The sequence below is a fragment of the Arachis ipaensis genome, chromosome B7, assembly GCF_059453495.1.
Source record: "Arachis ipaensis isolate K30076 ecotype BB chromosome B7, ASM5945349v1, whole genome shotgun sequence".
Lineage (NCBI taxonomy): Eukaryota > Viridiplantae > Streptophyta > Magnoliopsida > Fabales > Fabaceae > Arachis > Arachis ipaensis.
Genome location: NC_142442.1, coordinates 90,819,308 through 90,891,396, shown reverse-complemented (window position 1 = coordinate 90,891,396; position 72,089 = coordinate 90,819,308). Strand labels below are relative to the sequence as shown.

At 39.5% G+C, this 72,089-nt stretch overlaps 3 non-coding genes across 3 annotated transcripts; all 3 read left to right on the top strand.

Moving 5' to 3' along the window:
• Positions 1-17,769: 17,769 nt before the first annotated feature.
• On the top strand, positions 17,770-17,877 carry LOC148553341 (small nucleolar RNA R71). Its single transcript, XR_015893727.1, has one exon. It is a non-coding gene; the product is annotated as a small nucleolar RNA R71 (small nucleolar RNA).
• A 22,510-nt stretch (positions 17,878-40,387) lies between these two features.
• Positions 40,388-40,495, top strand: LOC148553340 (small nucleolar RNA R71). Its single transcript, XR_015892887.1, has one exon. It is a non-coding gene; the product is annotated as a small nucleolar RNA R71 (small nucleolar RNA).
• Positions 40,496-55,818: 15,323 nt separating this feature from the next.
• On the top strand, positions 55,819-55,926 carry LOC148553339 (small nucleolar RNA R71). The gene has a single exon (XR_015893201.1). It is a non-coding gene; the product is annotated as a small nucleolar RNA R71 (small nucleolar RNA).
• The last annotated feature ends 16,163 nt before the right edge of the window (positions 55,927-72,089 follow it).

The window sequence follows — 72,089 nt, the reverse complement described above, 5'->3', positions numbered from 1 at the left end:
GGATCTGTGGACCCCACAGGATCCACTCAGGATCTTTGGACCCCACAGGATCCATTCAGGATCTGTGGACCCCACAGGATCCCCAACTACCTCGACTCACTTCTTCTCACCACTCTCTTTCACACAACCCCATAAACACTCTTCCCTAAAAAACCCCTCACCAATCACCTCAATCTCTCTTCCCCACTAAACCTTCACCACTCACATCCACCCACTCTTCCCAATAAACCTACCTCATAAACTCCACCTACCTTCAAAATTCAAAACAAATTTCCCACCCAAACCACCCATATGGCCGAAACAATACCCCACCTCCCTTCCCTATATAAAGACCTCCATTCTTCATCAAATTCACACAACACAACCCCTCTATACCCTTCTTGGCCGAAACCACATCTCCCTCTCCCTCTCCATATTTCTTCTTCTTCTTTCTCTATTCTTTTGTTTATTGCTCGAGGGCGAGCAATATTCTAAGTTTGGTGTGGTAAAAGCATAGCTTTTTTGTTTTTCCATTACCATTGATGGCATCAAAGACCGGAGAATCCTCTAGAAAAGGGAAAGGGAAGATAAAAGCTTCCACATCCGAGTCATGGGAGATGGAAAGGTTCATCTCCAAAGCCCATCAAGACCACTTCTATGATGTTGTGGCCAAGAAAAAGGTGATCCCTGAGGTCCCTTTTAAACTCAAAAGAAATGAGTATCCAAAGATCCGACATGAAATTCAAAGAAGAGGTTGGGAAGTTCTAACAAATCCCATCCAACAAGTCGGCATGCTAATGGTTCAAGAGTTCTATGCCAATGCATGGATCACCAAGAACCATGATCAAAGTAAGACCCCGGATCCAAAGAACTATTTTACAATGGTTCGGGGGAAATACTTAGATTTTAGTCCGAAAATGTGAGGTTGGCGTTCAACTTGCCATACATGGAAGAGAACGCACGCCCCTACACAAGGAGAGTCATCTTTGATCAAAGGTTGGACCAAGTCCTTATGGACATATGTGTAGAAGGAGCTCAATGGAAGATTGACTCCAAAGGCAAGCCGGTTCAACTAAGAAGATTGGACCTCAAGCCTATAGCTAGAGGATGGTTGGAGTTTATTCAATGCTCAATCATTCCCACTAGCAACCGGTCTGAAGTTACTATAGACCGGGCCATCATGATCCATAGCATCATGATTGGAGAAGAGGTGGAAGTTCATGAGATTATACCTCAAGAACTCTACAAGGTGGCTGACAAGTCCTCCACCATGGCAAGGTTAGCCTTCCCTCACCTCATTTGCCACCTATGCAATTCGGCTGGGATTGACATAGAGGGAGATATCCTCATCAAAGAGGACAAGCCCATCACTAAGAAAAAGATGGAGCAAGCAAGAGAGCCCAGTCATGAAGCTCAAGAGGCGCAAGAAGCTCACTTCCATGAGATCCCTGAGAAGCCTCAAATGCACTTTCCTCCACAAAATTATTGGGAGCAAATCAACACCTCCCTAGGAGAATTGAGTTCCAATATGGGACAACTAAGGGTGGAACATCAAGAGCACTCCATCATGCTGCATGAAATAAGAGAAGATCAAAAGGCAATAAGGGAGGAGCAACAAAGACAAGGAAGAGACATAGAAGAGCTCAAGGACATCATTGGTTCCTCAAGAAGGAAACGCCACCATCACTAAGGTGGATTCATTCCTTGTTCTTGTTTTCTCTGTTTTTCGTTTTCTATATTATGTGCTTATCAATGTTTGTGCCTTTATTACATGATCATTAGTAGTTGGTAACTTTGTCTTAAAGATATGAATGTCCTATGAATCCATCACCTCTCTTAAATGAAAAATGTTTTAATTCAAAAGAACAAGAAGTACATAAGTTTCGAATTTATCCTTGAACTTAGTTTAATTATATTGATGTGGTGACAATGCTTCTTGTTTTCTGAATGTATGCTTGAACAGTGCATATGTCTTTTGAAGTTGTTGTTTAAGAATGTTAAATATGTTGGCTCTTGAAAGAATGATGACTAGGAGACATGTTATTTGATAATCTGAAAAATCATAAAAATGATTCTTGAAGCAAGAAAAAGCAGCAAAGAACAAAGCTTGCAGAAAAAAAAATAGAAAAAAAAAATAGGCGAAAAAAAAAATATAGAAAGAAAAAGAAAAAGCAAGCAGAAAAAGCCAATAACCCTTAAAACCAAAAGGCAAGGGCAAATAAAAAGGATCCCAAGGCTTTGAGCATCAGTGGATAGGAGGGCCTAAAGGAATAAAATCCTGGTCTAAGCGGCTAAACCAAGCTGTCCCTAACCATGTGCTTGTGGCGTGTAGGTGTCAAGTGAAAACTTGAGACTGAGCGGTTAAAGTCAAGGTCCAAAGCAAAAACAAAGAGTGTGCTTAAGAACCCTGGACAGCTCTAATTGGGGACTTTAGCAAAGCTGAGTCACAATCTGAAAAGGTTCACCCAATTATGTGTCTGTGGCATTTATGTATCCGGTGGTAATACTGGAAAACAAAGTGCTTAGGGCCACGGCCAAGACTCATAAAGAAGCTGTGTTCAAGAATCATCATACTGAACTAGGAGAATCAATAACACTATCTGAACTCTGAGTTCCTATAGATGCCAATCATTCTAACCTCAATGGATAAAGTGAGATGCCAAAACTATTCAAGAGGCAAAAAGCTATAAGTCCCGCTCATTTGATTGAAGCTCTGTTTCATTGATAGTTTGGAATTTGTAGTATATTCTCTTCTTTTTATCCTATTTGATTTTCAGTTGCTTGGAGACAAGCAACAATTTAAGTTTGGTGTTGTGATGAGCGGATAATTTATACGCTTTTTGGCATTGTTTTTAGTATGTTTTTAGTAGGATTTAGTTACTTTTAGGGGTGTTTTCATTAGTTTTTATGTTAAATTCACATTTCTGGACTTTACTATGAGTTTGTGTGTTTTTCTGTGATTTCAGGTATTTTCTTGCTGAAATTGAGGGACTTGAGCAGAAATCAGATTCGGAGGTTGAAAAAGGACTGCTGATGCTGTTGGATTCTGACCTCCCTGCACTCAAAGTGGATTTTCTGGAGCTACAGAACTCGAAATGGCGCGCTTCCAATTGCGTTGGAAAGTAGACATCCAGGTCTTTCCAGAAATATATAATAGTTCATACTTTGGCCAAGAATTGACGACGTAAACTGGCGTTCAACGCCAGCCTTCTGCCCAAATCTGGCGTCTAGCGCCAGAAAAGGATCCAAAACCAGAGTTAAACGCCCAAACTGGCACAGAAACTGGCGTTCAACTCCACAAATGGCCTCTGCACGTGCAACACTTAGGCTCAGCCCAAACACACACCAAGTGGGCCCAGGAAGTGGATTTATGCATCAATTACTTACTCATGTAAACCCTAGTAGCTAGTTTATTATAAATAGGACCTTTTACTAGTCTTTTTGAGAATCTTTGGTCTTAGTTTTAATCCATTGTTCATCTTAGGAGACTATTGATCTCGTTTAGGGGGCTGGCCATCTCGGCCATGCCTGGACCTTCACTTATGTATTTTCATACGGTAGAGTTTCTACACTCCATAGATTAAGGTGTGGAGCTCTGCTGTTCCTCAAAGATTAATGCAAAGTACTACTGTTTTCTATTCAATTCTTCTTATTTCTCTTCTAAGATATCCATTCGCACCCAAGAACGTGATGAAGGTGATGATTATGTGTGACGCTCATCATCCTTCTCCCTTATGAACGCGTGCCTGACAAACACTTCTGTTCTACATGAATTAAGCTAGAATGAGTATCTCTTAGATCTCCTAACCAGAATCTTCGTGGCGTAAGCTAGAATGATGGCGGCATTCAAGAGAATCCGGAAGGTCTAAACCTTGTCTGTGGTATTCTGAGTAGGATTCAATGATTGAATGATTGTGACGAGCTTCAAACTCGCGAGTGCTGGGCGTTAGTGACAGACGCAAAAGGAGGGTGAATCCTATTCCAGCATGATCGGAAATCGACAGATGAATAGCCGTGCCGTGACAGGGTGCGTGAGCATATTATAAACTGAGAGGAGGGGATGTAGCCACTGACAACAGTGATGCCCTTGCATACAGCCAGCCATGGAAAGGAGTAAGACTGATTGGATGAAGATAGCAGGAAAGCAGAGGTTCAGAGGAACGAAAAGCATCTCCATTCACTTATCTGAAATTCCTACCATTGAATTACATAAGTATCTCTATTCCTATCTTATTATATAGTATTCGAAAACTCCATGATTATTTTATATCCGCCTGACTGAGATTTACAAGGTGACCATAGCTTGCTTCATACCAACAATCTCCGTGGGATTCGACCCTTACTCACGTAAGGTATTACTTGGACGACCCAGTGCACTTGCTGGTTAGTTGTATCGAAGTTGTGACCATTATGAATTAAGATCAAAGCACCAAGCTTTGGAGCCATTACCAGGGATTGTTCGAGCCTGGACATCACAATTTCGTGCACCAGTCACAACAGTAAAGAATGAGCATGGAGTGTTCCTAACAACTAGAGTGCAGAATTCATGGAGGGTTTGCATTGACTATAGTCGCCTCAAACAAGCTACTCGCAAGGATCATTACCCCTTGCCATTTATTGATCAGATGCCTGATCGCTCATCAGGTAAATCTCATTATTGCTTTTTAGATGGTTATACAGGCTACTTTCAAATTCATATAGCTCCTGAAGATCAGGAGAAGACTACTTTTATATGTCCCTTTGGAACGTAAGCATATAAGAGGATGCCTTTTGGTTTATGTAATGCACCAGCTACTTTCCAAAGATGCATGATAAGTATCTTCTCAGATCTTATTGAGAACTGTATGGAAGTATTTATGGATGATTTTAGCGTTTATGGTGATTCCTTTAACCTTTGCTTGGATAATTTAGCTAGAGTATTAGATAGGTGTGTTAGTTTAAACCTTGTATTAAATTTTGAAAAGTGTCATTTTATAGTAAAACAAGGGATTGTTCTAGGACATGTCGTGTCTAATACTGGTATTTCTGTAGATCCAGCAAAGGTAGATGTCATTTCTAGTTTACCTTACCCCTCTTCCGTGAGGGAAGTCCATTCATTCCTTGGCCATGCAGGTTTCTACAGGAGATTCATTAAGGACTTCAGTAAGGTAGCATTGCCCTTATCCAGACTGCTGCAGAAAGATATTGAGTTCGAGTTCAGTGAGGATTGCATGTAAGCATTTGATAAGCTGAAGATCGCCCTGACTCAAGCTTCGATTGTGATGCCTCCAACCATGCAGTGGGAGCGGCGCTGGCTCAGCGCGAAGGTAAGGATCCCTTCGTAATTGCTTATGCGTCTAAGACCTTAGATGCTGCTAAGTCTAATTACATTACTACTGAAAAAGAGCTTCTGGCTATTATTTTTGCTCTGGATAAATTTCGTGCCTATTTACTTGGCACTAAGGTGGTAGTGTACTCAGACCATGCAGCTCTAAAATATTTATTAGCTAAAAAAGAGTCCAAACTAAGGTTGATACGTTGGATACTGCTGCTGCTGCAAGAATTTGATTTAGAAATTAAGGATAGGAGTGGTAACCAGAATTTAATGGCAGACCACTTGAGTCACCTTGAGCACATTAAAGATGACTCCACTCCTATAAATGATGCTTTTCAATTTGATAGCTTGCATGTAGTATCTGAAGTAGTTCCTTGGTATGCACCTGTAACTAATTATCTAGTTAGCCATACTTTCCCTCCCAATTTCACTAAGCATCAGAGAGACAAGCTGAAAAGCGAGTCCAAATATTATATATGGTATGACCCATATTTATGGAGGTGTGGTGCTGAACAGGTAATTAGAAGGTGTGTGCCTCAATCAGAATTCCAGTCCATTTTAGAGGCCAACCACTCTTCTGAGAGTGGAGGACATTTTGGCCCTCAAAGAACAGCTAGAAAAATTTTAGACTGTGGATTCTGGTGGCCTACTCTTTTTAAAGATGCTGCTGCCTTTTGTAAATCTTGTCCCCCATGCCAAAGGTTTGGTAATATATCCAAGAAGGATGAGATGCCTCAACAGATTATGCTTTTCTATGAAATTTTTTATGTTTGGGACATTGACATCATGGGTCCATTCCCAAACTCTGGTGGTTATCTTTATATACTGTTAGCTGTAGATTATATTTCTAAATAGGTGGAAGTAATTCCTACCTGTACTGATGATGCTAACACTGTTGTTTCCTTTGTTAGAAACCATATTATTTGTCGCTTTGGATCATCATGAGCAATCGTGAGTGATCAAGGCACTCACTTTTTTAACAGGAGACTAACAGGATTACTGAAGAAGCATGGGATAGTCCACAAAGTAGCAACAGCTTATCATCCCCAAACCAATGGACAAGAAGAAGTGTCTAACAGAGAGATTAAACGCATTCTAGAGAAGATAGTAAAGCCTCATAGGAAGGACTGGAGTGCCAGACTACAAGATGCACTCTGGGCATATAGAACAGCGTATAAGACACCCATTGGGATGAGCCCCTTCCACTTAGTGTACGAAAAGGATTGCCACCTTCCAGTAGAGATGGAACACAAGGCTTTCTGGGCTATGAGGGAGTGCAACATGGGATTTGAGGAAGTTGGTACTGAAAGGAAGCTGCAACTAGCCGAATTAGAGAACCTTCACCTAGAAGCATATAACAACTCAAAGTGATACAAAGAGAAGATGAAGGCTGTCCATGACAAGCACATAAAAAGGAGAGAGTTCAGACCAGGGGAGTTAGTTCTTCTTTATAACTCCAGATTGAGGCTCATGCCAAGCAAGCTGAGATCAAGATGGGAAGGTCCCCACAGAGTAGAAAAGGCAGAGCCATACGGAGTTTTTCACCTGCGTCATCCTTCTAGCTCTAAATTCATTAAGGTCAATGGACATCGCCTAAAGATTTATCATGGTGAGAAGATGAAACATCACAAAGAGCTAGAGGTCTTCCTCTTGGAAGACCCACCAACAGAAGAAGAATGAGCCTGAAGACCGTCCAACTTGAGGACGGCAAAGCAAAGTGCTAGGAGGGAGACAACCCACCATGGTATGATCGTTCCGTTTCAATCTTAGTTTTGTTTTGTTTTATTTTACTTTATTTTTCTTAATGACTCTTCTCATAATCTCTGCATATAGTCTGCATTTGCATTTGCATTTTGCATAAAAAAAAAGGGGCACACGACGCGCAAGCATTGCTGACGCGTATGCGTCATACGTGCATTAGAAACAAAGAAGAAAAGAAGCAGAGAGTTACGCCGGAGCATGGCTGGAGGCGTGCCTTAGGCACAAACACGCCCACGCGTACGCATCCCTGATGCATACGCGTCACTTGAAAAATCAGCCTTCCACGCGTACGCGTCACCCACGCGCACGCGTGACTCTACGAACTTGACGTAAATGGCTGTATGGCAGAAAGTTATGATGGAAGTGTGCTGAAAGTGTGCTGGAAGCACAAGCCCCATCACGCGTACGCGCCCCCCACGCGTCCGCGTCATTTTTCAAAATAAGGCCATTCATGCATGCGCGTGCCTCACGCGCATGCGTCACCCTAAATTTGGCAGTGTACAAACGAAACAGAGAGTTGTGTGTACGCGAGGCTGCTCTCGCGCCAATAGCACAATTCAAGTCACACGCACGCGTCACCCACGCATATGCGTCACTTGAAAATAGCGCCAACCACGCGAACGCGTGATACACGCGTCCGTGTCGCGTGCGATGCACAGTTTAACTATACCTGCGCCAGAAATCTTATCTTTTCTTCCCCAACCCTAAATCTTTCTTATCCTTTCTTAATTCTTTCTTCTTCCTTATTTCTTCTTTATTCCTTCCCACTTTTTACTTTCTCCCTCCTTCTTTTTCATATTCATTATCAAGGTTCTTTTCTTTTCTTCTTCCCTTTTTACTTTTCCATTATTATTTTCATTTATATTTTCTTCTTCTTTTTCTTTTTACTTTCATTATCTACGTTTTCTTTTTCTTTCTTTTTCTTTTTACATTCTTTTGATTGGTGTTAGAAATTTAATTGGGTGATTGTTTTCTTCTACATTTTGCTTGTGGATTATTAAGAAGTTGTTTGACAATTATCAATAATTATTTTTAGTTGTTTTCATGTTCAAATTTAATACTTTCAGTAACATATCTACCATGCATACTAAGTGTTTGTGAAAAAGCCCGTATGGCATTGTGCATTTTTAAATTATTCTATTCTTCTACCCTAATGCCTGTTTTTCATAAAACCCCTTTTTATATATTATTGATTGGATATAATTGTCAATACAAAAAGATTGTTAGTTTGACAGACTTGATAATCAAATTGGGTAATTAATGCTTGATCTATGCCACTCATGCCTTTGCCAGCATGCCAATAAACATCTTGCATTTACTTACCATTACATGCACTTGCTATATTTCCATTGATGAACTTCTCACATGTAGTCGCGACCTTGTGTTAATGACATTCTTCTTTACCATGCATTGATTATCACTTGTATCATCCTCTTCCTTGCTCGAACCCTTAGATTTACATGTTACTTTCTTCTTCTCTTTTCAGGATGGCCACCAAGAAGGGTAAAGAGAAAGCTACTCCCAAACCACCGAAAAAAAAAAGGAATAAAAAGAGCACTAGTTGCAGAGCCATCTTCAACAGCAGTAAATCCCTCAACAAAGCGAATCAAGAGGATCATCAAGGTCGATGAAAAAGAGAAAGTCCTTCCAGCAAAGGACACTGCGCGGTTCACTAACCGCTACTGTGAGTAGATGTTCACCATCCTGGCTGAGCGGAACTATAATAATGAGTACCTACTCATTCTCCCGACCCACATTGTTAAATTTGTTGAGCCCCGCATTGAGCGAAGACAATGGGATTCCTACGGAGATAGCCACGGCAGGTTAACCTTTCTTGGGTAGTTGAATTCTACTCCAATTTCCACATGCCAACCCTGTAGTCTGTCTATGTCTGTCAGAAGCAAGTTCCCATAACTGAAGAGGCCATTCAGCGAGCATTAAATCTTCCCTCTGCTCCAGAAGGACTGGACGCATTCCAAGAAGCCTCATTCAAGCGCCAGACATACCAATTTGACTGGAACGCCGTTCTCAGAGTTATAGCCCAACCTGGCAGCAGATGGATCTTTGGATACCATCGATCCAGACCTAAGGGCGTATTAGCTTCAGCACTCACCTTAGAGGCTCGAGTATGGGCACAGATTATGTCCCATTACATCTTTCCGAGCACTCACGAGTCCTCCTTCACTGCAGATATGACTGTTCTACTCTGGTGTATCCTTACATACCAGCACCTCAATTTACCAAGACACCTTCGGCATGCTATGGGACACGTACAGATTTTGGGCAACCAACCTTTTCCCGCCTTGGTTTCAGATCTAGTCTCAGCAGTCAGAGTCTCCTACAGAGCTGGGGACACCAAGGCAATGATTCCACGGGATGATCAGTACGTCCCTAACGGGAAGTACATCAGACCTCCAGCAACCACTACTAGCTGGCCTGCTGAACCAGCCGAAGATATTCCTTCACCTTCCACATCACAAGCACCTTCAATAAATCAACTGCTCCATCAGATACTTGAGAGGTTGGACCGGCTTGACCGGTAAGGAAAGCGAAGAGAGCGCCGTAACAAGCGCCGATTTACATACCTCAAGGAGCTGCTTGTTGGTAACCACCCACCTGAAGAAGACCCAAATACCCTGGACTCCACTTCATTTACAAGTACAGGGAGCCATGACGGTCCCGATTGTGGAGATACTGCTACCAGCCCCCCTTTGTTCCTGACTGATGGCACCGAGGACGGTGCCAAGCTTTAAGTGTGGAGAGGTCGGTCAATACCTGACTTCTGGAGGTATTTACTCTTTCTTAGCACCAATAAATTATTTATTTTTCTTTTTTTAGGATAGGATAAATTGCATAGTAATAGGTATTTGCATGCATGTTCTATTTGGTTGAAAAATAATAAGTTTCTTTTTAAGACCCTATTTTTTTTTAAATTTCACTAATTTAAATCAGAATTTTTTTTGTGTTAAACTTGTTTGAAGATTGTAAATTGGAACATGGTTTTTAAAGCTAGAACACACAACCTGTGAGACTTGAGCTTAATTACATGGTTACACTATTTAACCATAATATTTTATTCTTGTGTGTTTGCTTCTCTATGATTGTAATCTATATTTTGTTCCATCCTATATGTCCAATGTTTAATGTGTTATATGAATGCATATGATTGAGGCCATTGTTCGATTATTAGCTCACTTATCCCAAATATCCTACCCTTCCATTCACCTTTGTTAGCCACTTTGAGCCTTTTAATCCCATTTGTTCTATATTTTACCACATCACTAGCCTTAAGTAGAAAAACAAATTAAATACCCCAAATTGAATCTTTGGTTAGCTTAAGATAGAGATTGTGTGTCAATTAAGTGTGGGAAACTCTGGGAACATGAGTTAATAGGGAATGTCTTGTGTTTCTATTAATTATTGGGAATTTGGGTACCTACTCATGTGAAAACAGAAAAAAAAAACCCATGTGCATTGATAAGTTATGTTCACTCTTATTTAAAAAAAATCCAAAGATATTCAATATTTAAATAAATAAATAAGGGGACAAAATTACCCCAATGTTAAGTTTAATGAAAAATCAATGCATATGTGATACAAGTTAAGAGAAAAGTTGATGCATGAGTATGTAATGAAAAAGTTGGAATTTTGGGTAGCTAGGCATGAATTTAAAAAAGTATGTAGAGTGTATGTATAGGTAAAGAGCTTAGGTTAATCAAGGATTCAATTCATAGCTCACTTAGCTATATATATACCCTCACCTTTACCTTGGCCCCATTACAACCTTGAAAAGACCTCATGATGTTTGCATTGGTACATTAAATATTTATTGATTGGTTAGGTGAAGAACAAAGTTTAGAAAGCATGATTAGGGAAGAGTAGAGTGATTAACCTTAGACACTTGAGAGATTAGAGTGCATATACACTACCAGTAAGGGTTCAATGCTTGATTCTATGTTCCCTGCTGGTATGCGAAATCGTGATCACTCAGATTTAGATTTGTAAAATTATTTGTTCGTTCTTTCCCTGGCAATGGCGCCAAAAACGGGTGCACAGAACAATGGTCCAAACATAACTTCACAACTTCGCACAACTAACCAGCAAGTGCACTGGGTCGCCCAAGTAATAAAACCTTACGTGAGTAAGGGTCGATCCCACGGAGATTGTTGGTATGAAGCAAGCTATGGTCAACTTGTAAATCTCAGTCAGGCGGATATCAAAAGGTTATGGAGTTTTCGAAAATATATAATAATTAAACATAAAATAAAGATAGAAATACTTATGTAATTCATTGGTGAGAATTTCAGATAAGCGTATAGAGATGCTTTCATTCCTCTGAACCTCTACTTTCCCGCTGTCTTCATCCAAGCAGTCTTACTCTTTTCCATGTCTGGCTTTTTGTAAGGACATCACCGTTGTCAATGGCTACTTTTCATCCTCTCTGTGAAAATGGTCTGATGCGCTGTCACTGCATGGCTAATCATATGGAGGCATCACCGTGGTCAATGGCTACGTCCCATCCTCTTTGTGAAAATGGTCCAAATGCTCTGTTACAGTACGGCTAATCATCTGAGGTTCTCGATCATACTGGAATAGGATTCACCCACCTTTTGCGTCTGTCACTACGTCCAGCACTCGCGAGTTTGAAGTTTGTCATAGTCATTCAATCCCAGAGTCCTACTCGGAATACCACAGACAAGGTTTAGACTTTCCGGACTCTCATGAATTCCGCCATTAATCTAGCTTATACCACAAAGATTCTGACTAAGAGATCCAAGAGATACTCATTCAATCTAAGGTGGAACGGAAGTGGTTGTCAGGCACGCGTTCGTAGGGGAATGATGATGATTGTCACGTTCATCACATTCATATTGAAGTGCGAATGAATATCTTAGAAGCGGAATAAGTTGAATTGAATATAGAAACAGTAGTACTTTGCATTAATTCATGAGGAACAGCAGAGCTCCACACCTTAATCTATAGAGTGCAGAAACTCTACCATTGAAAAATACATAAGTGAACATAGGGTAAGCATGGCCGAGTGGCCAGCCTCCCATGGAGGTCTAGAGATCTAAAAATGATCAAAAGATGTCTAATACAATAGTAAAAAGTCCTATTTATACTAAACTAGCTACTAGGGTTTACAGAAGTAAGTAATTGATGCATAAATCCACTTCCGGGGCCCACTTGGTGTGTGCTTGGGCTGAGCTTTAGCTTTCCACGTGCAGAGGCTTCTTTTGGAGTTGAACGCCAAGTTGTAATGTGTTTTTGGCTTTCAACTCTGATTCGTAACGTTGTTTCTGGCGTTTAACTCTAGACAGCAGCATAGAACTGGCGTTCAACGCACTTTTGCGTCATCTAAACTAGGCCAAAGTATGGACTATTATATATTTCTGGAAAGCCCTGGATGTCGACTTTCCAACACAATTAGAAGCGCGCCATTTTGAGTTCTGTAGCTCCAGAAAATCTATTTTGAGTGCAGGGAGGTCAGAATCCAACAGCATCAGTAGTCCTTCTTCAACCTCTGAATCTGATTTTTGCTCAGGTCCCTCAATTTCAGCCAGAAAATACCTGAAATCACAGAAAAATACACAAAATCATAGTAAAGTCCAGAAATGTGAATTTAACATAAAAACTAATAAAAACATCCCTAAAAGTAACTAGATCCTACTAAAAACATACTAAAAACAATGCCAAAAAGCGTATAAATTATCCGCTCATCACAACACCAAACTTAAATTGTTGCTTGTCCCCAAGCAACTGAAAATCAAATAGGATAAAAAGAAGTGAATATACTATAAATTCCAAACTATCAATGAAACATAGCTCTAATCAGATGAGCGGGACTTGTAGCTTTTTGCCTCTTGAATAGTTTTGGCATCTCACTTTATCCATTGAGGTTCAGAATGATTGGCATCTATAGGAACTCAGAGTTCAGATAGTGTTATTGATTCTCCTAGTCCAGTATGTTGATTCTTGAACACAGCTACTTTATGAGTCTTGGCCGTGGCCCTAAGCACTTTGTTTTCCAGTATTACCACCGGATGCATAAATGCCACAGAAACATAATTGGGTGAACCTTTTCAGATTGTGACTCAGCTTTGCTAAAGTCCCCAATTAGAGGTGTCCAGGGTTCTTAAGCACACTCTTCTTTTGCTTTGGTCCTTGACTTTAACCGCTCAGTCTCAAGTTTTTACTTGACACCTTCACGCCACAAGCACATGGTTAGGGACAGCTTGGTTTAGCTGCTTAGGCAAGGATTTTATTCCTTTAGTCCCTCCTACCCACTGTTGCTCAAAGCCTTGGGATCCTTTTTATTACCCTTGTCTTTTGGTTTTAAGGGTTATTGGCTTTTTGCTCTTGCCTCTTGGTTTTAAGAGGTTTGGCTTTTTCTGCTTGCTTTTTCTCTCTCTTTTTTTTCTATTTTTTTTTGCTATTTTTTTTTCTGTAAGCTTTTGTATTCACTGCTTTTTCTTGCTTCAAGAATCATTTTTATGATTTTTCATATTATCAAATAACATGTCTCCTTGTCATCATTCTTTCAAGAGCCAACATATTTAACATTCATAAACAACAACTTCAAAAGACATATGCACTGTTCAAGCATTCATTCAGAAAACAAAAAGTATTGTCATCACATCAATATAATTAAACTAAGTTCAAGGATAAATTCGAAACTCATGTACTTCTTGTTCTTTTGAGTTAAAACAGTTTTCATTTAAGAGAGGTGATGGATTCATAGGACATTCATAACCTTAAGACAAAGTTACTAAATACTAATGATCATGTAATAAGACACAAACTTAGATAAGCACTTAACATAGAAAACGAAAAACAGAGAATGTAAGAACAAGGAATGAGTCCACTTTAGTGATGGTGGCGTTTCCTTCTTGAGGAACCAATGATGTCCTTGAGCTCTTCTATGTCTCTTCCTTGTCTTTGTTGCTCCTTCCTTATTGCTATTTGATCTTCTCTAATTTCATGAAGGATGATGGAGTGCTCTTGATGTTCCACCCTTAATTGTCCCATGTTGGAACTTAATTCTCCTAGGGAGGTGTTGATTTGCTCCCAATAGTTTTGTGGAGGAAGATGCATTTGAGGCATCTCCGGGATTTTATGGTGATGAGCTTCATGCGTCTCTTGAGATCCATGAACGGGCTCTCTTGCTTGCTCCATCCTTTTCTTAGTGATGGGCTTTTCTTCCTCAATGGGAATGTCTCCTTCTATGAAAGCTTCAACTGAGTAACATAGATGGCAAATAACATGAGGAAAAGCTAGCCTTGCCATGGGGGAGGACTTTTCGGCTATTTTGTAGAGTTCAAGGGAGATGACTTCATGAACTTCTACTTCCTCTCCAATCATGATGCTATGAATCATGATGGCCCGATCCACAGTAACTTCAGATCGGTTGCAAGTGGGGATGATGGAGCGTTGGATGAACTCTAACCATCCTCTAGCCACAGGCTTGAGGTCTAGTCTTCTTAGTTGAACCGGCTTGCCTTTGGAGTCAATCTTCCATTGAGCTCCTTCCACACATATGTCCATGAGGACTTGGTCCAACCTTTGATTAAAGTTGACCCTTCTAGTGTAGGGGCGTGAATCTCCTTGCATCATGGGCAAGTTAAACGCCAACCTCACATTTTCTGGACTAAAATCTAAGTATTTCCCCCGAACCATTGTAATATAATTCTTTGGGTTCGGGTTCTTACTTTGATCATGGTTCCCAGTGATCCATGCATTGGCATAGAACTCTTGAACCATTAGAATTCCGACTTGTTGGATGGGGTTTGTTAGAACTTCCCAACCTCTTCTTTGGATTTCATGTTAGATCTCCGGATACTCATTTCTCTTGAGCTTGAAAGGGACCTCGGGGATCACCTTCTTCTTGGCCATAACATCATAGAAGTGGTCTTGATGAGCTTTGGAGATGAATCTTTCCATCTCCCATGACTCGGAGGTGGAAGCTTTTGTCTTCCCTTTCCCTTTTCTAGAGGATTCTCCGGTCTTGGGTGCCATCAATGGTAATGGAAAAACAAAAAGCTTATACTTTTACCACACCAAACTTAGAATATTGCTCGCCCTCGAGCAAGAGAAGAAAGAATAGATGAAGAAGAAGAAGAAAATATGGAGGAGAGGAGGGAGAGGTGTATTCGGCCAAGAAGGGGAAGAGAGGGTTGTGTTGTGTGAAAATGAGGAAGAATGGAGGGCTATATATAGGGAAGGGAGGGGGTAAGGTTCGGCCATAAGGGTGGGTTTTGGGTGGGAAATTGATTTTAAATTTTGAAGGTAGGTGGAGTTTATGAGGTAGGTTTATGGGGAAGAGTGGATGGATGTGAGTGGTGAAGTGGTGATAGGGAAGAGAGATTGAGGTGATTGGTGAAGAGTTTTGGGGAAGAGTGTTTATTGGGAAGAGAAGATGAACATTGAGAAGAGGGAAGAGAGTGAGTGGTGGTAGGTGGGGATCCTGTGGGGTCCACAGATGCTGAGATGATCCTGTGGGGTCCACAGATCTTGAGGTGTCAAGGAATTGCATCCCTGCACCAATTTGGCGTGTAAAATGCCTTTGCATGCAATTCTGGCGTTTAAACGCCGAATTGATGCTTGTTCTGGGTGTTCAGCGCCCAGATGCAACATATTTCTGGCGTTGAACGCCAGCCAGATGCTTGTTTCTGGCGTTCAGCGCCAGCTCTTCTCCACTGTGCATTTCTGGCGTCTGAACGCCAGGATGCTGCTTGTTTCTGGCGTTCAACGCCAGATCCATGCTCTGTTCTGGCATTGAACGCCAGCCAGATGCTCCTTACTGGCATTTAAATGCCAGTAAGATCCTCCTCCAGGGTGTGATTTTTCTTCTGCTATTTTTGATTCTGTTTTCAATTTTTATATTTATTTTGTGACTCCACATGATCATTAACCTATAAAGACATATAACTAATAAAAATATAATTAAATAAAAAATTGGGTTGCCTCCCAACAAGCGCTTCTTTAATGTCAATAGCTTGACAGTGGGCTCTCATGGAGCCTCACAGATGTTCAAAGCATTGTTGAGACTCCCCAACACCAAACTTAGAGTTTGGATATGGGAGTTCAACACCAAACTTAGAGTTTGGATATGGGAGTTCAACACCAAACTTAGAGTTTGGTTGTGGCCTCCCAACACCAAACTTAGAGTTTGACTGTGGGGGCTCTGGTTGACTCTGCAGTGGGAGAAGCTTACTGTGCCTCTTTTTCATGTTTACAGAAGGATGTCCTTGAGTTTTAAACTCAGGGGAGTCCTCATTCTATTGAAGGACTAGTGCACCTCTGTTAACATCAATCACAGCCCTTGCTGTGGCTAGGAAGGGTCTTCCAAGGATGATGGATTCATCCTCATCCTTCCCAATATCTAGGATTATGAAATCAGCAGGGATGTAAAGGCCTTCAACCTTTACTAATATGTCCTCTACTTGTCCATAAGCCTGTTTTCTGGAATTGTCTGCCATCTCTAATGAGATTTTAGCAGCTTGTACCTCAAAGATTCCTAGTTTCTCCATTACAGAGAGTGGCGTGAGGTTTATTCCTGACCCCAGGTCACATAGAGCCTTCTCAAAGGTCATGGTGCCTATGGTACAAGGTATCAGGAACTTTCCAGGATTCTTTTTCTTCTGATTTAATCTCAGTTGATCCAATACATTTAGTTCATTGGTGAACAGGGGAGGTTCATCTCCCCAAGTCTCATTACCAAATAAATTGGCATTCAGCTTCATGATTGCACCAAGGAGCTTGGTAACTTGCTCTTCAGTAACATCCTCATTCTCTTCAGAAGAAGAATACTCATCAGAGCTCATGAAGGGCGTAAGGAGGTTCAATGGAATCTCTATGGTCTCTAGATGAGCCTCAGATTCCTTTGGTTCCTTAGAGGGAAACTCCTTATTGATCACTGGACGTCCCAGGAGATCTTCCTCACTGGGATTCACGTCCTTCTCCTCTCTTCTGGGTTCGGCCATGATGGTCATTTTAATGGCCTTGCACTCTCCTTTTGGATTTTCTTCTGTACTGCTTGGGAGAGTACTAGGAGGAATTTCAGTGATCCTTTTACTCAGCTGGCCCACTTGTGCTTCCAAATTTCTAATGGAGGACCTTGTTTCATTCATGAAACTTACAGTTGCCTTAGATGTATTTTGTTCAGAGTTCTCTGTCTGTTGCTGAGTGGATGATGGAAAAGGTTTACTATTGTTAAACCTATTTCTTCCACCATTACTAAAGCCTTGTTGAGGCTTTTGTTGATCCTTCCATGAGAGATTTGGGTGATTTCTCCATGAGGGGTTATAGGTGTTTCCATATGGTTCACCCATGTAATTCACCTCTGCTATTGCAGGGTTCTCAGGATCATAAGCTTCTTCTTCAGAAACTGCCTCTTGAGTACTGTTGGATGCAGCTTGCATTTCATTCAGACTCTGAGAAATCATATTGACTTGCTGAGTCAATATTTTATTCTGGGCCAATATGGCATTCAGAGTATCAATTTCAAGAACTCCCTTCTTCTGAGGCGTCCCATTACTTACAGGATTCCTCTCAGAAGTGTACATGAACTGGTTATTAGCAACCATGTCAATGAGTTCTTGAGCTTCTGCAGGCGTTTTCTTTAGGTGAATGGATCCACCTGCAGAAGTATCGAATGACATCTTAGCTAATTCAGACAGACCATCATAGAATATATCCAGGATGGTCCATTCTGAAAGCATGTCAGAAGGACACTTTTTGGTCAGTTGCTTGTATCTCTCCCAAGCTTCATAGAGGGATTCACCTTCTTTCTATCTGAAGGTTTGAACATCCACTCTAAGCTTTCTCAGCTTTTGAGGAGGAAAGAACTTGGCTAAGAAAGCCGTGACCAGCTTATCCCAAGAGTTCAGGCTATCTTTAGGTTGAGAGTTCAACCACACTCTAGCTCTGTCTCTTACAGCAAAAGGGAAAAGCATGAGCCTGTAGACTTCAGAATCTACTCTATTAGTCTTAACAGTATCACATATCTGCAAGAATTCAGTTAAGAACTGAAAAGGATCCTCAGATGGAAGTCCATGAAACTTGCAGTTTTGTTGCATCAGAGAAACTAATTGAGGTTTCAGTTCAAAATTGTTTGCTCCAATGGTAGGGATAGAGATGCATCTTCCATGTAAATTGGAATTAGGTGCAGTAAAGTCACCAAGCATCCTCCTTGCATTATTATTATTTTTGGCTGCCATCTCCTCTTCTTCTTAAAAAATTTCTGAAAGGTGCTTGCTGGATTGTTGTAATTTAGCTTCTCTTAGTTTCCTTTCAGGTTCTGGATCTGCTTCAACAAGAATGTTCTTGTCCTTGCTCCTGCTCATATGAAAAAGGAGGGAACAAAAAAATAATAATAGGGATCCTTTTTGCCCAGGTGTAGAGGTTCCCTTAGGTGAGTGGAAGAAAATAAGAGTAGAAGAAAAGAAGAAGAGAAAATCTGAACTCAGAGAGAGAGAGGGGGTTCGGATTTTTGGTGAGTGAGGAAGAGATGTTAGTAGATGAATAAATAAATAGAAGGAGATGAGAGAGAGAAGAGAATTTTCGAAAATAATTTTTGAAAAATGGTTAGTGATTTTTGAAAATTAAAAGAAGAAATAAATTAAAATTGAATTTTGAAACAATTAGTTAATTAAAAAGAATTTTTGAAAAAGAGGGAGATATTTTCGAAAATTAAAGAGAGAGAGTTAGTTAGGTAGTTTTGAAAAAGATAACAAACAAACAAAAAGTTAGTTAGTTAGTTGAAACAAATTTGAAAATCAATTTTGAAAACATAAGAAGATAAGAAGTTAGAGAAGATATTTTAAAATCAAATTTTTGAAAAAGATAAGATAAGAAGATATTTTTGAAAAGATATGATTGAATTAGTTTTGGAAAAGATTTGATTTTTAAAATCACAATTAATGACTTGATTCACAAGAAATCACAAGATATGATTCTAGAACTTAAAGTTTGAATCTTTCTTAACAAGTAAGTAACAAACTTGAAATTTTTGAATCAAAACATTAATTGATGATGTTATTTTCGAAAATTATGAGATAGAATGAAGAAAAAGATTTTTGAAAAATATTTTTATAATTTTCAAAAATAAATAAGAAAAATGAAAAAGATTTGATTTTTGAAAAAGATTTTGAAAAAGATAAGATTTTTAAATTGAAAATTTGATTTGACTCATAAAAATAACTAGATTTTAAAATTTTTTGAAAAAGTCAAATCTAATTTTCGAAATTTTTAAGAGAGAAAAAGGGGAAGATATTTTTTTTTATTTTTGAATTTTTTTATGATGAGAGAGAAAAACATGAAAATGATGCAATGCATGAAAATTTTGGATCAAAACAATGAATGCATGCAAGAATGCTATGAATGTCAAGATGAACACTAAGAACACTTTGAAGATCATGATGAACATCAAGAACATATTTTTGAAAATTTTTATATGCAAAGAAAACATGCAAGACACCAAACTTAAAAATTTTTCATGTATAGACACTATGAATGCAAGAATGTATATGAAAAATAAGGAAAGACACAAAACAAGAAAATATGAAGATCAAACAAGAAGGTTTATCAAGAACAACTTGAAGATCATGATGAATGCAATGCATGAATGCATTTTTTCGAAAAGTGCAAATGGAGATGCAATTGACACCAAACTTACAATTGACTCAAGACTCAAACAAGAAACACAAAATATTTTTTATTTTTATGATTTTATTAATTTTTTTGGATTTTTTTTTCGAAAATTAATGTGAAAAAGAAAAATAAGGATTCCAAAATTTTTAATATGAATTCCAGGAATCTTGCATTCTTAGTCTAAAGCTCCAATCTGAGGGTTAGACATGGCTTAATAGCCAGTCAAGCTTTAGCATGTAAATCAAGTGGATCTGGAACAGCAGCAGGTGGATTAGCAACAACTAGCTTGCTCTTGATAATGTTGGGTCGGAAGCCCCAGTCCAAATGAATTTAGACATGGCTTTACAGCCAGTCAAGCTTCCACATGCTTCATGAAACACTAGAATTCATTCTTAAAAATTCTGAAGTAAAATATATTTTTGAAAAGATTTATATTATTTTTTTTTCGAAAACAGATGAGAAATTTTTGAAAGATTTTTGAAAAATTTTTGAAAATAAAACAAAAAGAAAATTACCTAATCTGAGCAACAAGATGAACCGTTAGTTGTCCAAACTCGAACAATCCCCGGCAACGACACCAAAAATTTGGTATGCGAAATTGTGATCACTCAGATTTAGATTTGTAAAATTATTTGTTCGTTCTTTCCCTGGAAATGGCGCCAAAAATGGGTGCACAGAACCATGGTCCAAACATAACTTCACAACTTCGCACAACTAACCAGCAAGTGCACTGGTTCGTCCAAGTAATAAAACTTTACGTGAGTAAGGGTCGATCCCACGGAGATTGTTGGTATGAAGCAAACTATGGTCACCTTGTAAATCTCAGTCAGGCGGATATCAAATGGTGATGGAGTTTTCGAAAATATATAATAATTAAACATAAAATAAAGATAGAAATACTTATGTAATTCATTGGTGGGAATTTCAGATAAGCGTATAGAGATGCTTTCGTTCCTCTGAACCTCTGCTTTCCCGCTGTCTTCATCCAATCAGTCTTACTCCTTTCCATGGCTGGCTTTTTGTAAGGACATCACCGTTGTCAATGGCTACTTTTCATCCTCTCTGTGAAAATGGTCCGATGCGCTGTCGCTGCATGGCTAATCATCTGGAGGCATCACCGTGGTCAATGGCTGCATCCCATCCTCTTTATGAAAATAGTCCAAATGCTCTGTCACAACACGGCTAATCATCTGAGGTTCTCGATCATACTGGAATAGGATTCACCCACCTTTTGCGTCTGTCATTACGCCCAGCACTCGCGAGTTTGAAGTTCGTCACAGTCATTCAATCCCAGAGTCCTACTCGGAATACCACAGACAAGGTTTAGACTTTCCAGACTCTCATGAATTCCGCCATCAATCTAGCTTATACCACGAAGATTCTGACTAAGAGATCCAAGAGATACTCATTCAATCTAAGGTGGAACGAAAGTGGTTGTCAGGCACGCGTTCGTAGGGGAATGATGATGATTGTCACATTCATCACATTCATATTGAAGTGCGAATGAATATCTTAGAAGCGGAATAAGTTGAATTGAATATAGAAACAGCAATACTTTGCATTAATTCATGAGGAACAGCAGAGCTCCACACCTTAATCTATGGAGTGCAGAAACTCTACCATTGAAAAATACATAAGTGAACATAGGGTAAGAATGGCCAAGTGGCCAGCCTCCCATGGAGGTCTAGAGATCTAAAAATGATCAAAAGATGTCTAATACAATAGTAAAAAGTCCTATTTATACTAAACTAGCTACTAGGGTTTACAGAAGTAAGTAATTGATGCATAAATCCACTTCCGGGGCCCACTTGGTATGTGCTTGGGCTGAGCTTTAGCTTTCCACGTGTAGAGGCTTCTTTTGGAGTTGAACGCCAAGTTGTAACGTGTTTTTGGCGTTCAACTCTGATTCGTAACGTGTTTCTGGCGTTTAACTCCAGACAGTAGCGTAGAACAGGCGTTCAACGCCCTTTTGCATCATCTAAACTAGGCCAAAGTATAGACTAATATATATTGCTGGAAATCCCTAGATGTCTACTTTCCAACGCAATTGGAAGCGCGCCATTTTGAGTTCTGTAGCTCCAGAAAATCCATTTTGAGTGCAGGGAGGTCAGAATCCAACAGCATCAGCAGTCCTTCTTCAACCTCTGAATCTGATTTTTGCTCAGGTCCCTCAATTTCAGCTAGAAAATACCTGAAATCACAGAAAAACACACAAACTCATAGTAAAGTCTAGAAATGTGAATTTAACATAAAAACTAATAAAAAAATCCCTAAAAGTAACTAGATCCTACTAAAGCGTATAAATTATCCGCTCATCACCTGCTTTCATGAGCTGTCTTCTTACAAGTTTATTTGTTGTTACTATATGATTTCAATTAGTGATATCTGATTTATGTTTGTCTTGAAGAACTTATTTACTCTTAACCAAGTAGGCAAAATCATCTTAGCATATAGTTGCATTCATATATAGATTGCATTGCATTGTATGAGTCTTACTTTTCCCTACTCATTTATTGTATCTCCTTGAGCTAAGCATGAGGTTTAAGTGTGGGGAGGTTGATAAACCACTATTTTATGGTTTATCTTGTGTTCAATTGAGTGGTTTTATCAAGTCTTTACCCACTTATTCATATGATTTACATGATTTTACAATTCCTTCCTAGTTTGTTCTATGGTTAAAAACTTGCTTCCTAGAGATCTTTAATTTGTGTATTTTAATTCTCCTTTATACCATTCGATGCCGTGATCGGTGTGTTAAGTGTTTCAGGCTTCATAGGGCAGGAATGGCTTAGAAAATGGAGAGGAAGCTTGCAAAAATGGAAAGAACACAAGAAACTAAGGAGATGACCAGCGAGCATCGACGCGCACGGATGGCTCACGCGTGCGTGCAACATGGAGAATATAGTAGCGACGCGTGCGCGTGCCTGACGCGTACGCGTGGATTGGAGTTGCACAAAAGACGTGCACGTGTGGATGACGCGTACGCGTGACAAGGAAATTCGCCAAATGACGCGCACGCGTGACTGACGAGTACGCGTGACATGCGCGATATGCAGAAATAACAGAAAATGCTGGGGTGATTTCGGGCCGAGTTTTGACCCAGTTTCTGGCCCAGAAACACAGAATAGAGCCAGGGAACGTGCAGAGAGTCAACACATATTCTCATTAGCATAGTTTTAGGTTTTTAGATCTGAATCTAGAGGGAATTTACTCTTCCTCTACGTTTTTTTACACTCATAGTTTTATAGTTTTATGCTTTTGCTTTTGGATACTGAAGAGTTATCACCTCCGTTGAAAATACTATTCTAGTTTGTTTTCTGACTTCCTATTTATTTATTCCATATTCCTAATTCTTGTTTAGAGTTACAATTGGATTATTTTGGATTTATTAATGCAAAGGATTACTTTTATTTTTAATTAGTTTTCAATCCCTATTTTATTTAATTTATCATGTCTTCTTCTTATATTTTTATGAGCGTTATATTCATGTCAATGGAGTAGATTTCCTACTTGACATAGGGGTTGATTAAGAGGAGACACTTGAGTTGGAATGGTCAAGTGATTAGTTAAATTGGAAGTTGTTGGCTAATTCTGTATTTACTAACGCTATACCTTCCCAAGAGAGAGGACTAGGATTTGTGAATAAGAGTTAGCTCAATTACTTGACTTTCCTTTATTTAGTAATGGTTAACTAAGTGAAAATAACAACTTCTTTATACTACACTTGAGAGAATTCCAACAAGGACAGAACTTCCAATTAATCATTCCCCCCAGTCAAGCCCTTTTATTTTGAATAATATAAATCTCTTTTAATTTTCATTGCTTTAATTTACAATTAGTTATTTTTCTGTCGTTCAACCCTCAATTTTCTTGGAAAACTCCTGATTAATAAATTAGCACCCTTTTTGGCAACTTGTTGGGAGACGACCTGGGACTCATACTCCCAGTATTTTTATTCTAATGTTTTTTGTGACAACCTTTCTAAATTGATGAGGCGGATTTTTGCTGGTTAAGAGCTATACTCACAACGTACTTCCTGATTTGATTTCTTAATTGGCCGACTTTCGCCCCCGCATCATCCTCTTAGACCCATTCACCTTGGTTCTACACCAACCATTGTTATCAAACTTTGAGCGTACAACCATCATGTACCTAGAGTAACGCTTCCAACCACTACACAATTCTCCATTACTCTTCAATCTGCAGAGAGCTCTAAGTTGACCTTCCGTCTCAAGCAAACCATATTCAAGTGGAAAAGTAAGGGTTAACGATAAGAATTTTACCCACTTGAATGTTGTATTGGATGGTAATGGCTTTGGGAGAGGTGTTTCTAATGATCTTGCAAGCTCCACTCCCTTGTGCTCTTCTTTAAATACTTTCACCTCTTTGCAAGCTTATTCAATTTCAACCTCTTCCTCTTGGTAGCTTTCTTCCAATTCAATCTCTTCTTCATTTCTTACCAAGGGCATGGGAGGTTCTGCCTCTTCTTCTTTAATCTCCATCTCTTGATCAACCTCTTCAAAGTCTTCAACCATGATATGCCTTGGAGGTTGTACACCCTCCTCAACATCAATTTCAAACATCTTGGAAGGAGGCACTATGACTTGACTTTCCCATGGAGGTTCCGTATCTCCCAAGTCTTCAACCACTTCTTCTTCTTCGATAATTTTGGCTTTCTCCACTTGCTCTAGTACAAAAGCAAACTCATACTTGATGTCTTCCTTCACCAATTCTTCAACTACTCCTTCGTCTTCAAGAGTCTCCCCTACCTCTACCTTTTGGGCCTCCTCTTACTTCTCTTGAAGTATGTATATATGAATCCGATCTATTACGTCCCTTATACGATCCCTTCTCTCTTGTTCCATGTCACTAGCATAATTGGGATGGTGTTGCTCTTGGATTGATGGATGTGGGTGCTCTTCCATGGAGGGTGGTGATGGGATGGAGAGGTCATTATGTGGTTGAAAAGGAAGTGCACTAGAGCTTAAGGGTTGAATATTGGGGTTAAATGATGCATCCATGCGGGATATAAGAGCTTGGAGAGTAGAGGTGAGACTAGTAAGAGTAGAGGTAAGTGTGGTTTGAAGCTCTCTTTGCCCTTGGTGAATAACACTAAGGGTATTATCTACAGGAGATTGGGGTGGGTAGGAGGGTTCATTTGTTAGGAGAAAGGGCTCATAATACGAAGATGGTTCCTCTTGATAAGGGTATGGAGATGGTGTATATTGAGGTGGTGGTTCTTGGGAGTAATTATGTTGGAATGGGGGTGGTTCTATGTATGGCTCGTAAGGTGCTTGGTATGGTGGGTAAGGATTAGGGTCATATGGGGGTGTTTGGTGGTAAGGGGCTTTTGAGTATGGTGGTTCAAAATTATGTTGAGGAGGGGGTTCAAAGGCATATGGTGGTGGATTTTGATAATCAAAAGGGTGCTCACCATAGCCATTATCTTGGTATGCATCTTGGAATGGCTCTTGGTCATAGTATGTTAGTGGAGGTTGTTGCCATGAGGGTTGATCAAATTCTTGTGGCTCCTCCCAACTTTGATTGTCCTATCCTTGATGTATGTTCTCATTGTAGCTTCCATTCCCTAAAACATAATTTGAACCAAAGTCATAGCCAAAGGGGTGAGAATTCATAGTAACAAATAAAACAAAAACTAATAAAAATACGTAACAAAGTCCTAAAACTAACAAAAACTAGCAAACAAGTAAAAAGCGATAGGCACACGTTTGCAATTCCCCGGCAACGGCGCCATTTTGATGAAGAGATTTTTTATGGTAAAGAATTTCATAATGAATTCTCGTTGCAAGTATAGTTTCTAAACCAACAAAGAATCCTTTCATACAAAAATTTGGTTGTCACAAGTAACGAACCCCTAAAAATAATAACCGAAGTATTCAAACCTCGGGTCATCTCTCAAAGGAATTGGAGGGAAGTGTTCTTGTTATTGGTTATGAGTGTGTATTTTGGGGTTTTGGATTAAGAAACAAGAAAAGTAAATTGCAAAGGAAACAACCTAACAACTATAAAAGCTCTTGGCAAGGAATGAGAATTGGAAGTCCTATCCTTATTATCGTCCTCAATAGTGATGAGAATTGTTCATTGCTCCCACATAGTTAACCCTCTAATTATGAAGGAAATTCAAGTGGATGAATCAATTTGATTCCTCAAGTCCTAGTCAACTCCTAAGGAAAGACTAGCTTTAGTGGAATCCAAATCAATTAGCAACTTTCAATTATCAATCAACGAAGGAGTTTGATAACTCAAGTGTCACCAATTACTAAACCAAAGCCAAGAGGAGATAAGTCTAATCAAAAATCCAACCAAGCATTTTGTCAAACACTTGGTAGGCACAAAATAAATGCATAGAAAATTAGTAAGAGAATATTAAATCTAAACAACCAATTGCAAGCATCAATAACACAAACTAAAGAAAGCAACAATAACCATAGAAAGCATATATTGCATTAATTTGAAACCAAACGTAACAAGAGATCATAAACATAAAAATGGTAGAAAAAGGAAATTAACAATAGAAGAAGATAAACTAAAGTAATAGAATAAATAGAAGTAGCAGAAAAATAAATTAAAGGAATATTCAACCTGGATTTGAGAAGAAATAAATCTAAAACTAAGATAAACCCTAAAACCTAGAGAGAAGAGAGAGCCTCTCTCTCTAGAAAGTACATCTAAAACCTAAATTGTGAATAATGATAGAATGATTCCCCTTCTGCTCCACTTTGTAGCCTCTAATCAGTATTTTCGGGCTTGAAACTGGGCCAAAAATAGCCCAGAAATTGCCTCCAGTGATTTCTGATATGTACAGCATGTGGCTTCGTCACGCGTATGCATCGCCCACGCGTGCACGTCGCTTGTCTGCCGCACTATCCACGCGTACGCGTCATTCACGTGTACGCATTATTAATACGTATGCGTCACCTAACAGCAAGGCAACTATGGCAAATTTTATATCATTTTGAAGCTCGGGATGTTAACTTTCCAACGCAACTGGAACCGCCTCATTCGGACCTCTATAGCTCAAGTTATTATCGATTGAGTATGAAGAGGTCAGGCTTGACAGCTCAGTAATTCCTTCAATTTTTTGTATTCCTTCCACTAATACATGCTTCATTTCCATCCTCTAAGTCATTCCTGCCTTATAAACCTTGAAAACACTCAGAAAATATATCACGGCATTGAATGATAATAAGAGAGGATTAAAAATAATGAAATTGAGGCCAAAGAAGCATGTTTTCAATCATAGCATCAATTTGGGAAGGAAAATGTAAAACATGCAAATTCTATGAATAAGTGTGAGTTTAGTGGATAGAATCCACTAAATTAAGCACAAGATAAACCGTAAAATAGCGCTTTATCAATCTCCCCGGAAACGGCGCCAAAAATTGACGTACGGAAAATTGCCGATTAAGAATTTATAATGGAAATAACGTTGCGAGTACAGTTCTTAACTGACAAAAATTCCGCATATCAATTTAGAAAGAGTTGTCACAATTTAAGAATAAAATACTGGGAGTAGAATTCCCAGGTCGTCTCCCAATGAGTTGCTAACAAAATGCAAGTTATTGGTCAGAGATTTTCTGAGAAATTTTAGAGTTGAAGAATGGGAAAGTAAATGATTATAAATTAAGGCAATGGAAATTACGAGAGGTTTTATGCAATTAAGTTAAAAAGCCTGGACTAGGAGAAGATTAATCGGAAGTTCTATCCTTGTTGGATTTTTCCAAGATTAATAGTAAGAGGTTGTTGTTTTTACTTAGTTAACCTTTACCGGATAAAGGAAAGTCAAGTAATTGAGCCAACTCTGATTCACAAGTCCTAATCCTCTCCCTTGGGAAGGATTAACGTTAGTGACTAGAGAGCCAGCCAACAACTTCCAATTACCAATTAACACATGAGTATTCCAACTCAAGGGTCTCCTATTAATCAACTCCAAAGTCAAGTTGGAAGTCTACTCCATTGACATGGATGCCATTTTCTCATACATGTAAAGAGAGTAGAAAGAAGACATAGTAATTAAAATCAATTGGAAATAATCAGACAAATGATGAAATTAAATGGAAAAATACTCTTTGCATTAATAAATTCCAAAATCGAAGATACCCATATGTAGCTCTAAACAAAGTAAATGGGAATTAAAAGAGTAAGGGAATAAGAAAACAAACTATAATGATAAAGACTTCAACAGAGGTAGTACTCTTCTCAATATCCAACTCAAAAGCATAAAACTAGGAAATCTATGAATATGAAGAACCCTAGAGGAAGTGGTAATTTCTCTCCAAGATTCCAAAACTAAACCTAAAATTAGTAAATGAGAATGTGTCTTGAGTCTCTGCTGTCCCCTGGCTCTAGTCTGTGTTTCTGGGCCGAAAACTGGGTCCAAACTCAGCCCAAAATCGCCCCCAGCGTCTTCTGCAATTTCTGCACGTGACGCATGTCACGCGTACGCGTCAGTCGCGCGTACGCATCGGTGGTCTTCTGCGCATGTCACGTGTATGCGTCAGGTATGCGTACGCGTCGCTAAGGAATGCGCCAAGTCACTGGAATGCGTATGCGTCGATTCTCGCTGGTTAGCTCCATAGTTTCTTGGGTTCCTTCCATTTTTGCAAGCTTCTTTTCCATCCTCTAAGCCATTCCTGCCCTATAAAGCCTGAAAACACTTAACACACAGATCACGACATCGAATGGTATAAAGGGGAATTAAAAATACACAATTTAAGGGCTTAGGAAACAAGTTTTCAACCATAGAACAAAATTGGGAAGGATTTGTAAAACCATGCAAATTGTGTGAATAAGTATGCAAAGAATTGATAAAGACCACTCAATTTAGCACAAGATAAACCACAAAATGGTGGTTTATCAAGCCATCATACCTTGATTTACTCCATGAAAATTGACATTGAAATGAAGAGGAGAAAGAGATGAACACTTTGGTCGGATTAGATTTTTTATATGGATTTTAGTTTGAGAAAGAACGGAGAAAGAAGCTTAGGCATCCATGGAAGTTTTTCTTGATTTCTCTCATTATGTTCTAGGTTGTTTAGAAAGTAAAGATAATATTAATGATGATTCATGGGAGGCCGTGTGGTTACGCTAAGAATTATCCTATATTTTTGTGTAAAAATATCTTAAGAAAGGATAATTATTAAAGCTAGATGAATTAGAACTTAAGTATTTCTTACTTCCCTTAAGAAACCTTTGCTTGGAGAGCAAGAAAGGAAACATGTGGTGGCTAGTCCTAGAAGAGAAACGTGTCATAAGGTGATGACTCATCAAAATTTAATAATAAAATATCATTCTGAAGATAATTACTAAAACTAAATACATCAGATTACACTACTAAATGATAAGCATGAGCTTGACTAGTATAAATAATACTAGTAACAGGATAATCATGAGAATGAAAGATATATGATGAAGCATTAGCATTACTAAGTTCATCTAATTAAGAATGACGATATTATCCATTACTGGTAGATTTCTAGCCCGATTATTATATTACTAAACATAGATCAACATTAACCACAGCAGAGAAAATAATAATATAATATTCTGGATAAAATAATAATATATGAATATTATATTAATATAATTTTTTTCATGAAATTTAGGACTAGCTCGTGACAATGAGACTAACCACAGAAATTAGAATTTTGAAATTTGGACCTGAAGTGGCTCAAAATCGCAACTTTTCACGACGTGCCTGCTTAGATCAGGAGAGGTGTCTGGTATAGTCAAGCTGCTGACTCAGCAACTTGATGACACAGCATCTGTGCAGCAGAGGTGCTTATATACACTAAAATTCCTAAAAGTTCCATAAAAGCTCCGTTTGATTCCGAAAAAGCACCGTTTCTTCGGGGCTAGGCCGCTATAGAATTAGGTTAATTTATCTTAGATTTAGGTTTTATTTCTTGTCTTGATCTAGTTTCATCTACTTTTCCTTGTTGAATTGCCTTAATTCTCTTAGTTTCTCTTGTTAATTTCTCATTTTCCTCTCTTTTAATTTTATGAACACTCTTGTTATTTTCAATTTCTTTTAATTCAATTTGATGTTCTATATTTCCTTGATGCTTGTTTGGGCTATTGTTATTATTTTCGTGCAGTTGGTAGTTTAGATTTTACTAATTCTTGCAATTTATCATGCTTTATGTTTATGCACATTAGGAGTTTGACGAAATGCTTAAATTGGTTTTAGATTAGATTTTTGTATTCTTGGATTTGGGGTTGAGTAATTATAGATTCTTGAATTGTCAAAATCTAATGTTATTTGGTGATTGAAGGTTGCTAGTTGGCTTAAATGACACTAAATCTAATCTTTCATTAGGATTTGAATAGGACATGTGGACTATAGTTAATTATGCTCACTTGACTTTCCTTCATTGTTAGAGGATGACTAAGTGAGAGCAATATACACTTACTATCACAATTGAGGATGACAATGAGGATAGGAATTCTAATTCTCACCCCTAGCCAAGGCTTTTTAGATTGATTGATTGTCATTCCTTTTTGTTAGCTTTGATTTTTTAGCTCTTTTAGCATTTATAGTTCCTTAGTTATAGTTTTACTTTCTTGTCATTTACATTTCTTGTCAATTGTCATCACAACCCCCATTTTCTCATAAAAAATAATATGCACACTTCCCTGCAATTCCTTTGAGAGATGACCCGAGGTTTAAATACTCTCGATTTTTATTGTTTTGCATCGTAACAAACAAAATTAAACTTTAATTGAGGGTTAATTATTGGTTTGGATCTATACATCAACGAGATTATTTTTGTGAAATTTCTAAACCGACAATTTTCCTATGTCAGTATTCCTGAGTCCTACGAAGGATGGAAATGCATCAAGTACCAAGGAGGGCTCAAGGATGACATCATGACTGTTGTGGCTCCGTTGGAGATTAGGAGATTCTCCACATTAGTGAACAAAGCAAGAGTTGTAGAAGAATGTGCTAGGAAGGTGGCTTTGGCAAGGGATACTCGTGGAGGTAACAACGACCGATACCATGGAGAATTCTTTCAACTAAAGGGACAAAACTTTAAGAAGGATGGGCATGCTCCTCAACATCTTCAGGATCAAGGCCACTTCAGAGGAGCTAACTATGACCAGTTCCACCAGAAGAGAGGAAGAGGTATATGCTTTAACTGTGGACTGCCTAGACATATTGCCAAGGATTGCAATCATCGGAGGAACCAAGATACGGGCCGGAATAAGCAACAAGGCCGGGTGTTTGCTCTAGATGCGCGTGTGATGCGAGATTTTTGTGTCGGTAAAGAATTTATCAATGAAATTTCGTCGTGAGTATAGTCTAAACCAACACGCAATTCTCACAATCAAAATTAGAAAATGTATCACCATAATTCAAATCAATAACCGGGAGTAGAGTCCCGAGTTATTCTCCCTAGGAGTTGCCCTAAGATGCACATCATTGGTTAGGAGTTGTCTTGGTATTTTGGAGTTTAGTGCAAGAAAGGAATAAGCTAACAAGTGTGAATGACAATAAATCAATGTAAAAGCCTTGGCTAGGGTGAGAATTGGAATTCCTATCATCATAATCTCCATCAATTGTGACAACGATTGGTTATTGCTCCACTTAGTCAACCCCTAACTATGAAGGAAAGTCAAGTGAAGGTAATCAATTTGGATTCACAAGTCCTAGTCAAACCCTAGGGAAGTCTAACTTTAGTGACATGCAAATTAATTAGCAATTTCCAATTGATAATCAACAAAGGACATTGACAATTCAAGTGTCTCCAATAACTCAACCCCCAAGCCAAGAATGAAAAGTCTACTCCATAGCTAAAGCTGGCATTTTCTCAAACACTTGGAGAGTAAGAATGAAAGACATTGTGAAATTGAGAAGAAAATTCAAATCAAAGGTATTCACTACAAGAAATTAACAACAATCAAACAATTAATAATAATGAACATGAAATACCTCAATGCATTAATAGAAATCAAAGTAACAAGATCCAAATCTAAGATCCAAAGTAACTTGAGCAACAAGAACACTAAATTGGGAGTAGAAGAATTAAATCTACAAATTGAAGCAATGTAGAATTGAATTGACAATAGATCTCACCAATGGATCCAAGAGAAGTTGAAATTGAGAAAGCAAAAACCTAGAGAGAAGTTAGAGTTTCTCTCTCTAAAAATGTAACTTCCAAAACTAACTAAAAGTGTGTAATAGTGTGAATGATCTGAATCCCCTCATCCCTTGGTCATTTTAAGTCTTTTGGCACCAAAATTGCTTCAGATTAGGCCCCACAGTCTCTGTGAAGTCGCCAAGCATGATTTCACTTAAAAATCACATGCGAGCACTGACGCGTACGCGTGGGTCATGCGTGCGCATCCTTAGAGTTTTTGCAATCCACGCGTACGTGCATAGCACGCGTGCGCATCCATGAGGTTCTTGCCCAGACACGCGAATGCGCCGGCTTCTTCGCGTCGATCCTAGCAGCGCGCATCCACGCGTATGCGTAAGGCACGTGTACGCGTCGCTGCTTAAGCTCCAAAGCTCCCTTTTTCCATGCTCCTTCCATTTATGCATGCTTCCTTCCTCTCTTCTAGGCTATCCATACCCTATAAACTCTGAAATCACTTAACAAACAGATTACGGCATCGAATGATAATAGAAGAGGATTAAAATATAGCATATTTAGTGTAAAAGAAGCATGTTTTCAACCATGAAGCAAAATTGGAATGGAAACATAAAACCATGCATTTTATATGAATAAGTCTGAAAGAATATTGATAAAATCCCCAAATTCCATACAAGATAAACCCTAAAAATGGGGTTTATCAACCTCCCCTCACTTAAACCAAGCATGTCCTCATGCTAAAAGAAGTCAAAAGCCCAAAGAGTCACAAGAGAATGGGGTCTTATGAGATGCAATATACCTATATGAATGCAACTAATATGGATGCTACTACCTACTTGGTCAAGAGTGAATCAATCATCCAAGAACAAATATGAGTACATAGGGATATATGAACTCTACCAATTTAAACATCAAAGTGGGGTGTGCATAGCTTACATGAGGAATGCTAATGAAAGTCGGGAACAAGGAGTTGAGCCTTGAACCCTGACCGGAAGTGTTTGCACTCTATTCACTTGGTGTATAGGGTTGATGACTCAATTCCCCCCCCCCCCTAATCATGCTTTCCAAAATTTGTTCTTCCTCTAACAATCAACAATTATTCCATGCATGCATGCATATATCATGAGGTCTTTTCTTAGGTTGTAATGGGGCTAGGGTCAAGGTATGGATACATATGGTCAAGTGAGCTTGAAATTTGAATCTTTGATTAACCTAAGCTTCCCACCTAACCTACGACAACCTATACAATTTAAGTGCTAACCTAACTACCCATTCTTCACTTTTCATATACTCATGCATTCTCTTTCTTATCACCACACATATGCATTGATTCTTATTGAACTTCACTTTGGGGCATTTTGTCCCCTTTTTTCCATTTATTTTTCTCTTTTTTGATGTAATTATATACAAGGGTATCAATGCATATGGTTTAAACATTTAATTAATACACGAGTATGTACCCAATTCCCAATATCTTCAATGAAAATACAAAACATACCCTTTTCCCAACCAATGCCCCAAGTTTCCCCACACTTGAATGACATACACACACTAGCCTAAGCTAATCAAAGATCCAAATAAAGAACATTCTTGGTTTTCCGCCTAAAGGCTTGTAATGTGCTAAATTAGAGAACAAAGTGGGTTAATCGTAGACTCAAAGTTGGCTAACAATGGTTGTTGTAAGGTAAAGCTATTTGGGCAAGTGGCTAAATGAATTGATGGCCTCAATCACTTATTTGCATACATACACACAATAATGGACATATAGAGTCAAACAAACCAAGGATTACAGTCAAAGAAGGAGAACAATGCACACGAGAATGGAAGTAAGTGGTTATATGATGTAACCACGCAATTAGGCTCAAATCTCACAAGCTTGTGTTCTTAGCTCAAGAACCATGTTCCAAAATACATTCTTCAAGCAAGCTTAAACACCAATTTTTTTTTTTAAATTGGTAGGGTGCCCTAAAAACACTGTTTCTTGGAAAAGACGTCCTTACCCTAACTAAGTAGTCCTAATCAAGAAACAACTATCATGCAAAAGGTGTCAAAAAACAAAAACTACTCATGTAATCTATCCTAACTAGCAAACGAAAATCAAAGTTTATTTGGGTGTTACCTATGGAGATCGGTCGAATGACCTCCCCACACTTAAGAATTAGCACGGTCCTCTGTGCTATCGGTAGGGCGCAAGGGCCGATCGGGTCCGGAACTTCCACTATCCCTTTCATGATTGCTATCTTCACTTAAGTTTGAAGTGGATGTGGAGATCTCTGGTTCCTCCATAGGTGCGGTCACAAAACTCAAAAGCTTCTTCACATAAGCGAACCAGCATTGGTTCCGCTGTTCGTATCGGTCCGTCTTTAAGTGGAGGTCTACAAGAAGTTGGTGGGTGGATCTTTGTGGTGGGGCGGATGAAGTGGTGGGGATGTCCAAAGGGATAGCTATGGCAAGGTCTCCGGTCTCTGCTGGAGGCTTGAGATATTTTTCGGTTGGGACGACGTCGCCCTCTACCGGAATCATTGCTCTCCGATCCTTTGTTTCCCGGGGAACACCAGCTGCAGCAACTCACTCCGTCACCAGGGTGGGGAAAGGTAGGTTACCCTTGGTATGAACATGATCCATGTCTTGGCAGATGAGGCGAGCGATGTCGACCGGCCGCTCAGTAAGTATGAACCAAACTAGTAGGGCTAGGTCCGCGGTGATCGACGACTCGTGAGGGCTTGGGAGCACGTAATGAGATAAGATCTGAGTCCATGCTCGAGCCTCGACAGTGAGATGACGCGCATCAATGCTCTTGGGCCCGGGCCGGAGATTCCCTCGTATCCAAAATGACATCGGTCCACCAATTACCCAGAGGATCGCATCCCAACCAAAATCGGATGAGGCGCGCTGGTACGCAGAAATTGTGATTACACTTTGATTATGTAAAATTCATCGCTCTTTCTTTCCCTGGTAATGGCGCCAAAAACATGTTGCCAATACCATGGTTCACAACTTCGCACAACTAACCAGCAAGTGCACTGGGTCGTCCAAGTAATACCTTACGTGAGTAAGGGTCGAATCCCACGGAGATTGTCGGTATGAAGCAAGCTATGGTCACCTTGTAAATCTCAGTCAGGCGGATATAAAATAGTAATGGGGTTTTCGAAAATAACTAATAAAATAGGGATAGAAATACTTATGTAAATCATTGGTGAGAATTTCAGATAAGCGAATAGAGATGCTTTCGTTCCTCTGAACCTCTGCTTTCCTGCTGCCTTCATCCAATCAGTCTTACTCCTTTCCATGGCTGGCTTTATGTGATACATCACCATTGTCAATGGCTACTTTCGGTCTTCTCTCGGGAAAATGATCCAAATGCCCTGTCACGGCACGGCTAATCATCTGGAGGCATCACCCTTGTCAATGGTTTCATCTTATCCTCTCAGTGAAAATGGTCAACGCACTCTGTCACGGCACGGCTATTCATCTGTCGGTTCTCGATCATGCTGGAATAGGATTTACTATCATTTTGCGTCTGTCACTAACGCCCAGCAATCGCGAGTTTGAAGCTCGTCACAGTCATTCAATCATTGAATCCTACTCGGAATACCACAGACAAGGTTTAGACTTTCCGGATTCTCTTGAATACCGCCATCATTCTAGCTTACACCACGAAGATTCTGATTAAGAGATCTAAGAGATACTCATTCAGTCGAAGGTAGAACGGAAGTGGTTGTCAGGCACGTGTTCATAGGGAATGATGATGATTGTCACGTTCATCACATTCAGATTGAAGTGCGAATGAATATCTTAGAAGTAAAATAAGATGAATTGAATAGAAAACAGTAGTACTTTGCATTAATCTTTGAGGAACAGCAGAGCTCCACACCTTAATCTATGGAGTGTAGAAACTCTACCGTTGAAAATACATAAGTGAAAGGTCCAGGCATGGCCGAATGGCCAGCCCCTCTGATCTAAGAACCAGGCGTCCAAAGATATCTAATACAATAGTAAAAGGTCCTATTTATAATAAACTAGTCACTAGGGTTTACAGAAATAAGTAATTGATGCATAAATCCACTTCCGGGGCCCACTTGGTGTGTGCTTGGGCTGAGCTTGAGTGTTGCACATGTAGAGGTCCTTCTTGGAGTTGAACACCAGCATTTATGCCAGTTTGGGCGTTCAACTCTGGTTTTGGACCCTTTTCTGGCGCTGGACGCCAGAATTGGGCAGAGAGCAGGCGTCGAACGCCAGTTTGCGTCGTCTATTCTTGGCCAATGTATGGACTATTATATATTGCTGGAAAGCCCTGGATGTTTACTTTCCAACGCAATTGGAAGCGCGCGCCAGTTTGAGTTCCGTAGCTCCAGAAAATCCATTTTGAGTGCAGGGAGGTCAGAATCCAACAGCATCAGCAGTCCTTCTTCAACCTCTGAATCTGATTTTTGCTCAAGTCCCTCAATTTCAGTCAGAAAATACCTGAAATCACAGAAAAACACACAAACTCATAGTAAAGTCCAGAAATGTGAATTTAACATAAAAATTAATGAAAACATCCCTAAAAGTAACTAGATTCTACTAAAAACATACTAAAAACAATGCCAAAAAGCGTATAAATTATCCGCTCATCACAACACCAAACTTAAATTGTTGCTTGTCCCCAAGCAACTGAAAATCAAGTAGGATAAAAAAAAGAGAACATACTATAAATTCCAAACTATCAATGAAACATAGCTTCAATTATATGAGCGGGACTTATAGCTTTTTGCCTCTTGAATAGTTTTAGTATCTCACTTTATCCATTGAAGTTCAGAATGATTGGCTTCTATAGGAACTCAGAGTTTAGATAGTGTTATTGACTCTCCTAGTTCAGTATGATGATTCTTGAACACAGCTTCTTTATGGGTCTTGGCCGTGGCCCTAAGCACTTTGTTTTCCAGTATTACCACCGGATACATAAATGCCACAGACACGTAATTGGGTGAACCTTTTCAGATTGTGACTCAGCTTTGCTAAAGTCCCCAATTAGAGGTGTCCAGGGTTCTTAAGCACACTCTTTTTTTGCTTTGGACCTTGACTTTAACCGCTCAGTCTCAAGTTTTCACTTGACACCTTCACGCCACAAGCACATGGTTAGGGACAACTTGGTTTAGCCGCTTAGGCCAGGATTTTATTCCTTTAGGCCCTCCTATCCACTGATGCTCAAAGCCTTGGGATCCTTTTTATTTGCCCTTGCCTTTTGGTTTTAAGGGTTACTGGCTTTTTGCTCTTGCCTCTTGGTTTTAAGAGCTTTTGGCTTTTTCTGCTTGCTTTTTCTTTTTCTTTCTAATTTTTTTCGCCTATATTTTTTTTTTCTTCAAGCATTGTTCTTTGGTGCTTTTTCTTGCTTCAAGAATCATTTTTATGATTTTTCAGATTATCAAATAACATGTCTCCTAGTCATCATTCTTTCAAGAGCCAACATATTTAACATTCTTAAACAACAACTTCAAAAGACATATGCACTGTTCAAGCATTCATTCAGAAAACAAGAAGCATTGTCACCACATCAATATAATTAAGCTAAGTTCAAGGATAAATTCAAAACTCATGTACTTCTTGTTCTTTTGAATTAAAAAATTTTTCATTTAAGAGAGGTGATGGATTCATAGGACATTCATATCTTTAAGGCATAGTTACTAAATACTAATTATCATGTAATGAAGACACGAACATAGATAAGCACAAAACATAGAAAACGAAAAACAGAAGAAATAAGAACAAGGAATGAATCCACCTTAGTGATGGTGGCATTTCCTTCTTGAGGAACCAATGATGTCCTTTAGCTCTTCTATGTCTCTTCCTTGTCTTTGTTACTCCTCCCTCATAGCTTTTTGATCTTCTCTAATTTCATGAAGGATGATGGAGTGCTCTTGATGTTCCACCCTTAATTGTCCCATGTTGGAACTTAATTCTCCTAGGGAGGTGTTGATTTGCTCCCAATATTTATGTGGAGGGAAATGCATCCCCTGAGGTATCTCAGGGATCTCTTGATTTGTAGCCACATGTTCTACCACTGAGCTATAGACCCTTGAGATGAATCTTTCCATCTCCCATGACTCGGAGGTGGAAGCCTTTGTCTTCCCTTTCCCTTTTCTGGAGGTTTCTCCGGTCTTAGGTGCCATTAATGGTAAAGGAAAAACAAAAACCTTATGCTTTTACCACACCAAACGTATAATGTTGCTCGCCCTCGAGCAAAAGAAGAAAGAATAGAAGAAGAAGAAGAAGATATGGAGGAGATGGGGGGATGTGTGTATGGATGTGAGTGGTGAATAGAAAACAGAAGGGATGGTCATGAATGGAGAAAGAGAGGGTGAGGTGGGTAGGGATCCTGTGAGGTTTCACAGATCCTGAGATGATCCTGTGGTGTCCACAGATCTTGAGGTGATCCTGTGGTGTCTACAGATCCGGAGGTGTCAAGGATTTACATCCCTGCACCCATTAGGCATGTAAAATGCCATTGCACACAACTCTTGGCGTTCAGCGCCAGGTTGGTGCCCATTTTGGGCATTCAACGCCCATTTGTTGGCCATTTCTGGCGTTGAACGCCAGAACCATGCTTGTTCTGGGCGTTCAGTGCCAGCTCTTCTCCAGGGTATCATTCTGGCGTTCAGCGCCCAGATGATGCCCATTTTGGGCGTTCAGCGCCCAGATACTGCCCATTTTGGGCGTTCAGCGCCAGAACCATGCTCTGTTCTGGCGTTGAACGCCAGGCAGGTGCTTCCTCCAGGGTGTGATTTTTCTTCTGCTGTTTTTGATTCCGTTTTCAATTTTTTTGTTTATTTTGTGACTCCACATGATCATGAACCTATAAAGACATATATCTAAGAAAAATATAGTTAGATATATAAAAATTGGGTTGCCTCCCAACAAGCGCTTCTTTAATATCAATAGCTTGATAGTGGGCTCTCATGGAGCCTCACAGATGTTCAGAGCATTGTTGAGACTCTCCAACACCAAACTTAGAGTTTGGATATGGGAGTTCAACACCAAACTTAGAGTTTGGTTGTGGCCTCCCAACACCAAACTTAGAGTTTGACTGTGGGGGCTTTGTTTGACTCTGCTTTGAGAGAAGCTTCTTCTGCTTCCTCTCCATGGATGCAGAGAGAGATCTTGAGTTGTAAATACAAGGTTGTCCTCATTCAATTGAAGGATCAATTCTCCTCTGTCCACATCAATCACAGCTCTTGCTGTGGCTAGGAAAGGTCTTCCTAGGATGATGGATTCATCCTCTTCCTTCCCAGTATCTAAGACTCTAAAATCAGTAGGGATGTAAAGGCCTTCAACCTTTACTAACACGTCCTCTACTTGTCCATAAGCCTGTTTTCTGGAATTATCTGCCATCTCTAATGAGATTTCAGCAGCTTGCACCCCATAGATTCCCAGTTTCTCTATTACAGAGAGGGGCATGAGGTTTATCCCTGAACCAAGGTCACACAGAGCCATAAAGATCATGGTCCAGATCACTTAGTTCATTGATGAACAAGGGAGGTTCATCTTCCCAAGTATCAATGCCAAATAATTTGGCATTTAGCTTCATGATTGCACCAAGGAACTTGGCAGCTTGCTCTTCAGTAACATCGTCATTCTCTTCAGAAGAGGAATACTCATCAGAGCTCATGAATGGCATAAGGAGGTTCAATGGAATCTCTATGGTCTCTAGATGAGCCTCAGAGTCCTTTGGTTCCTCCGAGGGAAGCTCCTTATTGATCACTGGACGTCCCAGGAGGTCTTCCTCCTTGGGATTCATGTCCTCTCCTTCCCTTACAGGTTCGGCCATGCTGCTTATGTCAATGGCCTTGCACTCTCCTTTTGGATTCTCTTCTGTATTGCTTGGGAGAGTACTAGGAGGGATTTCAGTAATCCTTTTACTCAGCTGGCCCACTTGTGCTTCAGAATTTCTAATGGAAGACCTTGTTTCATTCATGAAATTTACAATGGCCTTGGACAGATCAGAGACTAAGTTTGCTAAGCTACATGGATTCTGCTCAGAATTCTCTGTCTGTTGCTGAGTGGATGATGGAAAAGGCTTGCTATTGCTAAACCTATTTCTTCCACCATTATTAAAGCCTTATTGAGGCTTTTGATCCTTCCATGAGAAATTTGGATGATTTCTCCATGATGAGTTATAGGTGTTTCCATAAGGTTCACCTAAGTAATTCACCTCTGCTATTGCAGGGTTCTCAGGATCATAAGCTTCTTCTTCAGAAGATACCTCTTGAGTACTATTGGATGCAGCTTGCATTCCATTCAGACTCTGAGAAATCATATTGACTTGCTGAGTCAATATTTTGTTCTGAGCCAATATGGCATTCAGAGTATCAATCTCAAGAACTCCCTTCTTCATAGGCGTCCCATTATTCACAGGATTCCTTTCAGAAGTATACATGAACTGGTTATTTCCAACCATGTCAATGAGTTCTTGAGCTTCTGCAGGCATTTTCTTTAGGTGAATGGATCCACCTGGAGAGGTATCCAATGACATCTTAGATAACTCAGACAGACCATCATAGAATATATCCAGGATGGTCCATTCTGAAAGCATGTCAGAAGGACACTTTTTGGTCAGTCCTTTGTATCTCTCCCAAGCTTCATAGAGGGATTCATCTTCTTTCTGTCTGAAGGTCTGAACGTCCACTCTAAGCTTGCTCAGCTTTTGAGGAGGAAAGAACTTGGCTAAGAAAGCCGTGACCAGTATATCCCAAGAGTTCAGGCTATCTCTGGGTTGAGAGTCCAACCACACTCTAGCTCTGTCTCTTACAGCAAAAGGGAAAAGCATGAGCATGTAGACTTCAGGATCTACTCTATTAGTCTTAACAGTATCACAGATCTGCAAGAATTCAGTTAAGAACTGAAAAGGATCTTCAGATGGAAGTCCATGAAACTTGCAGTTCTGCTGCATCAGAGAGACTAGCTGAGGTTTCAACTCAAAGTTGTTTGCTCCAATGGCAGGAATGGAGATGCTTCTTCCATGTAAATTGGAATTAGGTGCAGTAAAGTCACCAAGCATTCTCCTTGCATTATTATTATTTTCGGCTGCCATCTCCTCTTCCTGTTCGAAAATTTCTGAAAGGTTCTCTCTGGATTGTTGTAATTTAGCTTCTCTTAATTTCCTCTTCAAAGTCCTTTCAGGTTCTGGATCTGCTTCAACAAGAATGTTCTTGTCCTTGCTCCTGCTCATATGAAAAAGAGAGAACAGAAAAATAATAATAATAGGGGTCCTTTTTACCACAGTATAGAGGTCCCAGTGTGAGTTAGAAGAAAAGAGGAAGAAAAAATTCGAACACAGATGGAAGAGAGGGTTCGAATTTGGTGAGTGAGGAAGAGATGTTAGTAGATGAATAATTTTTTGAAAAAGAGTTAGTGATTTTTGAAAATACTTTTTGAAAAAGGTTAGTAATTTTCGAAAATTAATTTTGAAAAGGGTTAATAGTTTTTCGAAAATTCAAATAAAAAATAAAATAATTAGTTTAATTAAGAAGAAATTTTGAAAAAGAGGGAGATATTTTCGAAAATTAGAGAGAGAGAGAGAGTTAGTTAGGTAGTTTTGAAAAAGATAGAAACAAACAAAAAGTTGGTTAGTTAGTTGAAACAAATTTTGAAAGTCAATTTTGAAAAGATAAGAAGTTAGGAAGTTAGAAAAGATATCTTGAAATCAAATTTTTGAAAAAGATATGATGAGAAGATATTTTTGAAAAGATAGGATAGAAATTAGTTTTTAAAAAAAAATTTGATTTTTAAAATCACAATTAATGACTTGATTCACAAGAAATCACAAGATATGATTCTAAAACTTAAAGTTTGAATCTTTCTTAACAAGCAAGTAACAAACTTTGAAATTTTTGAATCAAAACATTAATTGGTGATGTTATTTTCGAAAATTATGTGATAAAGTTAAGAAAAAGATTTTTGAAAAATATTTTTATAATTTTCGAAAATAACTAAGAAAAATGAAAAAGATTTGATTTTTGAAAAAGATTTTGAAAAAGATAAGATTTTTCAAATTGAAAATTTGATTTGACTCATAAGAAACAACTAGATTTTAAAAATTTTTGAAAAAGTCAAATCCAATTTTCGAATGTATGAGAGAGAAAAAAGGAAAGATATTTTTTTGATTTTTTTTTACTTTTTTTTTATGATGAGAGAGAAAAAAATTAAAAACATCATTTTTCATGTTTTTCTCTTTTATTTTTGAATCAAAACAAGGAATGCATGCAAGAACACTATGAATGTCAAGATGAACACCAAGAACACTATGAAGATCATGATGAACATCAATAACACATTTTTGAAAAATTTTTAATGCAAAGAAAACATGCAAGACACCAAACTTAGAATTCTTTAATGCTTAGACACTAAGAATTCAAGAATGCATATGAAAAACAAGAAAAGACACAAAAAATGCAAATGCAAAGATCAAACAAGAAGACTTACCAAGAACAACTTGAAGATCATGAAGAACACTATGAATGCATGAGAATTTTCGAAAAATGCAAGATGCACATGCAATTGACACCAAACTTATAACATGACTCAAGACTCAAACAAGAACACAAATATTTTTTATTTTTATGCTTTTCTAATTTTTTTGTATTTTTTTGAAAATTATTATGAAAAAGAAAAATAAGGATTCAAAATTTTTAATATGAATTCCAGGAATCTTATGCTCTAAAGCTCCAATCAAAGGGTCAGGCATGGCTTAATAGCCAGCCAAGCTTTAGTATGTAAATCAGACATGACAAGCCTAACATGCCCTACAGTCGTGGCTTTACAGCCAGTCAGGCTTCAACATGCTTCATGAAACATTAGAATTCATTCTTGAAAGTTCTGAAGGAAAATATATTTTAGAAAACATTTTTTTTTTGAAAACATTTTTATTTTATTTTTTTTCGAAAACAAAGGAGAAATTTTTGAAAATTTTTTTTTTTTTGAAAAATTTTTGAAAATAAAACAAAAAGAAAATTACCTAATCTGAGCAACAGGATGAACCGTCAGTTGTCCAAACTCGAACAATCCCCGGCAACGGCGCCAAAAACTTGGTGCGCAGAAATTGTGATTACACTTTGATTATGTAAAATTCATCGCTCTTTCTTTCCCTGGTAATGGCGCCAAAAACATGATGCCAATACCATGGTTCACAACTTCGCACAACTAACCAGCAAGTGCACTGGGTCGTCCAAGTAATACCTTACGTGAGTAAGGGTCGAATCCTACGGAGATTGTTGATATGAAGCAAGCTATGGTCACCTTGTAAATCTCAGTCAGGCGGATATAAAATAGTAATGGGGTTTTCGAAAATAATTAATAAAATAGGGATAGAAATACTTATGTAAATCATTGGTGAGAATTTCAGATAAGCGAATAGAGATGCTTTCGTTCTTCTGAACGTCTGCTTTCCTGCTGCCTTCATCCAATCAGTCTTACTCCTTTCCATGGCTGGCTTTATGTGATACATCACCATTGTCAATGGCTACTTTCGGTCTTCACTCGGGAAAATGATCCAAATGCCCTGTCACGGCACGGCTAATCGTCTGGAGGCATCACCCTTGTCAATGGTTTCATCTTATCCTCTCAGTGAAAATGGTCAACGCACCCTGTCACGGTCATTCAATCATTGAATCCTACTCGAAATACCACAGACAAGGTTTAGACTTTCCGGATTCTCTTGAATGCCGCCATCATTCTAGCTTACACCACGAAGATTCTGATTAAGAGATCTAAGAGATACTCATTCAGTCGAAGGTAGAACGGAAGTGGTTGTCAGGCACGCGTTCATAGGGAATGATGATGATTGTCACGTTCATCACATTCATATTGAAGTGCGAATGAATATCTTAGAAGCGAAATAAGATGAATTGAATAGAAAACAGTAGTTCTTTGCATTAATCTTTGAGGAACAGCAGAGCTCCACACCTTAATCTATGGAGTGTAGAAACTCTACCGTTGAAAATACATAAGTGAAAGGTCCAGGCATGGCCGAATGGCCAGCCCCTCTGATCTAAGAACCAGGCGTCCAAAGATATCTAATACAATAGTAAAAGGTCCTATTTATAACAAACTAGTCACTAGGGTTTACAGAAATAAGTAATTGATGCATAAATCCACTTCCGGGGCCCACTTGGTGTGTGCTTGGGCTGAGCTTGAGTGTTGCACGTGTAGAGGTCCTTCTTGGAGTTGAACGCCAGCATTTATGCCAGTTTGGGCGTTCAACTCTGGTTTTGGACCCTTTTCTGGCGCTGGACGCCAGAATTGGGCAGAGAGCTGGCGTTGAACGCCGGTTTGCGTAATCTATTCTTGGCCAAAGTATGGACTATTATATATTTCTGGAAAGCCCTGGATGTCTACTTTCCAACGCAATTAGAAGCGCGCCATTTTGAGTTCTGTAGCTCCAGAAAATCCACTTTAAGTGCAGGGAGGTCAGAATCCAACAGCATCGGCAGTCCTTCTTCAACTTCTAAATCTGATTTTTGCTCAAGTCCCTCAATTTCAGTCAGAAAATACCTGAAATCACAGAAAAACACACAAACTCATAGTAAAGTCCAGAAATGTGAATTTAACATAATAACTAATGAAAACATCCCTAAAAGTAACTAGATTCTACTAAAAACATACTAAAAACAATGCCAAAAAGCGTATAAATTATCCGCTCATCACGCGCTGTGAAAGGACCTCTTGGTAACCATCTACATCAGCTGCCACTGGTAAGACCTTGAGTGTAAGAACTACAGTTAATTGAACCGGTTAATTGAGTGGTTATGTTGCCCAGTTTGATTCTGAAAAGTTACAGTGAAAATTTGAGGTTTTAAACATCATTTTTGGACTCAGAGGGTCTTTCCGAGTCAGAAAATGTGTTTTCTATGAAAAACCATGAAAAACCACAAACCGGCATTGAACCAGTTGAACCGGTTCAAGTCTACCCGGTGCTGCGCAAGAAAAGTGGAAACAGTCAAAAACCTTAGAAAAACAGTAGAAATGGAAAACCGGGCATTAATTTTGAAGGTTTGGCCCAAAGTTGGGCCAAACGGGTTAAAAACGCTAACGGATTGAACCGGGCCTGGTGCACGAATTGTAAATCACACTTTTCACAACTCGTACCACTAACCAGCAAGTGCACTGGGTCGTCCAAGTAATACCTTACGTGAGTAAGGGTCGAATCCCACGGAGATTGTTGGCTTGAAGCAATCTATGGTTATTTTGTAATTCTTAGTCACGATATCAATTATAATTATCAGTTTGGATTGCGAAAAATAAAAGAGCATGAATTAAATACTTGTTATGTAGTAATAGAGAATATGTTGGAGTTTTGGAGATGCTTTGTCTTCTGAATCTCTGCTTTCTCCCTGTCTTCCTTTTCACACACGCAAGGTTCTTCCTATGGCAAGTTGTGTGTTGGTGGATCACCATTGTCAATGCCTACCATCCGTCCTCTCAGTGAAAATGGTCCAGGTGCGCTGTCACCGCACGGCTAATTGGTGCACGAAATTGTGATCTCCAGGCTCGAACAAATCCTGGTAATGGCTCCAAATCTTGGTGCTCTGATCTTAATTCATGATTGTCACAACTTCGATACAACTAACCAGCAAGTGCACTGGGTCGTCCAAGTAATACCTTACGTGGGTAAGGGTCGAATCCCACGGAGATTGTTGGTATGAAGCAAGCTATGGTCACCTTGTAAATCTCAGTCAGGCAGATATAAAGTGATAATGGTGTTTTCGAATATTATATAATAAAATAGGGATAGAGATACTTATGTAAATCATTGGTAGGAATTTCAGATAAGCGAATGGAGATGCTTTTCGTTCCTCTGAACCTCTGCTTTCCTGCTATCTTCATCCAATCAGTCTTACTCCTTTCCATGGCTGGCTTTATGCAAGGGCATCACCGTTGTCAGTGGCTACATCCCCTCCTCTCAGTGAATAATATGCTCACGCACCCTGTCACGGCACGGCTATTCATCTGTCGGTTCCCGATCATGCTGGAATAGGATTCACCCTCCTTTTTGCGTCTGTCACTAACGCCCAGCACTCGCGAGTTTGAAGCTCGTCACAGTCATTCAATCATTGAATCCTACTCAGAATACCACAGACAAGGTTTAGACCTTCCGGATTCTCTTGAATGCTGCCATCATTCTAGCTTATGCCACGAAGATTCTGGGTAGGAGATCTAAGAGATACTCATTCTAGCTTAATTCATGTAGAACAGAAGTGTTTGTCAGGCACGCGTTCATAGGGGAGAATGGTGATGAGCGTCACACATAATCATCACCTTCATCACGTTCTTGGGTGCGAATGGATATCTTAGAAGCGAAATAAGAAGAATTGAATAGAAAACAGTAGTACTTTGCATTAATCTTTGAAGAACAGCAGAGCTCCACACCGTAATCTATGGAGTGCAGAAACTCTACCGTAAAAAATACATAAGTGAAGGTCCAGGCATGGCTGAGATGGCCAGCCCCCTAAAACGTGATCAAAGGATCATAAGGTAATCCAAAGACCCAAAGATGGTCAAAAAGACTAGTAAAAGGTCCTATTTATAATAAACTAGTCACTAGGGTTTACATGAGTAAGTAATTGATGCATAAATCCACTTCCTGGGCCCACTTGGTGTATGTTTGGGCTGAGCCTGAGTGTTGCATGTGCAGAGGCCATTTGTGGAGTTGAACGCCAGCTTCTGTGCCAGTTTGGGCGTTCAACTCTGGTTTTGGATCCTTTTCTGGCGCTGGACGCCAGATTTGGGTAGAAAGCTGGCGTTGAACGCCAGTTTACGTCATCAATTCTTGGCCAAAGTATGGACTATTATATATTTCTGGAAATCCCTGGATGTCTACTTTCCAACGCAATTAGAAGCGCGCCATTTTGAGTTCTGTAGCTCCAGAAAATCCACTTTAAGTGCAGGGAGGTCAGAATCCAACAGCATCGGCAGTCCTTCTTCAACTTCTAAATCTGATTTTTGCTCAAGTCCCTCAATTTCAGTCAGAAAATACCTGAAATCACAGAAAAACACACAAACTCATAGTAAAGTCCAGAAATGTGAATTTAACATAATAACTAATGAAAACATCCCTAAAAGTAACTAGATTCTACTAAAAACATACTAAAAACAATGCCAAAAAGCGTATAAATTATCCGCTCATCACGCGCTGTGAAAGGACCTCTTGGTAACCATCTACATCAGCTGCCACTGGTAAGACCTTGAGTGTAAGAACTACAGTTAATTGAACCGGTTAATTGAGTGGTTATGTTGCCCAGTTTGATTATGAAAAGTTAGAGTGAAAATTTGAGGTTTTAAACATCATTTTTGGACTCAGAGGGTCTTTCCGAGTCAGAAAATGTGTTTTCTATGAAAAACCATGAAAAACCACAAACCGGCATTGAACCAGTTGAACCGGTTCAAGTCTACCCGGTGCTGCGCAAGAAAAGTGGAAACAGTCAAAAACCTTAGAAAAACAGTAGAAATGGAAAACCGGGCATTAATTTTGAAGGTTTGGCCCAAAGTTGGGCCAAACGGGCTAAAAACGCTAACGGATTGAACCGGGCCTGGTGCACGAATTGTAAATCACACTTTTCACAACTCGTACCACTAACCAGCAAGTGCACTGGGTCGTCCAAGTAATACCTTACGTGAGTAAGGGTCGAATCCCACGGAGATTGTTGGCTTGAAGCAATCTATGGTTATTTTGTAATTCTTAGTCACGATATCAATTATAATTATCAGTTTGGATTGCGAAAAATAAAAGAGCATGAATTAAATACTTGTTATGTAGTAATAGAGAATATGTTGGAGTTTTGGAGATGCTTTGTCTTCTGAATCTCTGCTTTCTCCCTGTCTTCCTTTTCACACACGCAAGGTTCTTCCTATGGCAAGTTGTGTGTTGGTGGATCACCATTGTCAATGCCTACCATCCGTCCTCTCAGTGAAAATGGTCCAGGTGCGCTGTCACCGCACGGCTAATTGGTGCACGAAATTGTGATCTCCAGGCTCAAACAAATCCTGGTAATGGCTCCAAATCTTGGTGCTCTGATCTTAATTCATGATTGTCACAACTTCGATACAACTAACCAGCAAGTGCACTGGGTCGTCCAAGTAATACCTTACGTGGGTAAGGGTCGAATCCCACGGAGATTGTTGGTATGAAGCAAGCTATGGTCACCTTGTAAATCTCAGTCAGGCAGATATAAAGTGATAATGGTGTTTTCGAATATTATATAATAAAATAGGGATAGAGATACTTATGTAAATCATTGGTAGGAATTTCAGATAAGCGAATGGAGATGCTTTTCGTTCCTCTGAACCTCTGCTTTCCTGCTATCTTCATCCAATCAGTCTTACTCCTTTCCATGGCTGGCTTTATGCAAGGGCATCACCGTTGTCAGTGGCTACATCCCCTCCTCTCAGTGAATAATATGCTCACGCACCCTGTCATGGCACGGCTATTCATCTGTCGGTTCCCGATCATGCTGGAATAGGATTCACCCTCCTTTTTGCGTCTGTCACTAACGCCCAGCACTCGCGAGTTTGAAGCTCGTCACAGTCATTCAATCATTGAATCCTACTCAGAATACCACAGACAAGGTTTAGACCTTCCGGATTCTCTTGAATGCTGCCATCATTCTAGCTTATGCCACGAAGATTCTGGGTAGGAGATCTAAGAGATACTCATTCTAGCTTAATTCATGTAGAACAGAAGTGTTTGTCAGGCACGCATTCATAGGGGAGAATGGTGATGAGCGTCACACATAATCATCACCTTCATCACGTTCTTGGGTGCGAATGGATATCTTAGAAGCGAAATAAGAAGAATTGAATAGAAAACAGTAGTACTTTGCATTAATCTTTGAAGAACAGCAGAGCTCCACACCGTAATCTATGGAGTGCAGAAACTCTACCGTAAAAAATACATAAGTGAAGGTCCAGGCATGGCTGAGATGGCCAGCCCCCTAAAACGTGATCAAAGGATCATAAGGTAATCCAAAGATCCAAAGATGGTCAAAAAGACTAGTAAAAGGTCCTATTTATAATAAACTAGTCACTAGGGTTTACATGAGTAAGTAATTGATGCATAAATCCACTTCCTGGGCCCACTTGGTGTATGTTTGGGCTGAGCCTGAGTGTTGCACGTGCAGAGGCCATTTGTGGAGTTGAACGCCAGCTTCTGTGCCAGTTTGGGCGTTCAACTCTGGTTTTGGATCCTTTTCTGGCGCTGGACGCCAGATTTGGGTAGAAAGCTGGCGTTGAACGCCAGTTTACGTCATCAATTCTTGGCCAAAGTATGGACTATTATATATTTCTGGAAAGCCCTGGATGTCTACTTTCCAACGCAATTAGAAGCGCGCCATTTTGAGTTCTGTAGCTCCAGAAAATCCACTTTAAGTGCAGGGAGGTCAGAATCCAACAGCATCGGCAGTCCTTCTTCAACTTCTAAATCTGATTTTTGCTCAAGTCCCTCAATTTCAGTCAGAAAATACCTGAAATCACAGAAAAACACACAAACTCATAGTAAAGTCCAGAAATGTGAATTTAACATAATAACTAATGAAAACATCCCTAAAAGTAACTAGATTCTACTAAAAACATACTAAAAACAATGCCAAAAAGCGTATAAATTATCCGCTCATCACGCGCTGTGAAAGGACCTCTTGGTAACCATCTACATCAGCTGCCACTGGTAAGACCTTGAGTGTAAGAACTACAGTTAATTGAACCGGTTAATTGAGTGGTTATGTTGCCCAGTTTGATTCTGAAAAGTTAGAGTGAAAATTTGAGGTTTTAAACATCATTTTTGGACTCAGAGGGTCTTTCCGAGTCAGAAAATGTGTTTTCTATGAAAAACCATGAAAAACCACAAACCGGCATTGAACCAGTTGAACCGGTTCAAGTCTACCCGGTGCTGCGCAAGAAAAGTGGAAACAGTCAAAAACCTTAGAAAAACAGTAGAAATGGAAAACCGGGCATTAATTTTGAAGGTTTGGCCCAAAGTTGGGCCAAACGGGCTAAAAACGCTAACGGATTGAACCGGGCCTGGTGCACGAATTGTAAATCACACTTTTCACAACTCGTACCACTAACCAGCAAGTGCACTGGGTCGTCCAAGTAATACCTTACGTGAGTAAGGGTCGAATCCCACGGAGATTGTTGGCTTGAAGCAATCTATGGTTATTTTGTAATTCTTAGTCACGATATCAATTATAATTATCAGTTTGGATTGCGAAAAATAAAAGAGCATGAATTAAATACTTGTTATGTAGTAATAGAGAATATGTTGGAGTTTTGGAGATGCTTTGTCTTCTGAATCTCTGCTTTCTCCCTGTCTTCCTTTTCACACACGCAAGGTTCTTCCTATGGCAAGTTGTGTGTTGGTGGATCACCATTGTCAATGCCTACCATCCGTCCTCTCAGTGAAAATGGTCCAGGTGCGCTGTCACCGCACGGCTAATTGGTGCACGAAATTGTGATCTCCAGGCTCGAACAAATCCTGGTAATGGCTCCAAATCTTGGTGCTCTGATCTTAATTCATGATTGTCACAACTTCGATACAACTAACCAGCAAGTGCACTGGGTCGTCCAAGTAATACCTTACGTGGGTAAGGGTCGAATCCCACGGAGATTGTCGGTATGAAGCAAGCTATGGTTACCTTGTAAATCTCAGTCAGGCAGATATAAAGTGATAATGGTGTTTTCGAATATTATATAATAAAATAGGGATAGAGATACTTATGTAAATCATTGATAGGAATTTCAGATAAGCGAATGGAGATGCTTTTCGTTCCTCTGAACCTCTGCTTTCCTGCTATCTTCATCCAATCAGTCTTACTCCTTTCCATGGCTGGCTTTATGCAAGGGCATCACCGTTGTCAGTGGCTACATCCCCTCCTCTCAGTGAATAATATGCTCACGCACCCTGTCACGGCACGGCTATTCATCTGTCGGTTCCCGATCATGCTGGAATAGGATTCACCCTCCTTTTTGCGTCTGTCACTAACGCCCAGCACTCGCGAGTTTGAAGCTCGTCACAGTCATTCAATCATTGAATCCTACTCAGAATACCACAGACAAGGTTTAGACCTTCCGGATTCTCTTGAATGCTGCCATCATTCTAGCTTATGCCACGAAGATTCTGGGTAGGAGATCTAAGAGATACTCATTCTAGCTTAATTAATGTAGAACAGAAGTGTTTGTCAGGCACGCGTTCATAGGGGAGAATGGTGATGAGCGTCACACATAATCATCACCTTCATCACGTTCTTGGGTGCGAATGGATATCTTAGAAGCGAAATAAGAAGAATTGAATAGAAAACAGTAGTACTTTGCATTAATCTTTGAAGAACAGCAGAGCTCCACACCGTAATCTATGGAGTGCAGAAACTCTACCGTAAAAAATACATAAGTGAAGGTCCAGGCATGGCTGAGATGGCCAGCCCCCTAAAACGTGATCAAAGGATCATAAGGTAATCCAAAGATCCAAAGATGGTCAAAAAGACTAGTAAAAGGTCCTATTTATAATAAACTAGTCACTAGGGTTTACATGAGTAAGTAATTAATGCATAAATCCACTTCCTGGGCCCACTTGGTGTATGTTTGGGCTGAGCCTGAGTGTTGCACGTGCAGAGGCCATTTGTGGAGTTGAACGCCAGCTTCTGTGCCAGTTTGGGCGTTCAACTCTGGTTTTGGATCCTTTTCTGGCGCTGGACGCCAGATTTGGGTAGAAAGCTGGCGTTGAACGCCAGTTTACGTCATCAATTCTTGGCCAAAGTATAGACTATTATATATTGCTGGAAAGCCCTGAATGTCTACTTTCCAACGCAATTGGAGGCGCGCCATTTCGAGTTCTGTAGCTCCAGAAAATCCACTTTGAGTGCAGGGAGGTCAGAATCCAACAGCATCAGCAGTCCTTTTTCAACCTCTGAATCTGATTTCTGCTCAAGTCCCTCAATTTCAGCCAGAAAATACCTGAAATCACAGAAAAACACACAAACTCATAGTAAAGTCCAGAAATGTGAATTTAACATAAAAACTAATGAAAACATTCCTAAAAGTAGCTAGATCCTTCTAAAAACATACTAAAAACAATGCCAAAAAGCGTATAAATTATCCGCTCATCACAACACCAAACTTAAATTGTTGCTTGTCCCCAAGCAACTGAAAATCAAATAGGATAAAAAGAAGAGAATATACTATAAATTCCAAACTATCAATGAAACATAGTTTCAATCATATGAGCGGGACTTATAGCTTTTTGCCTCTTGGATAGTTTTGGCATCTCACTTTATCCATTTGAAGTTTAGAATGATTGGCATCTATAGGAACTTCAGATTTCGAATAGTGTTATTGACTCTCCTAGTTTAGTATGATGATTCTTGAACACAGCTTTTTTATGAGTCTTGGCCGTGGCCCTAAGCACTTTGTTTTCCAGTATTACCACCGGATACATAAATGCCACAGACACATAACTGGGTGAACCTTTTCAGATTGTGACTCAGCTTTGCTAAAGTCCCCAATTAGAGGTGTCCAGGGTTCTTAAGCACACTCTTTGTTTTTGCTTTGGACCTTGACTTTAACCGCTCAGTCTCAAGTTTTCACTTGACACCTACACGCCACAAGCACATGGTTAGGGACAGCTTGGTTTAGCCGCTTAGACCAGGATTTTATTCCTTTAGGCCCTCCTATCCACTGATGCTCAAAGCCTTGGGATCCTTTTTATTTGCCCTTGCCTTTTGGTTTTAAGGGTTATTGGCTTTTTCTGCTTGCTTTTTCTTTTTCTTTCTATTTTTTTTCGCCTATTTTTTTTTCTCTTTTTTTTTTTCTGCAAGCTTTGCTCTTTGCTGCTTTTTCTTGCTTCAAGAATCATTTTTATGATTTTTCAGATTATCAAATAACATGTCTCCTAGTCATCATTCTTTCAAGAGCCAACATATTTAACATTCGTAAACAACAACTTCAAAAGACATATGCACTGTTCAAGCATACATTCAGAAAACAAGAAGCATTGTCACCACATCAATATAATTAAACTAAGTTCAAGGATAAATTTGAAACTCATGTACTTCTTGTTCTTTTAAATTAAAACATTTTTTCATTTAAGAGAGGTTATGGATTCATAGGACATTTATAACTTTAAGACAAAGTTACTAACTACTAATGATCATGTACTGAAGACACAAACATAGATAAGCACATAACATAGAAAATGAAAAACAGAGAAAGTAAGAACAAGGAATGAGTCCACCTTAGTGATGTCCTTGAGCTCTTCTATGTCTCTTCCTTGTCTTTGCTGCTCCTCCTTCATTGCTTTTAGATCTTCTCTGATTTCATGAAGGATGATGGAGTGCTCTTGATGTTCCACCCTTAGTTGCTTCCAATAATTGTGTGGAAGAAAATGTATCCCCTGAGGTATCTCAGGGATCTCTTGATTTGCAGTCAAATGTTCTACCACTGAGCTATAGACCCTTGATGGAAGCTTTTGTCTTCCCTTTCCTCTTTCTAGAGGCTTCTCTGGCCTTAGGTGCCATCAATGGTTATGGAAAAAACAAAAAAGCTATGCTTTTTACCACACCAAACTTAGAATGTTGCTCGCCCTCGAGCAAAAGAAGAAAGAATAGAAGAATAAGAAGAAGATATGGAGGAGATGGAGGGAGATGTGTATTCGGCCATATGGGTGGGATTGGGTGGGAAAGAGATGTTGAATTTTGAAGGAAAGTGGGTGTTTGGATGTGAGTGGTAAAGAGTTAATAGGGAAGAGTGTTTATGGGGTTGTGTGAAAGAGAGTGGTGAGAAGAAGTGAGTGGAGGTAGGTGGGGATCCTGTGGGGTCCACAGATCCTGAGTGGATCCTGTGGGGTCCACAGATCCTAAGGTGTCAAGGCATTTACATCCCTGCACCATTAGGCATGTAAAAATGCCTTTGTACCCAACTCTGGGCGTTCAGCGCCAGGTTGGTGGCCATTTTGGGCGTTCAACGCCCATTTGTGTGCCATTTCTGGCGTTGAACGCCAGAACCATGCTTGTTCTGGCGTTCAGCGCCCAGAAGCTGCCCATTTTGGGCGTTCAGCGCCAGAACCATGCTCTGTTCTGGCGCTGAACGCCAGACAGATGCTCCTCCAGGGTGTGATTTTTCTTCTGCTGTTTTTGATTCCGTTTTCAATTTTTATATTTATTTTGTGACTCCACATGATCATGAACCTAAGAAAACATGAAAAACAATAAAAATAAGAGTTAGATAAACATTGGGTTGCCTCCCAACAAGCGCTTCTTTAATGTCAATAGCTTGACAGTGGGCTCTCATGGAGCCTCACAGATGTGCAGAGCTTTGTTGAGACTCTCCAACACCAAACTTAGAGTTTGGATATGGGAGTTCAACACCAAACTTAGAGTTTGGTTGTGGCCTCCCAACACCAAACTTAGAGTTTGACTGTGGGGGCTCTGGTTGACTCTGCTTTGAGAGAAGCTTTTCAAGCTTCCTCTCCATGGTTGCAGAGGGGGATCCTTGAGTTTTGAATACAAGGGAGTTCTCATTCCATTGAAGGACTATTTCACCTCTGTCAACATCAATCACAGCTCTTGCTGTGGCCAGGAAAGGTCTTCCTAGGATGATAGATTCATCCTCTTCCTTTCCAGTATCCAGGACTATGAAATCAGTAGGTATGTAAAGGCCCTCAACCTTTACTAATACATCTTCTACTTGTCCATAAGCCTGTTTTCTTGAGCTGTCTGCCATCTCTAGTGAGATTTTAGCAGCTTGCACCCCATAGATTCCCAGTTTCTCTATTACAGAGAGGGGCATGAGGTTTATTCCTGAACCAAGGTCACACAGAGCCTTAAAGATCATGGTGCCTATGGTACAAGGGACTATGAACTTTCCAGGATCCTGTCTCTTCTGAGGCAATGTCAGTTGATCCAGATCACTTAGTTCATTGATGAACAAGGGAGGTTCAACTTCCCAAGCATCAATGCCAAATAATTTGGCATTCAGCTTCATGATTGCACCAAGAAACTTGGCAGTTTGCTCTTCAGTAACATCCTCATTCTCTTCAGAAGAAGAATATTCATCAGAGCTCATGAAGGGCATAAGGAGGTTGAATGGAATCTCTATGGTCTCTAGATGAGCCTCAGAGTCCTTTGGTTCCTCAGAGGGAAGCTCCTTATTGACCACTGGACGTCCCAGGAGGTCTTCCTCCTTGGGGTTCACGTCCTCTCCTCTCCTCACAGGTTCGGCCATGGCACTTATGTCAATGGCCTTGCACTCTCCTTTTGGGTTCTCTTCTGTATTGCTTGGGAGAGTACTAGGAGGGATTTCAGTGATCCTTTTACTCAGCTGGCCCACTTGTGCTTCCAGATTTCTAATGGAAGACCTTGTTTCATTCATGAAACTTACAGTGGCCTTGGATAGATCAGAGACTAGATTTGCTAAATTAGAAGCATTTTGTTCAGAGTTCTCTGTCTGTTGCTGAGTTGATGATGGAAAAGGCTTGCTATTGCTAAACCTGTTTCTTCCACCATTATTAAAGCCTTGTTGAGGCCTTTGATCCTTCCATGAGAAATTTGGATGATTTCTCCATGTTGAGTTATAGGTGTTTCCATAAGGTTCACCTAAGTAATTCACCTCTGCTATTGCAGGGTTCTCAGGATCATAGGCTTCTTCTTCAGAAGATGCCTCTTGAGTACTGTTGGATGCAGCTTGAATTCCATGCAGACTCTGAGAAATCATATTGACTTGCTGAGTCAATATTTTGTTCTGAGCCAATATGGCATTCAGAGTATCAACTTCAAGAACTCCCTTCTTCATAGGCGTCCCATTACTCACAGCATTCCTTTCAGAAGTGTACATGAACTGGTTATTAGCAACCATGTCAATGAGTTCTTGAGCTTCTGCAGGCGTTTTCTTTAGGTGAATGGATCCACCTGCAGAAGTGTCCAGTGACATCTTTGATAGCTCAGATAAACCATCATAGAATATATCCAGGATGGTCCATTCTGAAAGCATGTCAGAAGGACACTTTTTGGTCAACTGTTTGTATCTTTCCCAAGCTTCATAGAGGGATTCACCTTCTTTCTGTCTGAAGGTTTGAACATCAGCTCTAAGCTTGCTCAGCTTTTGAGGAGGAAAGTACTTGGCTAAGAAAGCCGTGACCAGCTTATCCCAAGAGTTCAGGCTGTCTTTGGGTTGAGAATCCAACCATAATCTAGCTCTGTCTCTTACAGCAAAAGGGAAAAGCATAAGCCTGTAGACTTCAGGATCTATTCCATTAGTCTTAACAGTATCACATATCTGCAAGAATTCAGTTAAGAACTGAAAAGGATCTTCAGATGGAAGTCCATGAAACTTGCAGTTCTGCTGCATCAGAGAAACTAATTGAGGTTTCAGCTCAAAGTTGTTTGCTCCAATGGCAGGAATGGAGATGCTTCTTCCATGTAAATTGGAATTAGGTGCAGTAAAGTCACCAAGCATCTTCCTTGCGTTGTTGTTGGGTTCGGCTGCCATCTCCTTTACTTGTTCGAAATTTTCAATTAAGTTGTCTCTGGATTGTTGTAATTTAGCTTCTCTTAATTTTCTCTTCAGAGTCCTTTCAGGTTCTGGATCAGCTTCAACAAGAATGCCTTTTTCTCTGTCCCTGCTCATAAGAAAGAGAAGAGAAAAAGAAAAGAAGAGGAATCCTCTATGTCACAGTAAAGAGGATCCTTATTGTTAGTAGAAGAAAAGAAGAAGAAATTCGAACACAGATAGAAGAGGGGGGTTCGAATTTGGTGATGATGTGAGGAAGAGATGTTAGTTAATGAATGAATAAATAGAATAGGATGAGAGAGAGAGAGGGAATTTTCGAAAATTATTTTTGAAAAGGAGTTAGTGATTTTTGAAAATTGGTTTTTGAAAATTGTTAGTATTTTTCGAAAAAATTTTTAAAATTTAAAAATAAAAATAATTAGTTAATAAAAAAGAAATTTTTGAAAAAGAGGGGAGATTTTTTCGAAAATTAGAGAGAGAGAGAGTTAGTTAGGTAGTTTTGAAAAAGTTAAGAAACAAACAAAAAGTTAGTTAGTTAGTTGAAACAAATTTTGAAAAGATAAGAAGTTAGGAGGTTAGAGAAGATATTTTGAAAAGATATTTTTGAAAAAGATAAGATAAGAAGATATTTTTGAAAAGATATGATAGAAATTAGTTTTTGAAAAAGATTTGAATTTTTAAAATCACAATTAATGACTTGATTCACAAGAAATCGCAAGATATGATTCTAGAACTTAAAGTTTGAATCTTTTTTAACAAGCAAGTAACAAACTTCAAATTTTTGAATCAAAACATTAATTGTTTATGTTATTTTCGAAAATTTGATTAAAAATAAGAAAAAGATTTTTGAAAAATATTTTTGGAATTTTCGAAAATAACTAAGAAATTTGAAAAAGATTTGATTTTTGAAAAAGATTTTGAAAAAGATAAGATTTTCAAATTGAAAATTTGATTTGACTCATTGGCAACAACTTGATTTTTAAAAATTTTTGAAAAAGTCAACTCAAATTTTCGAATTTGATGAGAGAAAAAGGGAAAGATATATTTTTTTTTTGATTTTTGAATTTTTATGATGCAAGAGAAAAACACTAAAAAAAATGCAATGCATGAAATTTTTAGATCAAAACAATGAATGCGTGCAAAAATGCTATGAATGTCAAGATGAACACCAAGAACACTATGAATGTCAAGATGAACATCATAGACATATTTTTGAAAAATTTTTAATGCAAAGAAAACATGCAAGACACCAAACTTAGAATTCTTTAATGCTTAGACACTAAGAATTCAAGAATGCATATGATAAACATGAAAAGACACAAAACAAAATATCATCAAGATCATACAAGAAGACTTACCAAGAACAACTTGAAGATCATGAAAAACACTATGAATGCATGATATTTTCGAAAAAATGCAAGATGCATATGCAAGTGACACCAAACTTATAATGTGACTCAAGACTTAAACAAGAAACAGAAAATATTTTTGATTTTTATGATTTTCTAATTTTTTTGGATTTTTATTTTATATTTTTCGAAAATTATATGAAAAAGAAAAATAAAGATTCCAAAATTTTTAATATGAATTCCAGGAATCTTGCATTCTTAGTCTAAAGCTTCAGTCCAGGAATTAGACATGGCTCACTAGCCAGCCAAGCTTTCAAAGAAAGCTCCAGTCCAAAACACTAGACATGGCCAATGGCTAGCCAAGCTTCAGCAGGTGATCATGGATCAGCAGCGGGTGGATGAACAACAACTAAATTGCTCTTGATAACAAATTGCAAGCCTCAGTCTAAATGAATTTAGACATGGCTTTACAGCCAGCCAGGCTTCAACATGCTTCATGAAACACTAGAATTCATTCTTAAAAATTTTGAATAAATTTTTGAAAACATTTTTATTTTTTTTCGAAAACAAAAGAGAAATTTTTTTGAAAATATTTTTGAAAGATTTTTGAAAAGAAAACGAAAAGAAAGTTACCCAATCTGAGCAACAAGATGAACCGTCAGTTGTCCAAACTCAAACAATCCCCGGCAACGGCGCCAAAAACTTGGTGCTGTTGCCGGATCAAAAGGGAATCTGGCACTGATGTTACCGGACCAAAAGCTTGCCGAAGACTCAAACAATCCCCGGCAACGGCGCCAAAAACTTGGTGCACGAAATTGTGATCTCTAGGCTCGAACAAATCCTGGTAATGGCTCCAAAGCTTGGTGCTCTGATCTTAATTCATGATTGTCACAACTTCGATACAACTAACCAGCAAGTGCACTGGGTCGTCCAAGTAATACCTTACGTGAGTAAGGGTCGAATCCCACGGAGATTGTTGGTATGAAGCAAGCTATGGTCACCTTGTAAATCTCAGTCAGGCAGATATAAAGTGATAATGGTGTTTTCGAATATTATATAATAAAATAGGGATAGAGATACTTATGTAAATCATTGGTAGGAATTTCAGATAAGCGAATGGAGATGCTTTTCGTTCCTCTGAACCTCTACTTTCCTGCTATCTTCATCCAATCAGTCTTACTCCTTTTCATGGCTGGCTTTATGCAAGGGCATCACCGTTGTCAGTGGCTACATCCCCTCCTCTCAGTGAATAATATGCTCACGCACCTGTCACGGCACGGCTATTCATCTGTCGGTTCCCGATCATGCTGGAATAGGATTCACCCTCCTTTTTGCGTCTGTCACTAATGCCCAGCACTCGCGAGTTTGAAGCTCGTCACAGTCATTCAATCATTGAATCCTACTCAGAATACCACAGACAAGGTTTAGACCTTCCGGATTCTCTTGAATGCCGCCATCATTCTAGCTTACGCCACGAAGATTCTGGGTAGGAGATCTAAGAGATACTTATTCTAGCTTAAGTGTTTGTCAGGCACGCGTTCATAGGGGAGAATGGTGATGAGCGTCACACATAATCATCACCTTCATCACGTTCTTGGGTGTGAATGGATATCTTAGAAGCGAAATAAGAAGAATTGAATAGAAAACAGTAGTACTTTGCATTAATCTTTGAAGAACAGCAGAGCTCCACACCTTAATCTATGGAGTGTAGAAACTCTACCGTAAAAAATACATAAGTGAAGGTCCAGGCATGGCTGAGATGGCCAGCCCCCTAAAACGTGATCAAAGGATCATAAGGCAATCCAAAGATCCAAAGATGGTCAAAAAGACTAGTAAAAGGTCCTATTTATAATAAACTAGTCACTAGGGTTTACATGAGTAAGTAATTGATGCATAAATCCACTTCCTGGGCCCACTTGGTGTATGTTTGGGCTGAGCCTGAGTGTTGCACGTGCAGAGGCCATTTGTGGAGTTGAACGCCAGCTTCTGTGCCAGTTTGGGCGTTCAACTCTGGTTTTGGATCCTTTTCTGGCGCTGGACGCCAGATTTGGGTAGAAAGCTGGCGTTGAACGCCAGTTTACGTCATCAATTCTTGGCCAAAGTATGGACTATTATATATTTCTCGAAAGCCCTGGATGTCTACTTTCCAACGCAATTGAAAGCGCGCCATTTCGAGTTCTGTAGCTCCAGAAAATCCACTTTGAGTGCAGGGAGGTCAGAATCCAACAGCATCAGCAGTCCTTTTTCAACCTCTGAATCTGATTTCTGCTCAAGTCCCTCAATTTCAGCCAGAAAAAACCTGAAATCATAGAAAAACACACAAACTCATAGTAAAGTCCAGAAATGTGAATTTAACATAAAAACTAATGAAAACATCCCTAATAGTAGCTAGATCCTTCTAAAAACATACTAAAAATAATGCCAAAAAGCGTATAAATTATCCGCTCAACACTAATCATCTGTCGGTTCTCACTCATGCTGGAATAGGATCCATTGATCCTTTTGCGTCTGTCACTATGCCCAACCCTTTTGAGTTTGAAGCTCGTCACAGTCATTCAATCCCTGAATCCTACTCGGAATACCACAGACAAGGTTTAGACTTTCTAGATTCTCAAGAATGCTGCCAATGGATTCTAGCTTATACCACGAAGATTCTGATTAAGGAATCCAAGAGATACTCATTCAATCGAAGGTAGAATGGGAGTGGTTGTCAGGCACACGTTCATAGATTGAGAATGGTGATGAGTGTCACGGATCATCACATTCATCATATTGAAGTGCGAATGAACATCTTAGATAGAAACAAGCGTGTTTGAATAGAAAACAGAAATACTTGCATTAATTCATCGAGACACAGCAGAGCTCCTCACCCCCAACAATGGAGTTTAGAGACTCATTCCGTCAAAGAGTACAAAGTTCAGATCTAAAAATGTCATGAGGTACAAAATAATCCTCTAAAAGTTGTTTAAATAGTAAGCTAGTGATCTAGGTTTGCAGAGAATGAGTAAACTATGATAGATAGTGCAGAAATCCACTTTTGGGGCCCACTTGGTGTATGCTGGGACTGAGACTTAAGCTTTACACGTGCTTAGGCTGTTTTTGGAGTTAAACGCCAGGTTGTAACCTGTTTTGGGCGTTTAACTCCAACTTGTAACCTGTTTCTAGCGTTTAACGCCAGACTACAACATGGAACTGGCGTTGAACACCAGTTTACATCATCTATCCTTGAGAAAGGTATAGACTATTATACCTGGCTGGGCGTTTAATGGAAAGCCCTGGATGTCTACTTTCCAACGCAATTGAGAGCGCGCCAATTGGACTCCTGTAGCTCCAGAAAATTCATTCCGAGTGCAGAGAGGTCAGAATCCAACAGCATTAGCAGTCCTTTTTCAGCTTGAATCAGATTTTTGCTCAACTCCCTCAATTTCAGTCAGAAAATACCTGAAATTACAGAAAAATACACAAACTCATAGTAAAGTCCAGAAATATGAATTTTTCCTAGAAACTAATGAAAATATACTAAGAACCAATTAAAACATACTAAAAACTACATGAAATTAACCCCAAAAAGCGTATAAAATATCCGCTCATCACAACACCAAACTTAAACTGTTGCTTGTCCCCAAGCAACTAGACAAATAAAATAGAATTCAAATAAGTCAAGAAGCAATAATATCTCAGAGTTTTTTTTGAGTGAAGCTCAGATTCTAATTAGATGAGCGGGACTAGTAGCTTTTTGCTTCCGAACAGTTTTGGCATCACACTTTATCCATTGAAACTCAGAATGATTGGCATCTATAGGAACTCAGAATTCAGATAGTGTTATTGATTCTCCTAGTTCAGTATGTTGATTCTTGAACACCGCTACTTTATGAGTCTTGGCCGTAGCCCTAAGCACTTTGTTTTCCAATATTACCACCGGATACATAAATGCCACAGACACATAATTGGGTGAACCTTTTTAGATTGTGACTTAGCTTTGCTAAAGTCCCCAGTTAGAGGTGTCCAGGGTTCTTAAGCACACTCTTCTTTTTGCTTTGGACCTTGACTTTAACCGCTCAGCCTCAAGTTTTCACTTGACACCTTCACGCCACAAGCACATGGTTAGGGACAGCTTGGTTTAGTCGCTTATGCCAGGATTTGATTCCTTTAGGCCCTCCTATCCACTGATGCTCAAAGCCTTGGATCCTTTTTATTACCCTTGCCTTTTGGTTTTAAGGGCTATTGGCTTTTTCTGCTTGCTTTCTCTTTTTCTTTTTCTTTTTCTTTTATTTTTGCCAATTTTTTTTTCTGCAAGCTTTTGTATTCACTGCTTTTTCTTGCTTCAAGAATCATTTTTTTATGATTTTTCAGATTATCAGATAACATTTCTCCTTTTTCATCATTCTTTCAAGAGCCAACATATTTAACATTCATAAACATCAAATTCAGAAGACATATGCACTGTTCAAGCATTCATTTAGAAGACAAAAAGTATTGCCACCACATGTAAATAATTAGAATTTTTCTTATTAAAAACTCGAAAAATATTGCCTCCTTATTCTAAAGAAAATCTGCTATTTTATTCATGTTTAATGATGATGAGAAAAATAAATTATAGCTTAATTGGAGATAAAATCAAAAGATAGATACTAATTACTACTACTCATATATAACTTCTGAGGTAAAACTCAAATAAGAACAATTATCACAGAGTTAAGGCTAAGATTAGAACTCAACAACCTTGAATTTGGGAGGTGGATGCCTCTTTAGTCTATGGAGTGCTTGGCCCTTCAAGAGATAGTTTCTGACGCTTTAATTCCTTCAGTTCACGCCCTTGCTCTTCTTGTTCTCTAAGCAGTTTGCAGAGCATGCTGTTTTGATTTTGCTGTTCTTCCTTCAGTTGATCCACAGCTTCTTGCAACTTGGTGACAGATGCTTCTAGGCGCTCCTAGTATTCAATTTGAGGGATTTCCAGGAGGAACTCCTCTGCTTTTCTCTTGATGGGGTTGTCCTGCACTTGTTGTCCTTCCATAGACTTTTTGGTGATTGGTTGCTCAACTGAGATATACTTATCTACTCCCATCTTTATCCCAGCATTTTTACATAACAGAGAAACTAAGCTTGGATAGGCCAATTTGGCATCTTTGGAGTTCTTGTTTGCAATTTTGTAAAGCATACAAGCAATCAGCTGATGAACTTCCTCTTCTTTTTCCAGCATAATGCAATGAATCATCACTGCTCTTCTGATGGTGACTTCAGAGCGGTTGCTAGTGGGCAGAATAGAGCGCCCAATGAAGTCAAGCCAGCCTCTGGCGACTGGTTTGAGATCTCCTCTCTTGAGTTGGTTTGGGGCACCCTTTGTGTTGGTTGTCCACTTGGCTCCAGGGAGGCATATGTCCTCTAGGATTTTATCGAAGCCCAGGTTTGATCTCATCATTCTCCTATTGAAGGAGTCAGGGTCATCTTGTAGTTGGGGCAGCTTGAAGATCTCCCTTATTTTGTCATGGTGGGTGTGAACAATCTTCCCTCTGACTAAAGTTCTATAGTCATAGAATGCGGTTCCAGCTATTATCTGCCTGTCCGTCTGCCACAGATTAGTGTAGAATTCCTGAACCATGTTTCTTCCCACCTTTGTTTCAGGATTAGCTAAGACTTCCCAGCTCCTGTTTCGGATTTGCTCTTGGATCTCCGGATATTCATCTTCTTTTAGATCGAATTTAACTTCCAGGATCACTGACCTTAGACTCATTATTTTGTAAAAATGGTCTGAATGTTCTTTGGTTATGAACTTCCCTTGATTCCAAAGTGGTTTTGGAATATTCTCTTTCTTGCCTCTTGAGTCGGTTTGTTTTCCCTTAGGAGCCATGATCTTAGTGGGTATTGGTTTAGTGATCACGGATAAACACACCAAACTTAGAGGTTTGCTTGTCCTCAAGCAAAAGAAAGGAAAGGAGAGGGAAAGAGGGAGAGCCAAGCGTAACTTGTGGAGGAGAGGGGGAGAGGCCGAACCAAAATTTAAAGGGAAGGGGGGTGGGTTTTGAAAATTATTTGAAAAAGATATGATAGAAAAAGTGATTTGGAAAAGATAAGTATGATAGGAAAAGATGTGATTTAAAATTAAAAAGATATGAAAGATATTTGAAAAAGATATTGATGAGTTGAAAAGATTTTAGAAGGAAAAGAGATAGATTTGTTTTGAAAAGGATTTGAAAATAATTTGAAGAGGATTAAAAAAAAGGGTTTATGAATTAAGATACATTTGATATCTTTTGAAAAAGGATTTGAAAAATTAGGATTTGTAACATGTTTGTGCAAGAAATCATGAATTGAAACATAAAAAATGGGAAAAATTTGAATTAAAAACGAAATTGCCTACTCCCCACAATCCTGGCGTTAAACGCCCAACTGCTGCATGTTTTGGGCGTTTAACGCCCAGTTGGTGCTTGTTTTGGGCGTTTAACGCCCAGCTGTTGCTTCTAGCTGGCGTTAAACGCCAGAAACCCCTTTGTCACTGGGTGTTTTTCTGAACGCCCAGGATGCTGTATATCTAGCGTTAAACGCCCAGAAGCTGCTTCTTTCTGGCGTTTAACGCCCAGATGGTTATCTTTACTGGCGTTAAACGCCTAGTGGATGCTCCTTTTGGGCGTTTAACGCCCAATTGTGCCTCTTACTGGCGTTTTCTTGCTAGTGAACGCCAACAAAATAAACCGTCAGTTGTCCAAACTCGAACAATCCCCGGCAACGGTGCCAAAAACTTGGTGTACGAATTGTAAATCACACTTTTTACAACTCGTACCACTAACCAGGAAGTGCACGTCCAAGTAATATCTTACGTGAGTAAGAGTCGAATCCCACGAACATTGTTGGCTTGAAGCAATCTATGGTTATTTTGTAATTCTTAGTCAGGATATCAATTATAATTATCAGTTTGGATTGCGAAAAATAAAAGAGCATGAATTAAATACTTGTTATGTAGTAATGGAGAATATGTTGGAGTTTTGGAGATGCTTTGTCTTCTGAATCTCTGCTTTCTCCCTGTCTTCCTTTTCACGCACGCAAGGTTCTTCCTATGGCAAGCTGTGTGTTGGTGGATCACCGTTGTCAATGGCTACCATCTGTCCTTTCAATGAAAATGGTCCAGGTGCGCTGTCACCGCACGGCTAATCATCTGTCGGTTCTCACTCATGCTGGAATAGGATCCATTGATCCTTTTGCATCTGTCACTACGCCCAACCCTTGTGAGTTTGAAGCTTGTAATAGTCATTCAATTCCTGAATCCTACTCGGAATACCACAGACAAAGTTTAGACTTTCCGGATTCTCAAGAATGCTGACAATGGATTCTAGATTATACCACGAAGATTCTGATTAAGAAATCCAAGATATACTCATTCAATCGAAGGTAGAACGGGAGTGGTTGTTAGGTACGTGTTCATAGATTGAGAATGGTGATGAGTGTTACGGATCATCACATTCATCATATTGAAGTGCGAATGAACATCTTAGATAGAAACAAGCGTGTTTGAATAGAAAACAGAAATAATTGCATTAATTCATCGAGACACAGTAGAGCTCCTCACCCCCAACAATGGAGTTTAGAGACTCATGCCATCAAAGAGTACAAAGTTCAGATCTAAAAATGTCATGAGGTACAAAATAATCCTCTAAAAGTTGTTTAAATAGTAAGCTAGTGATCTAGGTTTGCAGAGAATGAGTAAACTATGATAGATAGTGCAGAAATCCACTTCTTGGGCCAACTTGGTGTGTGTTGGGGCTGAGACTTAAGCTTTACACGTGCTTAGGCTGTTTCTGGAGTTAAACGCCAGGTTGTAACCTGTTTTGGGCGTTTAACTCCAACTTGTAACCTGTTTCTGGCGTTTAACGCCAGACTGCAACATGGAACTGGCGTTGAACGCCAGTTTACGTCATCTATTCTTGAGCAAAGTATGGACTATTATATATTGCTGGAAAGCCCTGGATTTCTACTTTTTAACGCAATTAGGGGCGCGCCAATTGGACTTCTGTAGCTCCCGAAAATCCATTCTGAGTGCAGAGAGGTTAGAATCCAACAGCATCAGCAGTCCTTTTTCAGCCTGAATCAGATTTTTGCTCAACTCCCTCAATTTCAGTCAGAAAATACCTGAAATTACAGAAAAATACACAAACTCATAGTAAAGTCCAGAAATATGAATTTTTCCTAGAAACTAATAAAAATATACTAAGAACCAATTAAAATATACTAAAAACTACATGAAATTAAACCCAAAAAGTGTATAAAATATCCGCTCATCAGGGCCCGAGTTGGACCCAAGTCCAACATATATAAAGGTTCAGTGAATGAACCCTAGCCTCATAAACACACACACACTTCAGAAATTGAAAGAGGGAGAGAAGAAGAGGTTGAAGCCTAATCACCTCAATCTTCTCAAGCTCATATCTTGAGTTCTAGAGCTCCGATTTGTGTGCCATCAGCGGCTACACGTTCCTTGTTAAGAGCTCTACAAAAACCATCCAAGAAAATCTAGAGGTAAGATCAAAATCCTTCCAGTTCTTCTCTCCAAAATTTTGGGTACCTAGGGTTTGTGATTAAGTGAGTTTTTGTGATTCTTGATGTTTAGGTTCACTCTAATCCTTGCTTAGCTTTGGGTTTTGCCATCTAAATCTGTTGGGAAAGGTAAGAGTCTTTGATCTCTTGTGAACTTTTGATTTATGTTGAGCCCTAGGTTGATTTTGTGGTGATTTATATGTATATAGCTTGATTTTTGTGAATTTGGAGCTTGTTGGTGCTTGTTGGAGCTACCTTGGTGGTTGGATTTTGGTTGAAAACTCATTTGGTTCATATTGGGAATCGGCCAAGGTATGGTTTTGGTTTCCTCTATGTAGTTGGTGCGCAAAAATCGTGACGGTTCCATTCCTTGGTAACGGCACTAAAAACTCAATACGCACGTTCATAATCTTAATTCTTTGTCACAACTTCGCACAACTAACCAGCAAGTGCACTGGGTCGTCCAAGTAATAAACCTTACGTGAGTAAGGGTCGATCCCACGGAGATTGTCGGCTTGAAGCAAGCTATGGTCACCTTGTAAATCTCAGTCAAGCGGATTCAAATGGTTTTATGAATTGATAAGTAAAGGATAAATAAAATATAACTAGGATAGAGATACTTATGTAATTCATTGGTGAGAATTTCAGATAAGCATATGGAGATGCTTTCATTCCTCCTGACCCTCTGCTTTCCTACTGTCTTCATCCAATCATTCCTACTCCTTTCCATAGCAAGCTGTATGTTGGGCATCACCATTGTCAATGGCTACTTTCCGTCCTCTCAGTTAAAATGGTCCAAGATGCTCTGTCACAGCACGGCTATTCACCTGTCGGTTCTCGATCATACTGGAATAGGATCCATTGATCCTTTTGCGTCTGTCACTACGCCCAGCACTCGAGAGTTTGAAGCTCGTCACAGCCATCCCTTCCCAGAACCTACTCGGAATACCACAGACAAGGTTTAGACTTTCCGGATCTCAGAAATGGCCATCCATGGGTTCTAACTTATACCACAAAGATTCTAATATCTCGGACTCGGTCCCCTGTATTAGATATCCAAGAGATACCCATTCAATCTAAGGTAGAACGGAGGTGGTTGTCAGGCACGCGTTCATAATTTGGGAATGATGATGATTGTCACGATCATCACATTCACAATGAAGTGCGAATGAATATCTTAGAAGCGGAATAAGTTTGTATTGAATAGAAAAACACTAGTACTTTGCATTAATTTGTGAGGAACGGCAGCGCTCCACACCTTAATCTATGGTGTGTAGAAACTCTACTACTTGAAAATACATAAGTGATGAAGGTCCAGGCATGGGCGAGAGGCCAGCCCCCAAACGTGATCTAAAGATGAACTAAAGATTCTAAATACAATAGTAAAAAGTCCTATTTATACTAAACTAGTTACTAGGGTTTACAGAGATAAGTAAATGATGCAGAAATCTACTTTCGGGGCCCACATGGTGTGTGCTTGGGCTGAGCATTGAGCTTTACACGTGTAGAGGCTTCTCTTGGAGTTGAACGCCAGTTTGTAACCTGTTTCTGGCGTTTAACTCCACTTTGCAACCTGTTTCTGGCGTTTAACTCCAGAATGCAGCATGGAACTGGCGTTGAACGCCAGTTTGCGTCATCTAAACTCAAGCAAAGTATAGACTATTATATATTGCTGGAAAGCCCTGGATGTCTACTTTCCAACGCAATTGAGAGCGTGCCATTTGAAGTTCTGTAGCTCCAGAAAATCCACTTTGAGTGAAGGGAGGTCAGATTCCAACAGCATCTGCAGTCCTTCTTCAACCTCTAAATCTGATTTTTGCTCAAGTCCCTCAATTTCAGCCAGAAATTACCTGAAATCACAGAAAAACACACAAACTCATAGTAAAGTCCAGAAATGTAATTTTTATTTAAAAACTAATAAAAATATACTAAAAACTAACTAAATTATACTGAAAACTATGTAAAAACAATGCCAAAATGCGTATAAATTATCTGCTCATCAGTAGTATATAATATTCATGGACACATAGGCTAGTGACCCATAGGATAGGATTGGATTTGAATGATTGTTGGGTTGTTGGATGTGATTGTATGATGGTGTTTGTTGAAATGATGATTAATAGTGATATGATGAGAATAAATGAATTGTGAAGTTGAGAAATGAATTGTGTTGATAAATGTGAAATTGGTGTTGATTGATTGGTAATGTAGTTGGAAATTGTTAATGAAGTTTGGTGCATGAGATGTATTGATCATTCAAAATTGGTGTTGAAAACTGGAAATTCTGCAATGTTACAGAATTCTGAGTTTTCTGGTATGTGCGCATGCACAGTCTTGTGTGCACGCACACTCTGCATAAATGGTGACCTGTGCGCACGCACAGACCTGTGCGTCTGCACACGCAAAGGCAGGCAGTCTGCTTGCAGCGCTGGCATAGTCTGTGCGCATGCACACTAAAGGAAAAATTGCAACCTGTGCGTATGCACAGACCTGTGCGCACGCACATGTTGGAGAGGCTAGTCTGTTGGGGGCGCTCGCACAGGTTGTGCGAGTGGACAGACCCTTTTATGTTTTGACACCTATGCGTACACACACTTTTAAAAATTTCCTGGGCGTGTGCACGCACACCCCTGTGCGGACGCGTATGGCCTGTTTCTCAAATTTTGCTTTGTTTTCAACTATTTCACCTTTCTGACGAGGTTGTAAGCTTCGATAACACCTTTTTAAGACTTTTGGGCATATTTTTGGTTGTTCAAACGGGAAATGGTTCAAGGGTTTTAGATACTATTATTTGGAAAAAAGTTAGCAAACGAAGTACTAAGTTTTTGTTGTTTTGGGGAAGGCTTGATGACGCGTGATGAAGGGTTGATGAATGAGATGCAAACTCAAGGAACTGAAACGTAAAGAAACAGTGGTTAAAAAGAGTCGAGGACTCTGAATGAAGTGATGGATCCATTTTGTACTAAAAATGTTTTTGAAAACCACTGTACTACTATTTTCTACTGAGGTTATAAGATGCTATGCGCCCGGCAGGGACGGTTGTTAATCTCGCCTGTCGAGGTAGCGGCGGCGGCGTAAGGACGGTGGTTAATCCTGCTTGTGCATAGATGTAAGGTCGGAGGCAAGAGATCCCACTCACATCTCTTTGGATCATCGGAGCGTACAGGCGCAAAACCCTGGATAGTGATCCGAGCACTATATCTCGGGGGTTCCCACACCATGATTTCAAAGGGCAACATCTCCATTGAGATGTGTCGGGTTGGCAGTTGAACCGACAATGTGATATCACAGCCAGTAGGGTAGGCATTCATCATATACATTTCTACCTGTTTGTATGCTTTGCCGACTTGATATTGTTTTTCCCTATCTGTTAAACATGTCTAACTACTACTTGTATTAATTGCTGTATATGCCTCTACTTGTTTTTTACTTGTATTATTTATACCTATGCTTTGCTCAATTTGAGGAGATTCAGAAGGCAGTGGTGATGGGATCGCATGGTGGATCGGTTAGTGTAGGCTGTGGGACAGCGGTATTTGATTAGAGTAGAAATTCCCTAAGATAGATTGCCCTTTTATGGTACTACGGCTTAAGTTGTATTAAAGAATTACATATTATGCTGTTTTGTTTTAGAATGCTTTAAACTTGAATCTTGTGATGGATATGGAGTCTAGGATTGCCTTTGGCATCCCGGGGTCTTATATCCTACATCACTGGGAACTGTAACCATACTGAGAACCTCCGGTTCTCATACCATATTCTGTTGTATTTTTTAGATGCAGGTCGTAACCTACCTCGGTGAGTTGTCTGATTGGTGACTGGAGCGGAGGATCTGGATTATCTTTTGGAGTCTTTTGATTTATTATTTATATATTTCTTTCACTTTTGTAGTTTACTTTGGCCTAGAAGCTTTTATTGAGAGAACAAAGCTTGTATAAGCTATTTTTATTGCCTGGATTCATATATGGTCTGTATCTGGCTAGTCGGCTTAAACTCCACGAGTCCTGGCTAGCATCTTATGTTATTATATTATTATACTATGATGTTTTGTTACTCGATACCTGTTTATTGTGATTTAAGCTAGAATCTTCGCTAGTACATTTTGCCCTTTTCAAATCCTGTTTTTGAGCTATATTCTTCATCGGGCTTCTAGATATTATCAATTCCTTCTATATATATAATATATGTATAAGCTTAGAACTGTCGTAACCTTTGATTAACCTTTGCTTTACGACGCGAGGTAAGGCTTAGGCTAATTAGGGTGTTACATTTAGTGGTATCAGAGCGGTTCGTCCTTGTGAGCCTGAGGGATGGACCGATTGTGCTTCATTGCATACTCTGTGTGTCTTTTCTTTGATGCTATTAGGTTATCTGTTTAATGTATTCATAGCATGCTTGTTTGTCAGTGCCTGTTTGGGATAAATTGAAGCACTAGACTTTTGATATTGAGACTGATCACCTTGATATCGAATGTTTAGTGTAGACAGGAATCTTACATGGCTACTCGCGCACGAGGTCGAGCACGTTCACGTGAATGTAGGTACGAGCAACCGGTGGATAACCATCCCAAATTCATGGCGATGATGGCAAATCTGGCCAACACTATGGAGGCGAATGCTGCTGCGACTCTACAAGCTATGCAGAGGCTAGGTCAACTGGCCGGAAACGGCAACGGAAACGGGAACGGCAACGGAAATGGGAACGGTGAAGGTAATGCTCATGCTAACGTTGAGGGAAATGGAGATAACACGGGAGGCATTCTGATGACTTTGGCAACTTTCCTCAAGGTTCATCCACCAACATTCTGAGGATCAACTAATCCTACTGAAGCGGACCACTGGTTCCAGGCCATGGAGCGTGCCTTACAAGCGCAGCATGTTCCATACAATCAATTTGTGGAGTTTGCCACTTATCAGCTTGCGGGAGAGGCTCAGCCCTGGTGGCAAGCAGAGTGTCGCTTGCTACAGCTATAGAATGATGATGTTCTGAACGGCCTTTTAGAAGAAGTACTTCTCTGAGTCTGCAAGGGAAGCGAAGGAGATGGAGCTAATGCAGCTGAACCAAGGTTCCATGCCTGTGGCTGAGTACACCAACAAGTTCGAAGAGCTTTGTTGGTTTTCTCGGGTGTGTTAGGGTGACCCAGAGACCTTTGAGAGCTGGAGGTGTATTAAGTATCAGAGGGGTATGAAGGATAGCATTATGACTGCTGTGGCTCCTATGGAGATCCGTGTCTTCTCCGACTTGGTGAACAAAGCAAGGGTGGTAGAAGAATACGCTAAGACAGTAGCTGCATCCAAGGATACTCATGGAGGAACCACTAGCAAGGGACGTGGCAAGTATTACCATTCGAAGGGTCAAATCTTTAAGAGAGAAGGATATGCGCATCAAGGTCAAGGGGGTTTCACGAGGAATAATCAGAATCAGTTTCAGTATGCTAATGGTAGAGGAAATCAGAGTAAGAATTTCCCAGATTTGACTTGTGTGTGTTGTGGGCGTTTTCACCCTTATGACTCATGCAAGATTGGTTTAGGTGGTTGCTTTAGCTGTGGCTTTCCTGGTCATATTGCGAGGGACTGCACTCGTGGGAAGAACCCAAATGCGGCTCAGAGTCAACACCACGGGCGAGTCTTTACTGTGAATGCCAAGGTTGCTTCCAAGGCGGATCCGTTGATGAGAGGTATTTGTTTATTTGGTGATAAGATTTTAATTGCATTATATGATACAGGAGCATTGGTATGCGAAATTGTTACTCTGAGGTTGTAAAATTTGTTGTTCGTTCTCTTCCTGGAAATGGCATCAATAACTGGTGCACAATACCATGGTCCAAATATAACTTCACAACTTCGCACAACTAACCAGCAAGTGCACTGG